The following is a 72,089-nucleotide window of genomic DNA, read 5'->3' as shown; positions in this document are numbered from 1 at the left end:
AAAACCGGTTTTAGAAACCTTTATAAAGCATTGTTTTGTTCAGCCAGAACCAGCAGCTTTGTTACTAAAGGCTTGCATTATCTTGGTCTTAGAGAACACAGAGCATTTGAAAGGGCTTTTACAGAAAACTATTTGAAAACAGAGGCTATGTCATTTTTTAGAGAAAACATTTAATTTTTGACGACTCTTAACTTTTTAAAGTGAAAAATATCTTGTGTTCCTTTTGTTTTCACTTATAAATAAGTGGATGGATCAGTCAGGTAGGCACTCCCAGCATCCTGCACAAACAGTTCCAATTTTCAGTCCAATTATAATCCCAAAGAAAGCAAAAAAGATAGGACCAGGACAAAATGGAGTAGAAAAGACATGCTTTAAATGAATGAGACAAGATTTTTCACTGTTTTTCTTTTCATCCAATCTTTTCCTTATAAAAATAACTTACATTTCTCCAGTTGGCTTCAGGATCACAGTTTTTGAGCTTGGAAATTAGGAGCAGTTCTGAATAAAATTATGCCTACTAAAAACCAGCATTGAATATATTGAAAATTTACATTTTCCCAGCATCAGCCAACTGCTGAAACAATGGGCATTTTAGTAATTCTGAAGTGATTCAGTGAGACATTCAGCTGACAAGGCCAGGAATGCAGTGTAAAACCCTAATTAAATGATACTGTAAGGAACATTTTGTATACGGTAGTTTTTCACAGGCCATTCCACTTCACAAAAACTTTTATGCTTATATCTATACTTCATAATAATATATAATTACTTATTAATTGATCTCATGCACATACCACACACAAGAACTCCAGTACCTGAACCAAACTGAAGTGACTTGTTTATGTCACCCAAGAAAATAACCCAGCTCTGAACATCCCACCACATTTCACTTTTGCTTTTCTCTTTTTCTATTCAGAGGTCAACTATCTGCACTTTCAAAAGCCACCCAGTAAAAACATGGTGGCAGACACAGTTGCAGTCTTTGCAGAGCACTCATTGGTATAAAAGTTGCCCTGTACATTTCAATTCACACTTCAAAAACTGTCAAGTGTCCAATTTTTTTAATAAACTAAGATGGTTTAGAAAATGACTACAGCTATGTGGATCAGACAAAAATGAATAGCTGTTTGAAGTATGCTTTTTAGATGGAACTCTCTGATCAGCATCACTCTAACTCACTTTGATATAGTTATTGGCTGCTTGGCTATATTTGAGTTTCATGCTGTTTTCCTAGTTGGATTGCAGAGTTTCTTCTCCCTCCCTCTGAGGGAGACTCAAACCATGGCATTTGGTTACAGACTTCAAGGCCTGCAATTCAAAGATATTCAGAACCTGCATCTCTCTCTAGCCTGGTGCAGCTCTTTCAGCAGTAAGATAAGACCACAGTTCAGCTTTGGCCCTGAATTCAGATTTCAAACATAGGGAAGACAATTTGTCCAATTGCTTTACATGCAATTAGTCAGGTGGTCAAAATCACCTTCCTGCTGGGGTCTGTGGCAAATCCAGCCTCCTATTACACTGATGCAAACTAACACTTCACTGCAAGTAAACATCCTTTCTGTTCATTTGCATCAGCATCACTGAAAAGTGTATTTGGTCCATGTCCACAACAATTTCACAGTATCATAAAGAAGAAAAAAGCCCATTTTTTCATGCCCAGATGATTTTCTCACTTCCTGAATATTATATTATTGTGCATTCAAGCATAATTAATGTTCCTGTCACTTCACCCACCGCCAGCAGAAGCAGAAGTATTTTTATTCCATAATTGCCTGTTTTTCAGTGTCCATGAAAATGATTGTATTGACATTACTGGCTCTCACAGAGAGACAGAAGAGCATGAAAGGGAAAGTGTTCCGGTATATGAATCTGCAAGCACCTGCAATGTCATATATAATGTGACCAAAATTTTAACGAATGCTGGAGTTTTAAAAGACTGTGTCTGAAGATCTCTCTTCCTCTTGGAGTATCCTGATCAGCTGCATGATCCCCAATTATCCCCTACAGTAGTGGAGATAGCTCTTGGAACTGTGGCTTTGACAGCTGCAACAGCTGCTGATGCATGAAAGCCAAAGAGCTTTTGAATCCAGTGTGCAACAAGACAGTTCTTCCTCCCCATTTCTGCCTTTAAAAGCTGCAGTAGAGCAGGGTTTGAGGATTGAAACTTTAAATGGCATCTGCCAGCGCAACATCAGGAGGGTTTACAGGGCTGACTGCACTTACACTCCAAGGAGTTGATAAAACTGGTGTCATGAGGGCCTAGGTCGTCATGGGTTTTGAGGAGTCTCTCCCATTTAGATTGATAGGTCATGGGTTCTGGCCTAATCGGCATTTTAGCACCCTGGGAAGGTTAGATCAGCAGAAAGCAGAAGCATTTCAAGGTTGTAAAAGTACTTGTAATTGTGCTGTTTGAGTAAACAACATCTGAAAGCACCTAGCAGGACAGTAATTACTTTATCAATTTAGGTGCCAAAACAAAACACTTAAAAGCAGTTTCTGGAAAGACCTGTCCAATTTAAAAAAATTAAAAAGAAAAAGCCAGCAAAAAGGTTTTCAAAGTAAAAAGGAATGCTAAAAGTCAAACAACAAAAAATTATTTCTGCCATAAAACTGTACCATATCCTGATACCATAGAGTATTCCAGTCATGTATTCAAAGAGATGAACAAAGGATAACTGGAACAAAAAAAAAAAAATTAAGCCACAGCTGGTACATTTTGAGTGACTAATCATTCTGTGTCTAGTGAGTACAGGGGAAAATACATGGATATAACCAAGGTCAGAAGCACAAGGCTTCAATAGTAATAATCAAAATGTTTTTCCAAACAAAAAAAATATTTAGATTCACACACAGTTATGAGGTATTTCTTCTTAACAAATAAAATCTTGTGGCAAAAAACCCCACAGGACAGAGGAGTTTAGAAGGAACCACTTAAAACCTAGATTCTAACATTTTTCTTCTACCACTGGTAGAGTGCCAGCGAAGGCTGAATCTAAATTGTTGCCAGAGAGGAAATGGGAGGCATTAGGGACTGAGTGCCTAATTTCTGCATTCTGGAACACTGCCATGCTGTGATATTGAAAGGTGGGAACTGGCTAATCATCCTCAACTAGGCAGTTAAAATAAAAGGTTATCCAATTTTTGCAGTGGCAACCCAAGCAATATCAGAGATTAGAAGCAGCAACAATTTACCTGCCATATTTATCCCTGAAAATTTTGCATTAACTTTATGGAAATAGAAGCATCATGGAAGTGATTCAAATCATGTTCCTTTTCCTCACCTGGGAAATGGTTCAGATCATTGATCACTGCCCTTGACACTCTATGTGAGCTGTAGAAAGATACAGGAAGACACAAAACCTGAGCTAAGCTGTGCAGAGATTCCTTCAGGACATAACATTTCTTCCTCAGCCTTACAGTCACCAGCATATTCTATGCATTTAGGAGAAACACATAAAGGAAATTCAGGCTCAAACGGTTTCAAACAATGAAATATGGAGGTCAGAAATTCTCAGAGGAAATCCAATATGCTTCTTCATTCCTATTTTTTCCCTACAAATCTGTTTTAGGATATTGTTGCAGAGACAAGCATTTAATTCTGGGAAGTTACAAAACTTCCATTTTGCAGCTCACCTTATTTCTTCCTTTCTTGCTTTTTAAAGTCTGAGCTTAGTTTACAGAGGTAACTTGTGTGATAGATTATACAGTCCCTCCTCTATCTGACCTGCCAGTAACTGGAGAAACTATGAAGACAGCAAAGGGACTGAATGGAGGAGGAGGATTCCGAAAGCTGTCGTAGCAATATCATGCATACAAGGAGCACCATACCCAGCCTTCAGTAAGGAGGCACAGACCAAGATGCAGAGGGAAGAGAGCTTGGGAAAGAGAATAAAAACTAAATTAGAGAAGGGATATAGAAAGACAGAGAGAATTAGAGGAAATCTTGAGATGGATGAGAGGAAGCAAAATTAAAAAGGAGAAATTAACACTACCTAATAAGGAAATGGTAGTGAAAGAGAAATCAAATATAAAAGTGATTTCAAAAAATGAGATCATGATGAGAAAATGAAAAACCACCATTACCTACAGAAGGGCGTAATGAAAACTTCCTCTTCAAGCCCTCCTCCTCTCTGAGGTCAGAACAGATACCTGATGTCAGCCATTGGGCGAAGGGGTGGTGGCTGCAGCCCCTTTGCCCCTGGCACCCACAGCCAGGGTTACACTACTCTGCCTCCCTGCCAGCCTGGCACAGCCACACTCTCAGCCAGGCTCAGGGGTGAGCCACAGAGCACCTCAGTCCTGCCCAAATACACCAGTGTGAACCCTTCAAATGACTTCCAGGGACACCAGCTCTCCACTTCTCATGCATTGTCTACCACTTTTTCACATTTTTAACTTAAGAGTGTACTGTGACTGAGATATAGGAAGATACCTCCTTGTGGATTGAATGCTAAGATCATATCAACCTATGTTTCAGCATTATCAATGGAAATGAGAAAAACTTACCTATAGGAATAAACCTGTCAAAGATTAAGGGGATTAATTTGAGACAAATCACGCCCTTCTATCTGTTACTGACATTGGATTTTTTACTTTCAGATACTCTTCTGTTTAATCTCCTCGAGGTATATTAAGCTAAAAAAATATTAAAACACCTAGAGCACGATTTTAGAGAGTGTTTCATCACACTGGAAAAATAGAAACTGCTCTTTATAGGTGGCAAATAATTCACCTCAACCAGCTACATATTGGTGTAAGGGGTGGGTTTGTTTGATTGTTTGCTTGAACTTAAATGGCATTAATTTGTTTCTGACTGTCAAAAGACAGTCAATTAAAAAGAAAAGCAAGGAAAAAAGAGAGAGTAGGTGCTTCAGAAAAAGGTGTTTCAACAAAGAAGAGCATTGCTTTGAGAATGAGAAATATATCCTGATTTCACAGTGCTGCATTGCAGTGGAAGAATAGACTTACTGAGCTATGAGGGTGAGTTTGTATGTCACAATATACTTGTGTCCCTCAGATTCATTTCTACAGATATAAGGCTACAAAGGAGTGTGTGCAAAGGTTAACGAGCTCATTTTAGAATCTCTTTTTTCCCAGCAGTTTCACAGGAGCCCAACCTTAAAAAATCATTCTCAGCTGTTGATGCATCTTAGACACAGCCAGGCTGCAGGAGCTGTGATGACCAGGGAGGGAGCAAAAGTCCTCTGCTCTGCACATCCCTTCCAGAGGGAGCACAGCACACTGTCTTCTGCCAGAGGTGCTGTAGAGGGTCTGCCAGGGAGTGCTGGTCCTTCACATCCTGGGAGGATCTGTGCAGCAGGTCTTGCACAAATCTCGTCTTGCACAAATCTTGTCTTGCACAAATCTTGTCTTGCACAAATCAAGCTCTACACCAAAAGCCAAGACACCACAATGGGCTGCTAACTTAGGGCAAGCAACCACAAAAGCACAGTCCCTGCTCTGGCAGGGCCCCCACACTCTGTGTGGGCATGTTCTACTATTCTGTGAAATACCAAGAGACCTTACAGCTGTACAAATCCTCACACATGGGCCCTGTAAACTGGCTACAGTAAGGTTAGAAGCATAGAATCACAGGGAAGGCTGCCCAACTGGTCAACTTCAGCTCAAGGCAGAGAAAAAAAAAAGAAGAGGACACCTAATTTCTGAGGTCAGTTCTTCAAAGCAGGGGCTGTCAGTCCCTGTACATTTTATAGCCTCTTACAGAGAGTGGCCTTCAGGCCAGCAGCCATAGCTTCAAGCTTATGCAACACAAATGCTTATTAATAACTGTATCAGTTTTACATCGCACTCTCTAAAACAGGTTGCACCTCCTCCCACCCCCAGCCCAATCAATCAAAAGCCCTTAAAATAAATCTTCTCATTCATGCTTATAATCAAGTCTCAGAAAAATAAGAGTAGGTATTTGCTATCACACAGAATTAGGTTATCATCTCCAAATTATTCTTAGCAGAATGTAAAAAAAAAAAAAAAGAAAAATGTTTTTTCTTTGTCTATGCTCCTTTCAGTCTTGGTACTAGTTCTTTCTCTGACCTTGCTTCTAACTCCTTCACTGGTGAATGCAATTTTGAGTTCAATACAGCATATCCTGGGAGTGCCTCTCCTATCACTGTGAGGGATGATTCCCAATGCCACTCACAGACCATGTGTGAGCACAAGGGACAGAGGCTGTCCCAGGCACTCTCTGTAAAGTCAAACCCAGCCACAGGCTGTGGATAACACAGTGGCACATTACTGTACCTACACTGCTGTTTGCATAAGAGATATTTATTGTCTTACAGTTGAAAAGCATCATCTAGAACTTTCATTTCATCCAGGAAGCACAAAAGTGTCTCCAACATAGAGGACAAATTTCAGATAATATTTTGTAACTGAGCAAGTCATTAGTTGGGAAATTGAAAATCACTGACATGCTCTGAGTCACCACTAAATTCCAAACACAGCTTCTATTGCACTGGTGACAGTGACGGCACAGATATAATATCAGTTTGTAAAGTGTGCATTCAAAAAATGCCATAATGTCTTTTCATAGGTAATTGCATCACAGGAAGGAAACACTGCAAGTGAAAAATTAGAAACATTGCAATGAAACTGTAGGTGGATTTGCACATTCCTCGGCAGATGTAACACAAAATCTATAGATGTGGCATGATTATTTTAACATTTCTAAGACCTGTAAATACCAGACATAAGCATAGTCACTGTAATTGAAAGAAGGTTCTGTTAGAAAGTCAGATATTTAAGAGTTCTGTTGTAACCGCTGGACTCTGCCTAGCAGGCTGCTGCTCCCTGAGAGCTCAGTGATGGTTTCCTAGGGCCATGAGATTGATCGCATCCCGGAGCCCATTTCGGACAGCCCCGCGATCTGGCTCCGGCAGCCAGCAGCGTTACAGCGCAGTGGGGGTAAAGAAGGCAGAGAAGGGTCTCTCATGAGGGTTTGAGATGGCTTTAATCACATCTCGTCCCCACAATGTTCAGAGGTAGAGGGACAGCGTGGTCTGGGTGCGGGGTGGTTTTGTCAGGGGCCCAGGGGCGCTCCCTGGGCGGGGCTGGGGCACAGGAACAAATAGGGAGAAACTGAGGGAGGGGCCAAGGCCAGGGAGGGAGCAGGTGAACACATAGAATCACGAGGTTAACAGGCTACCACATCTCACCCTTTTCAATTTAAAATGAAAAGGGAAGAGCTTCATTTTTATGCAATTGAAAAATGGTAAAATAATGCAAAATAATTAAACCAAAATGGATGATGCAGCTGGTTGTTGTCTTTGGAGATCGGTACTGGCTGAGTTCTCACAGCAGTGGCTTTCGTGGCTTCTTCTGCTGGGATGGCATCTTTTTGGTTACTGCTTTCTTCACTTCTCGTCAAGGTGGTGTGGCGAACGGGGAAGGGGGATTGTGTGCAGTTGTGTGCAGCTGCCAATCTTCGGGGCCAGCCGGTTCGCGCCGTCTCCGGACCAGGTCCGCTCCGCAGGTCCAATCCAGGGCTGGGGCTCCCCCCAGGCACAGGCAGAGTTCCTTTGTAAATCACCACAGTTTTCCAGTGGTAACCCACCACACATTTGAATGTAGGCATTATAATTCACAACCACTTGTCTGGAGGTTCACCTGGGGAATAGCCACGGCTAGGAGGAGTTCACACGTCTAAAAGAAAGATCATGTATATTCCAACAGGAAGAATGAAGAGATATAGATTACCTCTGCAAGACATCTTTGATGACTACATGTGACTGAAAGGGTCATGGCATGACTCCCTGGATGCTGAACTGATCAAGTAATGTGACCCACTTTTGTAGATAAACAGAGACATTTGGGGGAAGGGGGAAACAAGAAGCAGAATTTTTTTCAAGAATTATTTTTCTAAGCTTGCAAATTTCATTTTAAAATATAATAATAAATATCTGTCTTTAAAAGGACAGAAGGCACAAGAGATAGGGGAAAAAAAGAAAATTGAAAAATGTTTTTTTCACCTAATCATTCACTGGAATATTTTAAGGTTCCTCACCAGCTGATTGGTTAAAATAAGTTTAATACAGGCACAACTTAGAGTCACAATTTTTTTACATATAATACATTCCCCAAGAGTCACTCCATTCATTCCCAGAAGGAGATTTACCTAAAAGAAAACAAAGAATTCTTAGAATTCATGTCAGAGGAATATATAGATATTCCTCCAAATGATCTTCTCTCGCTTTTTTTGCCGTAAGAAATGTTGCATTTTTGATCTTTAAGACTTAGAAGTTGCCAGCAATTACAACTCTCCTTGTGTTGTCTGAAAGAGGTGAAACAAAGGGCAGGGATTAACACCTTATAGACTTAATTAAAATGTTTCCAGAACCATACTCAGAGAGATAAGTTCCTCTCAGAAAAAAATAAAATTAATCTTTAATGCTATGACATTTCCATCTTTTTTGAATACACTGTTCAAACCATTAATATTTCCACTGAAACCTTTCCATGAAATAACCATAGTTCACTGCAGTTACACTTGTATCTTCTGTGAATACAATACCAATAATAAGGCTCATATAGTTTTATCTTCATAGTTCCATGAAAGATAATAATGATGTCTAATGGTTTCACCACCTTTTCACCAACTAATTATTTCATTTGTACAGCTGGAAAGCACACATAGGAACCAGGCTCACTCACAAAGGAAATGAAAAAGGAAAAGTGGACAGAAAGAAGTAGAAGGAAAATAATTGTTGAAATTCTACGTATTGCTAACACAAACTGTGAGAGTTGTGTATCCCTGTGGAGCAGAAAAACAGACAATTCAGAGAAGCTCCTCAGAAAGGTGGGATGTGGTGTCACAGGTACGGCATAGGCCAAGCTGCTTGCCCCATTAAGGACATAAAATTAGAGAGGATGTGGTGATTTGGCATGAAAAATAGGTGGAGCTGCAAACATGAACCTTCCAGGTATAGGTGACATGTGCCAGCAGCCTGTACTTGTGCTTGGGATTGCCCCAACCCAGATGCAGCACCTTGCACTTGGCCTTGTTGAACTTCATAATGTTTGTACAGGGCCACCTCTGAGGCTGTCCAGGTCCCTCTGGATGGCATCCCTTCCCTCCAGTGTGTGACTGCACCCCACAGCTTGGTGTCATTGGCAGACTTGCTCAGTGTGCCCTCGATCCCACTGTCTGTGTTACTTACAAGGATGTCAGACAGTGCCGGCCCCAACCCCGAGCCCTGCGGAGCAGCACCACATCAGACACTTGCCTGCCGGAGCACCCATCCCTACTGAGACATTCCTCGCCCACAGACAGCCTTCTCCACAAGTTCTTGGTAGGGCTGCTCCCTTCTCTGACTCGAGTAAGGCTGTTTCCAGTCTCCATTTATAACTTGACAAAATTTATTTCGCTGCCTTCTGCAAGTGCATGTGTGAAGGGAAAAGGTGTATGTACAACCCAGAGTCTCGTTTTCAGGCTCGTCTCTTGATGACTGTTTTCATTTCCCACAGCTGGGAGCTATGGTGAAACTGGAAATACTGAGGGAAAAACCGTGGTTTTGTACTCTGGATCTGCATACCCCAGCCTGGTGCTCTGTGCCTGCCAGGCCTGTACCATTCTCCTGCATTGTGATGAGGTCCTGAGGCAGAGCAACCACACCTCTCCTTCAAATTGGGATTTAACTCCTTTAGCAATGGTCAGGTTTCACTCATGCCCTTTACAGTGCCGCACTGTCTCAGTCTCACTGCATATAAAATGGAAAAAACCCATTTTTCAGCTCACATAGTTGGATTCCTTACTGTTGATGAGGTCTCAAGTAATGTATGCACTCTGTAAATAGTCTGTAAAGCTGCCTAGAAAGATACTCAGATAGGATAGAGGATTGGCATAATCAAGAGAGACACCTGGACTCTCAGTCTGAAAGATATCTGTCCAAAAGAAAAAGTGCACATTAAAGCATTAATTGTGCACCTTAGAAATATTATCTTTGCATTACACTAGACCTATTTGCACTGCTGCAAGATGCTGTTTCTTTCAGATAAAAGCAGTATAATAAATGTCAGGATCAGTGGTGCTGGGCTGATTGGGGGAGATGCTGTTCTGTAATCTATAGAGCTCCACATTTTCTCTCCATCCAGATTTCTAAAACTATCTTACTTCAGAGAATCTCTATTATATTTTAGAATGAGAGTCCCAGAGGTCACCATTCAGTCAATACAAAATTCCATCAAATCACTTGGGGTAAAACCTTTTGTTGACTTTCCTGACATGTCATTTTATTTAGCAATCTACTTTTTGGATAGAAACAGATTAATAAAGCTTTGCTTAAGCATGTTTTCTAGAAGTGCTGGGGTTTTTTGAAGGGATGGTATCTCTTCTTTTTTTAAAAATCAGCTTTTATACTGTACAGCTCTTTGCAGCTGCAGTAGAGCCTGAAACCAGTAAATAAACCAGACCTCCATAACCTGTTGTGGTTCCAATGAGCACAGAGAGAAGTAATATTTCACACAAATGAAAAATTTGGTCAATAGGTTTAAGATGTGCATATTTTACACAATTGCATTGTGCATTTGAATTGTGTGATTGAAGCAATAAGAAGCCATGGGAACTTGTGAGGAGAATGTCATCTGCCTCCCTGCCACCTAACCATGGTTCCTGGGTTTACCACAAGCTTTAGTATAAGGGAGATAAGGCTTCCTTGGGCACTTCTGCTGATACTTGGCAAAACCCTGGGCGGCCCTGCATCACCCTGGACCCCCAGCTCCCCTTCCCTTAGGAGCAGCCCGCCTTTACTGCTCCAAGACAGCCAGAGTCAGGCAAGAGAAAACTTTCACCTCCAGGAATCAGTTTATCACACCTATTTGCTGGATGCTACTCCACCATTTTTTTCAGTTTCCCCTAGACCTTCATTTGAAATCCATTAATCCAGAGGTCTCAAAGGCATTAACTCCTTGCAGTCTTTCTCCTTTAGAGCTCCAGAGATTTTCGTTCAAATATAGTTGAGGCAAGTACAGGTGAATTCTCTCTCTGAACCTTGCAATCCCAGACATAAGACTGAGCCAATTGAAATATAAATTTAAAAAGAGAGAAAATAGATCAAACTAAACCAAAATGATGGTCTGCCACACCCTGAGAGGTGTCGGTCCTAGGTGCTTTTGCCTCAGGTTCACCTGCAGCTCTGTAGCAAACACCTTTTAGTTTCTATAGCTTTCTGCAAAACAGAGCCATGTCTGCTTGTTTATTCCCCAGGAGTCCTCTGGGGGTTTTAAAGGACTTTGTCACCACTAATAAAGCAAGTGATGATAAGCAGCCATAACCCACTTGAAGTGTACTGGATTTTAACATCCAGGCTCTAAAGTATCAAATTAGCAAGTAAATTTTTAAAACAAAAATAATATTTTCAAATAGAATAGCCTTACTCGAGAATTTTTGTCCTCAAGGTCCACAAATTCTTTTGGGCTTTTGTATCTTTTAAAACACCTCCGATCCTATATTCTTGTGCAGACATGTCTTGATTTATTCCTTTTCCTGTGCATGCATACCTAGAAATATTTTAAAGTAAGTGATAGAATGGGAGAAACTGACCTCAGCATTGTTGTGACCATGTACAAATCTGTAAAATGACAGAGTCAAAAGAAAGTTTATGTTTTATGTATTTTTCACTTGTATTAGACAGAAGTTACTGACATCATTTGTGGGTAAAATAACTTCCAAAGAAACGATCAATTTTCTATATACACTGGTAATTACCTTAGATAATTTTATCAATTTCAGTTCACTCGTTGGTCCACCTCCAATGTTGCTCCTTGCAGAACTATGGTGTTTGCAGGAAAACCTGTGATGGGACAATGCAGGGTTTTGTTCTAGTATTTGCTAAGGAAATACACAAAAAGGGTGTTTTTAACGGCCACGTTATGGAATAATAAGCTAACACAAGAGGGAATGGAAAGACTTCTGATGCACTTAATTGTTTTTTGGATTATATTAGACAATGGCACTGTATGAGGGACACCAGAAAATTATTAACTGCAGTCACAAAGGCAAGGGAATCAGAGAAAACTGCAGAGTTTTGCACTCCAGTCTGAACAGTCTCTAGGTACTCTGAACTCACCTCAATATGTAAATGCCACTGAATACTTCCAATTTCTCTGCTAAGCACCAGAGACTGGCTCGAGCAGTGAGGGGCCAGTTCCTCAGCTCAGCAGGATGCCCACCCTCCATCTGCTGCCTCAGAGCTTGGGGAAATGAGAGCGGGGACACAGGTTCTACCTGAGCAGCACTGCTGAGCATACATCAGCCTGTCAAAGCCCCCTCACCTTGGCCCTAAAGGGAATGACATTTTGGGAAGAAAGTACAAGTTATGTGGGAGATCGGCCACCCCAAACAGCACCTGCATCTTGCATTTCTTCAGGGAAAGCTTAGTGCCATGACTGAAGGGTTATTTGCCTTTTTTTTCGGTGCCTGCTTAGTCTCAGAATGACATTTTAAGCCCCAACTGCTGTTTCAGACACTCTCCAGGCAGATTCACCTGACTCAGATCAGAAATATTTACTGATCATGTTATCTCCATACTTAACACAATTAGTGTGAAAGAAGCTCACATCAATTCCTTGTTATTGGCAATGCTGATATGAGATCCCAAATGATGTAGCATCATCTGCCTCAGGTGACCAAGTAGATGTGGAGGGACACACTCTGTCTGGGTTTCCACAAACTCACTCCCCTGGTTACTCAGGAGGTGTTCTCACCACAGGCAGGTGCCCTCAGCCTGTTTAACTGAGGGAGTAAAGACATAATGGTTGAAGACAGATTATCTTCTTATGGGTAGACATGAGCATCCGAGTATGCTTGAGGAGATAAAAATCTAAGGCCATGTAGTTACATACATGTGAATTATATTTCATCATCACCTAGCTAAATGCAAAAAGTGTATCTTTAGGATAAAATATGTATTTATGTAGCTAACTAAAAAGAAGGCGCTAGCAGTGAAACCTTGAAAGAATAAAATTTACCCTTAAAATTTATGTCTTAAGAGAATAAAATTTACCCATTATACAATTTGAATATAACACTCTCATCAAGTTTCTTTCTTCAAAGATTCACTGTGCTATTTCTGAGACAGGGTCTCATATTTCAGTAGAGATGATGTTCAATGTCATTCCTAAATAAAAGCATTACCATACGCTGTGGGAAACCCTTCTTATGAAAGCTTTGCGACACTGTCCCCATTCAAGGAACTGATCACATTGAAATCTTGGTCTTCAGCTTATATGTTTCCAGTCTTTGGGCTGGACCACTGCCCTTTTCATTTTGGAACAGCTTTTCCTTGCTGTCTGATGAAGTGTGACAGCTTCCAAAGTTGTATCTTATATGTGCTTTAAAACTACTAAATTAGGGTTAGCCAAAACTGGTAGAAGTTTCTGACTTCAGAAGTTGGAGACATTTGGAGACTATTTGCAAGCTGGACATGGTGGCAGCTAGTGTAGTTAAAATCTTAATGCAGAATGTTTAAAAAAAGAATATTTTCAACTTCGTGAGGTAGTGAGTAAAAAATTATTTTAATAATATAATAAATTGTATAATCTTTGCATGAAACTTGTGTGAATGTTAAACCATATAAGACAAAATTTATAATGGCTCATTATGTAATATTTATTGGCGTGAGTCAGCTAATTAATCCCAAGTTGTTTTATCTTTGTTGAACTAACTTCAGTCTTTCTTTGAAAAAATCCATTACAGTGGTATCTCACTTCTTAAGTAAATCTTATTGATCTCCTTATGCTGAGCATAAGGAGATCAGTAATGTTTGCCAGGCTCTAGGATTTATTGAACTTTAAAGAAAGTTAATTTGTCTTCGTTTTGTCTGCCTGGAGAAAAACTGCATTCTTAATGCAGCTCAGCAATGGTCATGAAGAGGAATATACAGGACAATGGACATTTGTTTTGATTCTAGTAATGCACTGGTAAATGATAAGTTAATTCAACCCTTGATATGCTTACTTTTCAAAAAATTAAAAATGTAGTTAATACAAGAGAAGCAATTTTGTGCTTTATTTGTCCATTATGTTATAACTTCATAAAGGGAAAGCTTGTGTGTTTAGCCCCTGTAGTCACTCTTTTGTCTATGAAGTGAAAATAACCAAAATATCATGGGACAGGCAAAATGTTGAGTTGGTAGTTCAGTTCTTCTCTTATATTTCTGACATTAGCCACATTTGAGAGTATAACAATTACTGAAAGACTGCTGCCTTCTGAAACTGGAGTCAAATGTATTCACATTAAATATTAATTTCAGTATTTCCTTACACACTCATTTGAGAATGAACACATACTGAAGATACAAAACCCCTACTGTTTGGGAAGGTAATGCCATTTCCCTTCTGGGCAAAGTGGATGCCATATTTATAAATAAACATTGAGAAACCAAGATGCCTGTCCATCTGGGGAAAAGAAAAGCCAATAAATATTTAAAGGAAATTTCTGTTTTTAGATTCTACACGTGTTTTATCCAGGGAGTGTGCTTGAAAGAAAAGATAGTCCTGCATGCAGGGAGAATGTGAATGAGTGGTAGAAGAAGCACCTAAGAAGTTCCCAGCCCCAAAGCCCTCCAGACCAACTCCATCACATATTCATAAGGTCAGGGATGTCAGAGCATGGGAAAGGTTTTCTGGTGATGCAGAGCTGCTCAGAATGGTACAAACAAGGAGAGATAAGTGTCACTAGGAAGGACCTTAGGAAAATGATTGCTAAGGCCATAAGATACCAGATGAAGTGTGATAGAGATGAATGTAAAAAGATACACAAGATGGCAAATGATTCACACATAAAATGCTGCTTCTGAACAGACCAGAACCCCTCAGGACTAAGGCCTTGGAAAATAGCACCTGTTTCTTTATCAGCTCAGTGTTTGGTAGAAGCCAAAAAAACAAAGGAAATGAATGTATGAGGTAAACATCTATCTCAAGGGGAAAACAGGGAATTCCATAAGAGAGATCCCTGTTACTGAACAGACAAACCAGGGCAGGCAGAGGAAATCTGTTGGTCTGAAATTGGTGGATATAGGCTAAGTCAGCAGGAAGAAATACCACACAGATTTCTCCCGCTTTTACAATTCCATGGGTATGTACTTATGGACACTTTCAGGCTAGGTGGACATTTGCTCCAAACCAGTAGGACTTGTTCATGATTTTATGGGAACAGGAGGGCTGCCTTAAATTCCAGCTCATTCACAGAGACGAAGTTCTTTGCCTGCTCACTTAACCTTGAATAAATTTTCCAAGACATCTGAGTGAATGTAAATTTTGTGACCTTTCATAAGGAGACTTATGCACCTATGAAAATTATTCCCACTGGTTTTCAGTGAACTTTGCAGAAGGCAGGAACATTGTGAGCTTTTAAAAACAGGAGTCCTTGTCCTTTTATTCAGCTTGAGAGGCAGCCAACACACCTGTGGATGCCAGAAAGCAATTACAACAGTAATTATTTGCATTTTAGCACCAAAATTATTAGCCTTAGTGTGGAAATTCAATCTAGTTGAAAGTTGGCTTCTGTTCACGCCAAGGCTGAATTGTTCTGTCTTTCCTTGAGCCCTAGCCCTACCCAACCACCAGTGTGGTTTGGAAAGGTTACTCAGCAGGGTACAGAGCAGTTTTATTCAAATGCATGTAATGAGAGGGTGTGAGAGAAACGGTTGAGTCAGACACAGCTTGCCATTTGTCACTGCCTATGTAGGATTAAGCAAGTGACCTTATGATGAAAGCTCAATATTAGAGGAATATTTATGAAAGCTGTTTGGTACTACAAGAACAAAATGAGCATTTAACTGTTGTGGTATAAAGATCTACCTGTCCCTCTTTGCTCAACTGTGCACTCACACATGATTAGTCCCATTTCAGATGTCAACCCCTGCCTAAATTGTACTGTGGGTGTACCTACATGGATGGACTTCAGAGCCATGTTGCAGCTTCTTCCCAGCCCTGCTTCTGGCCTAGTGTCCTTCTGCTTCTGGCTGGAGTGCTTGGATGGATCCTGGTCCTGGTCCCTTGCTTGCCAAGTCAAGGGCTATCAGACCCCCATTATCTGCTCCTGTGGGACTGGGACTATAGGTGAGGGCAGAGTTGGCACTGACTCATGCCCAGCTCCTGGCTTGGCTGTCTCCCTGGGGCAGCTGGCCCTTGTTGTCCCCAAGGCGAGACCACTCTGTGAGTACAGTAAGTGGTAATGGGTAATGCAGGCATTCTCACAAGTCTACTTGAGTGTTGTTTGGGTGGATGTTGCAGTTGAATGAGTCTTTGATAGGATAATTATTATTGTCATGGCCTTCTGTGATAGCTCCCATGCTAGAATGGTCCTAAATGAAAAAAGAACTGTATCCAGTAATTCCCTTTTACATTCAAAGTGGTTGCTACATAACACATCAGCAAGAGAGATGTTCTTCTACCTCAAAAACTGAAGAGTGTGATGAATTTCATGTTCTTTTCTAGTAGCTTACAATAGCCACCTTCAGTGCTAAAAGTGCTCATTATTCTCATAGTTTTACCTTTTACTTCCAACTTTAAGGCAGTAGATTTCTGCATAATCTGCAAAAAGGTAGGTAGGGTTACTGCAACTTAAAGCTTCTTATATTTACATATGATTGATCTGACTGTGCATAATTTGATGTAATTTCTCATTCTTTCTCACAATTGACACAGCTTCCATTTATTAAAATCTGTAAATACAGAATGGGAAACACAGATTATCTCAATTTTATTTCTCCTCTGGTGTCACTTTGCTGTTTCCAGTCCTCTCAGGTTCTCAGTTTCCCACTTGCTGGAGAGGATGAAAGTTTAGTAAGAAAGTTTCACAGATATGTAGGCTTGGCAGAAAGATCTCTGAATGTAGAAACTGAGGATGAGATAGTGTAGTGGTTTGGTCCAAAATACTCATTACTGTTTACCTTCTGTGAGATAAGAATTAGGAGAAACGCAAAGCAGGCTCCAAACTTGAAAGAATATAAAGAAGTTTATTAACAGACCTAAAAGAAGAAAAAAAAAAATCATACCACACCTTCAGAACACTTCTCCTCCCCCTCCCCTGCCCTTCTCCCAGTGACAATGTAAAAAGACAACCCTTGAGATGTTCAGTCTGTTTACCACTTCCGTAATAACCTTGTTCAGTCCATGTAGGAAGAGGAGTCTCTCTTGTCCATGCTATGAACACATTATCACAATGAGCCAGCTGCCCAGGTTGGTTCTCTGCTCGCATGTGAGTCCCTTCCCCAACTTGCAGCTTTTCCCACGACTGCTTTCGAGGGTCCACTCTTGAAGTTTTTTGGGGTACAATTTTAAGGTTGAGCCGTTCAGAAATAAAAGTTCTCTTTACCCATCTCTGAGAACATTTAATCTCTAAAAACAGAGGCCCTTCTCCTTCCCTGGGAGCAAAGGGTCCTCCTCATCTTCATCTTTAGGACTATCTCTGGGAGCATGTCTAGGAACTGAGGTTTTCTCCTTTCCCATTTGGAGCAAAAGTCCTCATCGTTTCCATCTCTCCCTGTTCAAACTTCTCATGAAATTACAGCTGCGTCAGCATCTGCCTATCTCAGCGCAGGTGCTTTTGCTCACAAGTACAAGTTGAACACTCCACCCCCCATGCCTTCATGAAATTACAACAGATACTCTGATATATCATAGCTTTACAACAGAATTTCAGCTTTAAGCATCTCCTCTTTCCTCTCTCTCAGGTTTTCAGCTCTTCACAGCAATAAAAGGGTTAATCTCACCTAGGCCTTGCAGCTGGAATTTTGCTTATCGCTGTTGGTCACATGACCTCTTCGGGACAGCGGTGCAGCTTCAGCTGAATCTTGGCCGCACTGGAGAGGGGGAGCCGGCCGTCTGCTCACAGCAGGGCTGGGGGGGGAGGGGGTTCCGTGGGTGGAACAGGGCCCATCGGCTCCAGGATGCCCATGGTCTGGCCCGGCCTGGCCTGAGCAGGGCCTGGGCCGGGCCCGCTGGTCCCCGCACGGGACCCGCAGCCACCTGTCCCAGCGCCGGAAACGAGGCAGAGACTCTGCCCCGGAGTTTCCGATTCTTAAGTGTGCATCACAGAGGCGGTCAAAACTTTAAGTGGCTTAAAGAATTGACCATATTCAAACTGGCCAGCTGATAGGTTCTGTCAGGTCACAGAGGACGCTGTAAGCACCCCTTTGCAAGAACATCACTTCTGGGACTATGCTTTGCTAACCCATGACAGATAGAAATGAAAGCAAGTTTTGATGTAGAGTAAAAGATGTTTTGCTGAAACACTGAGCACTGAATAACTGAGAAGGCAAAGGCTGGAGATGAGTTGGAAGGAGATTTTTATGAATAGGACAAAGGTATGTGACTACAAACAAAGACATGTTTTTCACCAAGTAAATAAGTCTCAAGAAGAGCATAAGTGAATAGAAAACGTTTTTACCAAATAGAGAGCTATTGCAGGCAAACAAGAAATGTCAATGTACCAAGAAGAAAAGAAGTCTGAGCATTTTCCATTGTAAGCTTAAATTGTAACTTACTTACTCTTGTGATTGGATAACAATGACTATAATATGGTAATGGTAGTAGCTATGATAGGCTATAGGCAAATGTAAAGGTATTGTGTATGGTGCTTATTGGTTGTTATGTGTTAAGATACTCTGCAAAGAAAAGTATAAAATGCTTTGTAACTTGAACAGAAAGTGGCTTCAGGTATGCCTACAGCTGGAGCTGGCAGCTGTAGGGCTGGCTCTGGATACCCACTCCCTGAAATGCTGTAACTTCGCCTATGCAATAAACAGCTTTCAAGAGAGCTGCCTGAAGTCCAGACATCCTTTGTGAAACTTTCTCCTATACCCACCATCTTATTAAATTTACTGTGCTTCAGTATTCATCTTTCTATGTAAGAATCTGTTCTGGTTTGGCCAAATTTAGAAATATATCCTCTGAGAGAAAGCAGGTTACAACCATCCCTCCCCCACCAGGTTCAGGAAAAAATAAATTTTCCTCGAAGAAAAGTGAAAGAGATAAAAACTATTTATTTAACAAACACATGGGAAAAGAATAATAATGCTAAATAATAAAACCTCCTGCTCTGCTGAGAGAAACCTGGGGGAAAATTTAGAGTCCTTCTGCAGATCTCCCTCTCCCTCCTTGGAGCTGGGACGGGGTGGTGGGCCCACCTCCAGGGCCAAGGCCTCGGTGGAAAGTCCTCCCAATGTATTCTGATGTTGAAACAGTCCAGCAGAGAGAAAAGGAAAAGAAATGAACTCCCAGGAAAACAAAAGTTCAACTCTCCGTAGGAAAAGGAGCTGAGGGAAAAAAAAAACTGCCAAAAGCTGGCTGGAAAGAAAAGCAAGCTGGATACTTCCCTCCCCTCTCGCTCTCCTGCCGCAGTTGGAAAAAAGTCTCTATCTCTGTGTGACCTTGAACAAGCTGCAAACAGCTTTGAAAAAGTTTTGCTCAGTTTTTCCTCCCCCCTCTCAGGCTCAGTTTAAAAGCATAGAAAGGCATATATACTAATTTCTGGGCATAGTGCAGCGATAGGGAATACAACATCAAGTCACCCCAAGACATGGGGACTACATAGAGTTAAAGGATTTAAAAGGTCAAAGATGTCTGAGAAATCCTGCAGGGAATCTACAGTTTCCAGTATCTTCCATGAAGGATTTCAAAGCAATTTTCCATTGGAAATGGTGCTTCTATTTCCTTCAGTCTATATTCTTCCATTCACCAAATATTAAAGCTGGTTTAAAAGTTCTTTTCTTCTGAGTTCTTCAAGTGAAGATGACAAAGGAACTCAACCAGAGAGTTTGATGCCTTTATTCTGCTGTGTTGCTTGGTCTAATAAGATGTTAAAAGTAGACATTACCTGTACCTACAGGCATCACTACCCTGCAACCTTTGGCCATTACAATGATAATCCTATTGTCACTCAGCATTAACTGAGATGTTCTGTTTGAACTTTCAAGCTGCCACATCTGACAGCCAAAAACACACAGGGCATTTGTGAAAAGTTACATGTAAGTTGTAAAGGGAATCTATAAGAAACCGCAAATTATTCTATTCCGAACAGCTAGGGCACAATATTTTAGAGCACCACTACCACCACCACTATCTACCATGAAAAAATAAACTCTCAGAAAGTACTAAATGAGTAAGAAATCTGGTCTGATTTTGCATCTGGTCTTGCTTCCAGCAGGGGCCTGGACTAGAGACATCCTAGGGTCCTTTCCAACCTGAATGATCCTATGATGAAAGTGAATCTCTCCTAAATCTGAAAGAAAGCCTTGTGCAAGGCAGATCCTTAATGGAGCTTTACTTTTGGAGGCAACAATTTCATCTGAAAATCCAAATCTTGTGTGAAACATTTTTTCACTGTTGTACTCAGGTCATTCATTTACTTATTTTCACATTCTTGAAGCAATCCAGATGGCAATTGTACAGAACGCAAAGGAAAAGCAGAAAGAAAAGAGAAAGAAAGGAATATTAAAAGAAGCTAAATAATATTTTTATCACTCAATAACACCTAAAGGCTCCTTACTGCCCAAATGACCCAGTATTTTTGACATCTGGGGAATTCTTTAGTATCTTTATGCTTTTAACTAAGAGACAAAGATGCTATGAGTCAGGCAAATGCACTTGTATTGCTTCAGAGGTGAACCTCATGTGTTCTTAGAAAGAAAAGGCCAATGGGCTTTTTGAACTGTGGATCACTGACTGCTTTCACCTTTCTGTGACTGAGCCTTGTCTGAATCCTTCAAGTCAGTCTCTACTGGAATCTTCCCTAGAAAGTGGTTATCCTAGGCTACCTATTTCAAGGTTTCTTGTCTCTTCCTTTGGATATAAAGGGAAGAACTGGAGAGGGAGAGAGTAACTTAGAAAGTGGCCTAAGTGTCAAATTTCAAATTGCTGCTATATCACATGCTATCTCTGAGAAGAGGATGTAATAAGCTAGAAAATATGAGTTTGGCAAGATCCATGTATAATGAATGTTTTATACAGTGAACACTGCTTTCAGTGCATAATTTAGATAGTTTGAAAGAAGTCTTGCATCTGTTGTGATATCTCCACCTCCAGAAAAACCCAGAATACTTCATTCATAGCACCCAATGGGCTCCTGCCTGGGCTCATTAAGGCTTTAAAAAAGAAGATGAGAAAACTCCAGTGCAAAGAACAAAGGAGAAATGAAGAAATCTGATTCAGAGGCTTGCAGGCACAGACAAGTGTAGAAGATGACAAGTTGAAAGCAACTCTCCTGTCTCACTTCATAACACTGATTTCCACTGGAGGAACTCCAGAAGAGAGCTTAGCAAGGCAGGTAGTTCCAGCTAAACAAAAGCACAGCCAGGTAACTTTAAAACTCACCAGGGAATCAAGCCCAAAAAGAGTGAAGCCTTTTTGTTGTTCCCAACCATGGGAAATACTAAAAACAAAACAAAACAAACAAAAAAACCAACCAAAACCAAAAACCCACCCCAAACTATATTTTGTTATTTTTCTTTAGTGATTTTGTTTAGTAATTGGGAATGTAAACCTTTCTGCTAACACAATACGATTTCTTTTATCTGTTTAAGACAGTTGATTCTTCTTAGGGGAATTTGATAATTTGACAGACCAGCCTGTTATGTGTTTGGCAGAAACATCCTCTGATTATCTGTGGTTCTCCTCAAAATTCAGGAGAAGAGTGTAGTTTTCATCAATGAGCAAGGATTGCTTAGAGGCTGGTAACATTGCTAGCCTACCAGCACAGAGAGAAATACATTGGTGGGTTAATATATCTAAAACGTGGCAATGATTCAACTGACAGGGTAATCCCATATTGTGCAAGATGAACCTGCTGCGCAGGATGAAAACAGGAATTCCTTTTCTTTAGAGAAGAGAAAGGAACCATACATACAGATGGCACAAGGATGAACAGTTGCAGCAGCCCTGGGAAAGTGATGTTACATCTTGAAAAAATGTATAGAATACCAGTTTGCAGATTTTCAAGTTTTATTACATTTTTAAGCAGGAGAATAAATATTGAAACACTTTTTTTTTTTTTTAAGCCACAGAAAGCTACTATTTTCCTTCCTCCTCTCCCCTAACTCTATAAAAACCCTATTCATGAAGTCTCCTAATATCTCTGTGAGGTCTCAAGTCCAGAATGATGAAAAATACTTCAAAGATGCAATGGGGCCACTGCTGCCTCCCAAGTAGTAGCAAAGAAGTGCTGCAAATTCCTGGCAATTCTGTCAGTTAATCAAAGACAGAGGTCATTTTGGAGTGGGGTGTAAAACCTTGAGAAGAATTTGGCTGAAATGTGCCCAACTCAGACAACCATTTGTTGTGTTCTCAGATCATCAATGTATGGATTCTTGAGTACTTTGCTTCCCTTTCCTTGCCATTCAAATCTCATCCTCATCAGTTCCCAGACAAGGTATGGCATTAACAATGTTAACCACAAAATACTTAGGTCTGATCCTGGAACTCAAGAAAAATGGAGGAAGTAACAGCAGTGTCTTCAAGCAATAGTGACATGGAGACAATAATTTTAAAAGCCTTAATCTCAGATGAGGCAATCAGGCAATACCAGCTCTCCTGCAGATCTTTTCTCTATTCTTAAGGGAAAAAAAATTCAGCAGCCATTTACTCTGGATGTTGTGATACTGTACTGGCCAAGCTCAGTTCCGGCAGCCCACATTTCAGAAACCTGAGAGTAGAAACACTGACTCATGAATCCTGTAGCTAAACTGGTGTTATATGAATATGACTGCATGGGGATGCAAGCTGAGCTCTGTGTTTTTACCAAGGCATAAGAATGTTTTGTACACTTGTTTGATATTTTCATATATTTAGTATGTTTCTTTGGACTGATTCCATGGCATTTTTTTTCTAAAATATCTGTCTATAACAGTAGAAGAAAGGATTCATAGTTTATACAACCCTGACTGGAGCACCATCTTTAAACTTCAAAAGTAAATGTATCTGACTGTAAGCTGGAAGAATTAAACAATGTTAGTTTTATCCTTCTGAAATAAAACTCATCTTTAAGTGTGTCTTATCCTTACTTTGACTTCTTTCCCAAGCATGAACCTTGGACAGTAGAAACTTGAGTGCTCCCTCATAGTGCTTCCACAAATTCTGGAGAAATTGAAAATTTTTTCTTTTTTTGAGACAAAAGAATTAGGCTTTAACTTCCATTGTTTATGATGTTTCCTAGAATCCCCTCTGGAGAGTTTAGCCCACTTCCATTTGGCAAAACATGAGTCAAATCTATCGCTGGAGATGTAACAGTGAAGGATGCTGGAGGCAGGGCTCATCTGCACAACACCCTATAAAGAGCTCCAGGCTGACCCCTCCCCTGTGCTGGGACAAAGGGCTGCCTGTGGGTCAGTCATCCCCTGCCAGGTCTGAGTGTCACCACAACAGTGACCTGCACCCCCAGGGATGCAAGGGAGGGGAGGAGTCCCAGTGTAATACAAGTACATACATACCCAGCTTCATTGGGACACTGAGATGCCCCTTTACAGCACCTCATAGCTCCCCTTTACAGAAAACTGAGCTTGAGCTCCAAAAGCTTCCAAAACTGCAAAACACATTTTAAAATTTGGAGGGGAAAAAAAAAAAAAAGAAGAAGAAAAATGCTTAAGTCAAAATAACAAATGAATCATTAAAAAGTACTGTGTCTGAATGCTTGTGAGCTTGTGCACATTTTGTGAAAGGTGTTACTTTATAGTGCTTGTCCCTCACACTTCTGATGCTCAGACAGTAATATTCCACTGCACCAATGAAAGCATGGTGCCCCAAAAGGCAGCACAGTCATAGCTGCTTCCATACCACAGGTAGAAGCCAAGGCCAGGATATTCCCATCTAGCTTTGCACACTTGTGTCTGGCCCCAAAATTAGAGTTGTCACTAAAGGTGACTGGAGGGACTGAGTCCTGCTTGCTGGCAATATTTATTTTAGATTTTTTGTTACCAGTCTGCATAGTGTCTGCTGCTGGAACATGTGACTGGGAGAGGAGCAAGAGGTGAGTGCCTGGTGCTGAGGTTGGTCATGGCCATGGAGCCCCCCAGCTGTCATACTCCACCACAGAGAGACAATGCAGCACTGTAAATATTTCACTGAGCTTGTTCACATCCCAGAATGTTTGAAGATATTTCCAAGATGGTTAAATATGTGTGGTTTACTGTCATTTATTTCTTCTGTGGAGTTAATTATTAGTCCAGAACCAGCAGCAGCAATTCGAACACCACCAAAAGGGTTTTCCCATCCACAGTATGACCTCTTGTATTGACATCTTTCCTTGTAATCTTTCCTATAACCAAAGAGATGGTATTGCACATGAGCTTAATAATGCTCAGAAAAATGATAAACACTGTTTCTTAGAGCATTTTCTCTGTTCATTCCCATTCCTAATAAAAATACATGTACAGAAAGCTACAGGTTTGACTACAATACTAGTAGGTGCTTCCTCTACAGAATGAGAGTTTTAAAAACAGAATCTAAGAGATTAAAATGAGCTTTTGAAAAAGATTTTGGAAATACTGAACATTAAAGAGGGAAGTTTTCAGCTAAAATGCTGGTTCACTGTAAGATCTTTCTCAGATTTACTCTTTTTTTTCTTCAGACATCCCAGGATGAGCTGGAGCTGACTTCTCTTAAAAAAAAAAAAAAAAAATTCTGTGAAGCTATGTGTTTTGTGCCAGCGAGATTATTGCAGAGGAGAAATATTTTTAAGTGAACACTTTAAAGTTGAATTTCACAACAGTGACATACCTGTAGGCATTTCTGCTGCATGAGTAATAGAGAAAAAGACTAACAGGTTGTTATAGCAACCAGCATTAAGCAATGACTTCATGAGAGGAGTTCAGTGACATCAAAAAATCACGTTGAGAACAGCTGCTTTGCTGTGAGGCTCTGCTGTGGTTTAACCCCAGCCTGGAACTGAGTACCATACAGACACACAGTCCCCCAACCCTGGTGGGGAGGAGAATAAAAAAAAAAAGTAAACCTCATGGATTGACATAAGAATCTCGATAATTGAAAAAAAATAAAATTTACTACTAGTAGTAGTACTAATAATAATCGTAATGAAAGGGAGAGGCAAAGGAATAAAAACCCCAAGAGACAAGCAGTACATGCTGCAATTGCTCACTACCCACTGAGTGATGTCCAGCCCATCCCTGAACAGCGATTCCCCCCAACCCCGACCACCTTCCCCCGTTTATCCCCTGAACAGGATGATCTGTGGTATGGAATATCCCTTTGGCAAGTTTGTATAGCAGTGTCCCAGCCACATTTCCTCATGGCTTCCTGTGCACCTCCTCACTGGCAGCACTCAACGACTAAAACATCAGTGTGCTATCAACATTAGCCTCATGCTTCCACAGTACCAGGAAGAAAATTAACTCTGTCCCAGTCAAAACCAGCATTGACTCATTTTACAGGACAGAATTTCTTTTCTCCCAATCCCCTGAAGCTTGAAGGAGCTGTGAGTGCAGGGGAACCTGAGCTCGTGTCTCATGCTCAGTGCAGGGATGAGCACAAGCAGCGGAAGGAGCAAGACATGAGCCCCATGGGTCTGGGGGATGCTCTCTCATCTATCTAATATCTCACTGAGCTCTTGTAAGAAGGATTTTTTTCCCCAAAACTTTGCTTCTTGTCACTCCTCCAAATTTTCCCTTCAGACCAGCTCCTTGACCCAAAGTTTCTGCGTCCTTCAAGCTTCTGTGCAGAGGGTTTCTGCCTTCTTGGCATATAGTCACATGAAACCTTGAAACACCCATATTACTGTAGCAAATATTACTGTATTCCACAGCCGTAGGAAGGAGAGAAGATCCAGCAGGCAGGAATTGTGCAGCAAGATTGATTTATTTAATTATTTTACAAACTCTTTTATAGACTTTTTTCTTCATAGTCTAATTGGACAAAGGATCAGCCACCCCCTGGGTGGATTGGCTAAAATCCTAACATCCATTGTCAAAATATTTTTCTACTGTACCATAAACATAGTTCTACAAGGTTGCAGGTGTTCATAGTTTATAGAACTTCTGCTAATCTCTTTGTGAGAGAGAAAAGTATCCCATGGGCTTAGAAAGCAGCAAGAAAATTCTTGCTAGCAGAAATATTGTATCCACACACCCAAGGAAAAAGGAGGCCTAAAAAAGGCAGAAAATATGGCTGGGCTTGAGCTGGAGCTGGGACAGCTGGGGTGATGATGGAAGGAGTAGCTGATACTCTGAGTGGTACCTGAGGAGTGACTGATCATTTTCATCCCCATGATGGTTTCTTCAGAAGCAGATTCTATTCCCTTTCAGGTCCCTTCTCTTATTCCTGTTAGCTGAGAGGCTCAAGAGTTATTGGGATGGAGGTTTTTTTAGGTATTTACAGGTTTTTTTCATCCACTTTTCTCTGGTTTGTTTCACCCTACAGACTTAAATAGACACAGGGTGGTGGCTTCTTGTCCCTGTTATTTCTTGCTAGCAGTGGGTTGGATGAGACCACCTACCTTACATCTTTCCCCCAAAAAGATAGGGAACTAAGTATTCAAGGATTTGATAGGTGGATATAGTAGGAGATTATCTCCAGTTTTCTTCTTCCCTGGTCTCTTCAGCTCCCTTATCTAACCCACAGTTTTCTATCATCTCAATGGTTTCGATTTCTTTGTGGTTTTAGTAAATCTTTTTGCTCACCTGCCTGCTTCCAGGCAAAGAGAAAGTAAACAAGAGCTTGGTGCTTCAGATGGTAGGGAAACACAGGTGTAAGGAATGTAGACCCTAGTTAAAAAAAAAAAAAAAAAAAAGCTATTTTAGACACTAAAATACTACTTAAGAAAGCCAAAGAAAATTTCTACAATAGCAATTTCCTTCACTGAAGAACCTGATTTATAGAATTGAGGCGACGAGTATAACTTCAGGATGCTTTTCCAGATAGGCTCCTTCCAGGTATTGCTACCTCATTGCATTTCTGGCCCTGAGATGTCACCTGCTGGATCCAGGTGATCAGGCACAGATGCTGATCGAGTACGTGAGGCAAATTGGACTAAAGAGTGAGACGTTGTGAGATGTCACAGAGTACAGGGAGACAGAAAAATGGCAGAAGGGGTCAGTGAGGACGGCCAGGTAACCTAGTCTAATGTGTGATGCATTAAACTTGGTGGATCTGTGAATTCATTGCTGAGGACAAGAACTAATTGCACTCCAGAAGCAGACAGCACCAGCCAGTGATTGCTTGGGTTCTGCAACAACTTCTAGGGGCATGCCTCAGGCCTTTCTGCTGGTTTTGTGCTTGGCTGGAAAGATTGAACTCATTGCAGGGTGTCTGCTCCTGATGCAATGAAAGGACACCACCAGAGGCTTTTTGGATCATCTGCTTTTAAAAACTGAGAGATTCCAGTCCTCCAGGCTCTTTTCCAGAAAAATATGACCTTTCAGTCAAGATGCTAAACATGAAGAAAGCAAGCACTCCCAACTGACAGTATTTAGAACAGTAACCAAAATGGCCACAAACACTCCACGTATCAAAGATACTGCAGAGATACTGAGTCACTAATAAGTGTTATAAAGGACTCTTTAGCTGTGACAGGATCAGAAAATTACATCCCACCACATTGTGTACACAGCCATTTCTTAATGACTCAGCCTGCTCTGACTTTAGAAAACCATGGTGTTGAATCCCAATTTTTGGCTAATGAACCTCAGCAGAGAAGACAGAGGCAACTAATTATTTGCCCATCTGGACATATGAGAAAAAGAGGAAGAATAGGTAGATCTTAAAAAGAGAGAGGGGAAAAAAGACTCATTCGCATATCCAGGCATTTAGTTTAATTGTCTGTGTAACAGAACTCTCTATAAAGAAAATAAATACCTAGTCTGGCTTCCCTTCTCCTTATATCTTTGAATGAACTAGCCAGAGGAGGAAGAAAGATGCCGTGTCCTTGGACACCCCCTTTTTCCATAGATACAATATAAATGCCAAGAGAAATATGAACAGTAGATGTCCCACATATTTTTTGACTTGTAAAAAGTGAAAATCCCAAATCCAGTACCAGTCATGAGAGTCTGAAAGCAATCCAGAAAAATGTAGCATTAGCCTATAGTGCTTCGAGTCTTGCCTAAAAAGCTGAGGATAGAAGACAAAACTGATCATTGATTTCAAAGTTCACTTCAAGGCTTGCACTTATGTCCTTGATAGGACAAAGCAGTTCAAAAGCATAACAGGAGCTTTCCAGTGGAATTCCTGTGTAAATCTGCATTCAGATTGTTCAATTCAACTGTTAGTTTCCTCATCATGAGGGGCTTTTCCCTCTCATCTGCCTCAAATAAAGCTCTGCTACCAGTCAATGTGGTCACATCTTTGAATCTGTGCAGCTTCCTTGCTCTTCTTTCCTTTCTCCCTCCTCTGAGGCAGGGATGATTTCTGGTTCTGCATAAAGATGTATGAAATGAGGGCTTTTCATCTCACCAAGACAAGAAAGGATTTCAGCCTCATACATAGCCTGTTGCATAGAAAAAACAAGCAAAATGCTTCAGGAGTTATAAGACTTCAAAATTCAAGCATACATTCAAAGAGACAATGTATATATATATATATGGTGTCTGCATGTGTATATACACACACTTATAGCAAGATAGATACATAGATAGATAGATAAAGCAAATCTTTAAAACAAGAATGGACTCATACAAATTACCATAATTCTGTAGAAGATCTAATGTAATTTTCCACAATTTTGAATGTAACAGCAGTTTCCATTAAAAGGTTAGATTATCTGTTTCTGATGCCAGAGTAAGGAATAAAACCACACCTTTTCCTAATACCCTTACTACCATAAATTGAAATAAACTCTCTAATTAAGAAATAAATGTGTATGTCTATTATACACTGATCTTTATCTAACAAAATTGCAACCATATAGTTGGACATCTAATCTGCATTAGGCAGCCAATTTGAGGTTCGTCTTTCTCATCTCTTTGCATGTTACTCAGCACATGTAGGTTGTCCCCAAAGTCCAGCCTGGGAGCACCCCACATGCCCTAGCTATCCATAACATAAGCATTACCAGAAGGTGCCTCTAAATACAGTGATTTCAGATCAAGCCTGGGCCAAGTATATTTTAATTGCCCCAGCAGAGAGATGTGAACTTTACTTTACATTTCATGGTGAGGTTTGTACCAAAACTTCCCAAAACAAGCTCTGCAACAGAAGACTGAAAAAAATGGTTGACATTCAGAAGAAGAAATTAGTGATGTCGTTTCTCCACCTGCTCTGCAAAGGGAAAGCAAGGATCCCTGTCTATGCTGTATGTGACCTGGCCAGCCATGGGAGAGGTGTGAGGCCTGGCAGTGACCTGTACATCCAAATTGAGCCAAAACCAGATTGTTGTGAATCCCAGCTGTTGCAGAACAAAACACTGATCAGGCTGTGGGCACCCAACGTGGCAATCCACCCAACATCCCACAGGGTGTGACTGCAGGGAGAGTCTGGACCCATACAGATCTTAGGCACTGCATGCCACTGGCCTGATACAGGGCAGGTAAATGCAGACAGCCTCAGAAATGCCTTTCAAATGCATTAGAGACAGACAGAGATGGTTGGATGCTGCAGCCAGCAGAACTTCAGCTTGGGGAAGATTAAGTCACTTGATTGCAGATCTGAGTCACGTTTACCTGCAAATCTGCCTTCAGTGTGTCATATGTACACGTTTTCCTCCGTGGAAAGGAAATCTCATCTGCTTCTGATTGCATCCATGAGACTTTCTGGTCTTCTCTGTTCCTGCTAAGGGTCCCTTCAGTTTCCCATTATATTTTTCCCTGGCCTTACCTCATGCAGTATTTCCCAGCTGCTCACTGTCCTGACGTGCTCTTGCCCTTCCAAACTTTTCCTTATCTCATATTTTCCAGGCCTGTCATTGTCCTTTTCTGGTTTTCTGTATCTTCCTCCCACACCTTACATTCCCATCTGCACAAGATTTTACATTTTTTTAGCAACAACTGCTGGCAACCAGTGGTGGTTGCCATTGCTCATGATAACCAATTGCCCATTTATATGGGCAAATATGACCAAAATCCTTGCTGTGAGAAGTAATAATACCAGTCCTATCCAATTTGTTTGGATCATATGGTCTAACAACTGCTCTAGACCAGGGGAACTGTACCCTTACACAGCCAAAGGTTTTCCCTGCAATGGCTCTTCCACAGCCCAAGATAAATTGCACTCTCACAGAGACTTGACCATGAGAATGTCCATCAATTGACATCCAAAATGCTAAAGAGTTAAATTCATACGTGAAGCTCCAAACAGATGCTATTGTGGTTCACATTACATTTTTATCGTCACTGAATTCCATAAAGATTTCCTCCAGATTAGCTTTCTGTCTAAACACACCAAATCTGTGACCATTAATTTCCACATAGTTATAATCTTGTTGTACTCGTCAAGCAAAATTGAATTTGCGGAAATTTCCTTGCCATTGGGTATGTAGAGTTCAGTTATTAAAATGTACTTTCAAGCTGGGAAAATGTTGTCAGCAGTAGGTCTGTGGCTTTGTACATTGGCAAATATAAATCAAAAGAGTATCCTTGAAAAAATTAATTTGCTCCCAAAATGAGAAATGAAGATAAAATTCTGAAAAATCTACAATTGTAATCTGAGGAAAGAGAGATGGAGTGTTTTAAGAGAACTCTTAAAAATTATAAAATATATTTAAAAGCCCATTTTTGCTTCTTTAATTTAATATTTTCATGTAAAAGCTTCTGGCTCTAATTAAAATCTTCATATTACTCAACTAACATCCACTGCTACAAAGTGATAACAGACTTAAATCACAGGACTGGTCTTTTGAAAATTAAGAATTCTGGTCTTGGACATAATTAAATCTTAATCGATTGAGGCCTTATCTGACTAAAAACCCAAGATCTTTCTGTCACATTCTAATCACAATATATTTCTTGACTGTCCTAGCACAAGACTCCAAACACTGCTCAGTCACTTCGGCCAAAATGAGAACAGTTTTTCAGACATAGCTTTAATTGGATTAAGGGAACCGTCAAGCTTGGCTTCTCATAACTGCTTGGCTTGGCTGCTTAGTCCTACTGTTAATGCCATGAAAGGTCTGGTTTGTTACTAGAGATAAGACTCTCACCAGTGTTTGATCTTGCAGAGGGATGCAAATGAACTGTTGTCCCACAGATTTCAGCAAGCAGGTGGAAACCAAGGATGTGTCTCATTAGGGTCTCAAAGGATCCAGGCAAAAATATGTGGCATACTAAGAGGGAAAGAAATGTACTCCTGTGAAGAGATTAATGACTGGCAGGTTGACAGCATGCAGAGGGATCTGAACACCAGCTTTGATTAAGAGTGAGATGTTAAAGGAAGTAAAGTGGATGCTGGCATGTGCCTTAGTAGAGAAGGACAGCACATCCTGTGAAATAGTTCTGATCAAGTGAAAGCTAAATGCCAAACATAAGATGCCTGAATTTTATCACCAAAATGTAGCTGGATCTCCCTCTCTGTTCTGCTTAGTTAACTGGTCCTCATCAAATCAGAAAAGCAGGTCACACTTACTCACGTGGCCAAATACAGTCAGTTTCTAATATTAAATAATGAAATTTAAGATTTAGGACAGATCTAGTTTGTGGCAACAAAAAACCAGAGGCAACAGACCCTATTCTGAGTTTCCCATAATCTGATGTGGTTCACACATCTCAGTGAGTAATGGGGATAATTTAGCAGTTTGCCTCTATTATTTCTTAAATTACCTTCCTATTTCTTTCATTGGTTCTTCCACATACCAATCTAAAACATATTTTTAATGCAACACTTTTCATATTTTTAGTGTCATTTCTCTATAAAACTAGCGAGTAATTATTAATTCTTCAAAATTTTTCCTATGAGCTAGCAGGAGTACTAGAGCAGGACTCTCATTCAAAAGAATGGCCTGTTGAAAAATTACAAAAATTACATTGAGACCAGAAATTTCATTAGTAAAAAGCATCAAATAAAGCACGCAGTTCTCCAAGGTTTTCATCAGTTAAAATGTCCTTTTATTACACTCTCCTTATATGGGGGCAATACTAAAAATAATTTTTACTATTGATCAGGGAAAGCATCCACCTGACTTCCTGAGCATGCAGTCTTCTCCCTGAACCATGACCAAATGCACCACAGAGGTGAAAGGAAAGAAAATTCTGGGGGCTTCAGACAGGTCCCCATTGTGCAGCCATGTGTGGCAAGTGCGGGGAGATGGATTGGTGCAGAGAGCAGAAACTGAGTGAGTGAGACATGGCCCCTCAGAGGCCAGGGCAAACTCAGGAATTTAATCCAGGTCTCTCAAATCCTGGTTCAACATCCCCTCTCTGTTAGATCAATGTAGCTAATGGCCAAAAGATGGTCAAAAAGAATCAGTGTTGCAGAAGGTGAAAAACTCACCACTTCTGAACTGTAGCAGCAGCAGGTGAAACAGCAAAACTTCTTCATGTCCAGTGATGGGGGGTTTCCCACTCTTTCTTTATAAAGTCCTTCTTACAGTACTTTTCTCTTTATGAGTTTCAAGGTAGATGTGGAGTGCAGAACAGAGATGCGTGGATTGCAGGAGACACAAGCTGTGAGAGGGTACCTGCTGTGGTTTACATGGTAGCATTCTTTCCTCTTACATTGATGCAGGATGACATATGGATTAACCTATGGCTGGATTCCTCCGGACAGATCAAGAGGCTTGGAGAGTCTGGGCTTTATTTCCTTGACATGATTTTCCCCATCTGGGTTGGAGACTACAGCTCCAGCCCCAGGATGCCTGCACACTCCTCTGCTTCCCTTCTGGAGCATCTCATCAGCATCTGGTTATCATTCAGTGTGTTCACGGCCCTGTCCATCAATGCTGGCAAACTCACACTTCCTAATGCTAACTGCCTAACAGGTTCTTCCCTCCACTCTGCTTTCATGGACTTGTCTGCACACAGGCCTGCTAGTGATCCTGTGCTACAGGAGCAGACAGACACAGGCTGCTGCACCCACCAGCCACACAACCGCTAGAAAAACAAAGGCAGCAAATAAGCAAAACATCCTTAAAGCCTAACAGAAGCAAACAAAAATGCATTATTTTTTAATGATTCCTTTGCTGTGCAATTCCATACCTAAATCTTACAGGATTACTAAAAACTTACAGATATCTATAATTTACTTTCTGTAACATTCTATAGGACTTGTCTCATAGGGATCTTAGAGAGAAGGCCCTGTAGAATCGCAGTGATAAAAAAATTGGGGTTAAGTCCTTGTTTTTACTGCCTACCACTGACCTGAACTCCTCCAGCTATGTGCTACCATGTCCAGAGAAGGATTTAAGAAGCCATGCAGCAGTGTGCACAGTGGCACTCCACACCAAATTTCAGAAGTGGACTTGACACAGCTCCAGTGGCTTTGTGCAAGCCCTGGTGCTCACAGTCTAAGGTTTAAGCAGCCATCAGTGAGAGCCACAGCTGGGTGCTCACACCACGCTGGCCAGGCAGTGGGCAGTAAGATGTCCTGCCCTGCCAGGAGCCTGTGCCCTGGCAGCTCAGGGGCAGTTCCAGCCTCCCTCCTGAAGAGAGGTTCAAGAATACAGACAGGCCTGATCCTAACCTCTGCTAACTCTGCAGTTCACTTTATTCCATGGCAAAAAATGTATCAACATTAATTCTTAACTGCAAGTCCCTGCTGTGCCGGGCTCCATCACAACTGTGTGGTGCTGCTGGGTGGATTCCTGCCCATGGACTGGTGCTGCCTGCCCAGCTAAGCTGAGCCCTCTGAGCCTGGCACCGTCAGCACCCACACCCACAGCAGGGAGCAGCCCCCCACCACCAGCATCATAACATAAATAAAATATGGGTGAGATGAAGGGAAGAATAGTCTAATAATTTCCTGTGGTGTAATTACAGTAAAAATAGCTACTCCTGAATAAAGTTATTGCTTCATTCTTGTATCCATGGCAACAGAAATGGAGACTGGTAGACCGGCTGCAGATGAATGCAGCGTTCTCCATCCCACCAGCCAGCTCAGCCTGCCCAGTGCTTCAGCAGGCAGGTGAGGAAGGGCTGGTCTGCTGCTGGGGTGGGCTCTGTCCTTTGGTGAGAGGGACCAGCTGCAGGGAAACACACGTCCATGCTCAGGAAGCTCTGCATAAGCCCATTACACTTTCAGAGCATCCTGGTCTGCTCCCTGGGCCTTTCCCAAAGGTAGGCATAGGGACACATGGAGAAATGCACAGTGCACAGTGTTCATTGGCCCAAGTGAAGGCAGAGTGCCTGGGTTCAGGAATCAGCACAAATCAAATGACAGGTGACCAGCTGAAGTGGACTAACACTTCTCCATGTGCAGCAACAGGTTCCAGTGCTTGCCTTAGGTGCTAACTGAAGTCAGCTGGGGCAGTTTGCATTCTGACCTAAAAAAAGTCTTGGTGTATTGCTGATAATCCGTGAATTACCTATTGACATTGATATGTTTATGCTTCCTCTGTGAAACTTTATATAAGTCACTGAGTGTTAGTGAGCAGCAGGTCAGTATCCCATTTTGGTCAGCATCCCCATTTCATCCCCACTGAGTCTGTTGAAATTATGTTGATGAGCTCATCAATACTGTCTGGAAAATAGTAACTACCACACAGGTACAGCAGCATACCTTCAATTCCCAATTGGAAAATATCCCTTATTGCAAGTTCTCTTGCCCTATCTAACGTTTATTCTACAAGTTTAAGTGCAAGAGATCAGGACTTGGTTACAAAGTTCAAATGTCATGTCTAGGTGAACAGAGACCACAAGTATTGTATCCCAGTCACATCCATGTTTATTTGCATGTTCTCATCTCCTGCTTATAATTAATTGCTGGTCATGAAATTTCTCCTCATGAAATGAATATCAAATTTGATTATAATAATCAGTTTTCATTTGATATTCATGTTCCTTTAAGTGCAGTGAATTGCACTGCATTTTTAATGAAAAATCATGTCATAAAAAATCTTATGTGTTCCACTGTTGACATAGCACCAATAACATATAAAGTTCTTGCAACTTTATGTATGAAGCAGCTTTTCTAATCAAAGTACTGGGAATAATAAAAAAAACCTTTGCAACATAATATAAGCATTGTGAAAATTGTGAACACTGAGCTGCTGGGAGAAATAAAAACATTTTACTATGTTTTTCAGGTTACAGGAAGGATGGGTGAATAGTTACAGCCTCCTTTAAAAACATAACCATATACAGAATACAGTATCACTTACTCTTGGAGAAAAATAGCTGCGCAAAGTAGGACAAAACAATCTGTGTGTTATCAAATAAATACTGTTAATTTTTTTCTATTTGTAAGTTGTTGAAGTTTTTTCCTACAGGGCAGGATTTGTCTGAGATGCTACTTTCAGTGGATGGCATTTCTATGGGGTTTTTTATTCATTACAAGAAACTAAGGCGGGGAATAAAAAGGTTTTAGTGACTCTTTTTACCCAGGTGAAAGCCATACAAGAAGACCAAAGGAATCAAGTGTCCTTGTGATACTTTAGTTCAACTAGCTTTCTGTAGCATGGCTTTTGTAGGCAGCAGAGAACCGTCTATAAAGAAGAGTTAGCCTTTCACTGCTGTCCTGATACATGCAAATATGAATTAAAGCTTTTTTTCCTAAATATCCTCCATGCACATTAGTGAATAACTGATTTCACACTCAGAATATTGTCTAGTTTGGAGGGTGACTGGCATGACTTGGCTTGCACCTATACAGCTGACTGCTGCCCCCAGCACCCACACTGCCTAGAGGGACAGATCCTGCTCAGCCACCCTCTGGTACCCAGTCCTGCCCCACAGCTGTATCAAGGATGGGCCAGCAATCCCACAGGATGGACAGACACATGCTAGCACTGCCCCATGTCCTCATCTCATTTAGTTTACTGGTAGGGAAATAACTTGTATGGCTGAGCAGCAGCTTAGTTTCTCTCAGCAGCTGCTCATCTGAAGGTTAACAAAGAGCTTTCGCTGTCACACTGATGCTCAGAGTTAATCCATCAGGCACTATTTGCAGTTGATCTAAATCGTTGGTGTGACTGGAAGAGGCAGTGATGGAAGCGAACGGGAAAGACTCCTGGCTTAAAAAATTTTGCCTCTGGATCCCAAGGACATTTACATGAAAAATCTCCTGTTTTCCTCAATATCTGTTATATTTATCAATGGCAGCCTGTACTCCTCTAAAGCCCTTTGCAAACCCTGTTGCTGTGTTCCTTTCACCTAGAGTTTCTGCAGTGTCTACCTCTCCTTCACTGCCACCCTCTCACGCATTTTTAGCCACAGTGGTTGTGTCCTTTGCCAGTGATTCTTCTTTACTTTTCTTCTGCCAAAACCAGCCACATCCACGTTAGTAAACTGAACAATGTTAGGAAGGTCACCTCGGTAGGAGGGTCACAGCTGCATTTCTGTCTATCATCCCAAGAAATTCCTCTGAAGTGTTCATGGGTTGACACAGAAGGATCTTCTGGAGTTGCTTTCAGCAGGTGATTTCAGTGCAGCTTCTATTTCAGTGGAGTGCCTATTTTGAAGCAGAAGAGAGCATGACATGACTGACATGGCCAGGCCATACTGTCCTATTGCACTCCCCTGCTCTAAGACTGGCTCTCCAGACACAGGGCTAGTCGGTGCCAGGGTGGCACAGAGAAGCTGGTCCTGGCTCTGTTTAGTGTCTCAGACACAAGCTGATAAGCAGATGTAGCAAATGGGATCTCGATGTAATGGCAGTTATGGTATTTAATTCTTGCTGCAAAATATTAAGGCCTCAGTTATTGCCAATCTATTCTCTTAATGTGCTTGTTCACTGTTTGGATTCAGTGATGAAAGCCCTCTATTTTATTACAATGGAAGGGAAATGTTTTCTTATGAACACTGGAAACTCTGTGGGTACAAGGGAGGAGCAAGCTGAATGTGTGACCACCAGGTGAAACTGATGATGCTGAGGGTGATGAGCTGTTGGGGAAGAAGAAGCTTCACCATCTGGGCAGCGGCAGCACTGTGCCATAGTGGGTCCCACTCTGTGTCCTGCAAGGCCACAGCCGTGCTGATGGAAACGCCTGGCACTGCGCCACCAGGAGCTCTGCACAGAACATGGGCAGCTGTCCTCTCACTCTGGTCCAGCACAGAACATATTGTAGACAACACCTGAGGGAAATTACTGGAGTTTGCCTACAGAAAGAATAGTGGAAGAAATAAATATTTTCTCAGTATTGTCAAATATTTCCTTTGACATTTTTCCGTTTTTCTTTGAACAAGGCCCAGAAAAAAATTGATCAGAAGTAGTTTCTGAAATTTTCTCCTATGCGTTCTCTTTAACAAGTGTTGTTTTTATCCTGATTTTCCCTGAACAAAACAAAACACATTGCTGCAGAAAAAAAGTGTTATTAGTGTTGCTCCACCTGCTGCAGTAGCAAAGGACTGTGGTTTAGTGAGCCAGTGTGGGATGCAGGAGAGCTGTGTGTGCACAGCCCTGTGAGAGGATTGCACAAAGCTTACACTTGGTTTCTGAATCTGAATCCTTTCCTATGCAGCCCAGATGGGCCATCATGCGAGAGCAAGGGCAATTCTCCTGTAAGACACTGCAGGGTTGACAGGATTAATGGTCCCAGGCAGCTCGTGAAGCATCCACTGTTTGTACACAGTGGGGCTCTGCCAAGCCACATTTGCAGGGTTGGTACATTTTCAAGGCTTTTTGTTTAAAACAATTCAATTTCTTTTCCTCTTTGAAGCCTGACTTAGGCTTGCTCATGCTAAAACCCTTTCCACCCAGCACAACACTGGCAATAACTGGGCACAATAGGAAGCAAAACTGTTGATGGTGTCAGAGACCTAGAGTCACAATTTTAAGTAAAATTAATAAAAAAATTCAGATTCAGCAACGACATGGCAATACAGAATCTGGCAATTCACACTTTTATCTAAAGCTGTAGCGTCGACCTGATATCACAGATTGTCCTGGGTTGCAGTGTATTCTATTACCACCCCCATCAGCTGTTGAAATCAGGTGGGGCAGTGTTTCCTTGCCTCCTCCCCCCAGCCTATCTTTCTGTTAATTGCCCATCATTGTCCTGCCGCCTGACTCAGAGATAACTCCCTCCGGACTATCTTCTGTTAATGAGCCTAATCAACACTTTGCCTCATGACTCATTACCCCATTGTGAGATGCTCCACCCAGAGGGAGGAACCAAGCATCCCAGCGTGGATATAATCTGAGGCTGAACACCAGAGACACTGGCTTCCCACTGGATTTCCAGAGGACAGGAGCTACACAGCCACCATTGGACTTCCTGAGGAAGAGCAGACTGTTTTACTACAGGATCACTGCTTCAGAGGACTGCAGCCACCACTCTACCAGACTGCTACCACCACCCTGCCTAACAGGGTGTCAGGTTGTACCTTGACTCTGTCAGTTTGACAGTGTTTTCTTTTACCTTTTTTTTCCTTTTCTTTAATTTCCATTAAATTGTTATTCTGACTTGGTGTCTCCCACTGGTTTGTTTTCAAACTAGTACACAGATTCAGAAAGACTTATGACTTTTACACAAGATATTTTTACATTATTAATGGACAGCCTCCAGGGTTCCCTGTTTGGGGCTGGGAAGGGGGACTGTAATGTTGTGGTTGCTTTTAAAGAGATCCCACGTACCTTCCGAGGGCAATAAAATTGCATTATTAGCTCCTAAAAGAAATGTGTTACTGAATAGATTTTTAAAAGTTTTCCAGGTTTCCATAAAATGGTTTGTAATGTCAAATCTGAATAAACATTAATTTCCTGGGGATGTTTTTGTTAGGGTACAACTTTTTTTTCTTTTGTACAGGTTATAAGAGTAACTATCCCTGCCCCCAAAACCATTATTACTGGCTGAACAAATGACTGCAATGCATAATTTATGTTGTGCATTTATTTATTTCCATTTGTGAATCATCTAGCTATATTTTTTGCAGTTTGCTCTTTGCAATTGTTTCACCATTTTAAAATTTGTGTATTTTATATTTTAAAATTACTGTATTTCCCCTTGTTGCTCAGGGTTAGAAGTGGATGTGTGAATTCTGTGAGTAAGAACCTAAGTCGCCCAACATCTCTTCTACTTCCAGACTAGGAAATCTCACTTTCAGTAGGACCCAAACCTAAATAAATCATGGGCTTGGTACCCTCAAGGTGATCCAGTTTGAGATGAAAAAGTGTGACAAGTTAAGGATGCCTTTAAATAGTTCCTTTTCCCATTTACTTGATGTATTTTTGAGCACAGCAGAGTCAGAAAAGCATTCAGTTTAAAATAAAGGAGATGCAGGAGACTCCAACACACAGATTTCAGTTTCAGAAAGCAGCAGTAGCCCCTCTCTCTCCAGATCCCCTTGGCATTACTGTGCCATCACCATTACCCTGAAGATGGATGGGACCAGGCTACATTGGGTGCTGTATAGACACAAGGCTGGCGAGCCTAAGGCTGTGAATCCTAAGGAGCTTATGGTTAACCCAGAAAAAAAAAGGCCGAAATAAATATACAAAGAGAGACAGAAGCACAGCAAGATGAGAGATTCAGCCACAGACATGTGGTGAGCTGGAAGCAGAGGTTCATAGAGGGTCTGGGTCTCATGTGTGCTGTCCTTGGGGATCATGCCATATGATCTTTCTGGACTGAAAGCACTCAGTTGTGCCACATCAAGTTATTTTTCCAGTAGAAAGTCTGGAAATAACCCCTATGGAATCAGTGATATGGGTAGGACAGTAATATACCTCACTACCACCACCTACAGAAAGAGGAACATCTCAAGAGCCTTCTCAGGATCATCACATCCCTGCAATTTCTGTGTATGCCTTCAGATGTGTTTTACCAGTTCCTTTCCTGGGCCATTTTTTCTGACTTGAATGGGACCTTAGATCACATCTGCTACTTGAAATAAACATAACCAAAAATATATTTGGGATGGCTGTCAAGACAGTTTCTCAACAGTTGCTCTCTGCAACCTGTTCCCTATGAAACCATTTCCTCCAACAGAAAAAAAAAAAAAAGGAATAGTAATTGTAAATCTGCACCTAGCTACAGGCAGATTTAATGCTGTAGTGCTGCAGCCATTCAGACAGCTCAGAGCAATGGGATAAGGTATAGGAAGAGCTTTGTGCTGTCTGAGGGTGCAGGACTGAGTGATGTGTAGCTCTGGGGAACGTGGCTCTGTTTCTATGATGGCTCTTACTGCAACAGGCTGGGGGTGGGTGCGTGTGTCTCCTCTTGCAATCCTCAGCCAGTGCTTGTTCCATGTCCTCTGTCTTTCCCGGGTGTCAGGGACCACATGCTGAACAATTTGTCAAGGTCTCCACCAGGTCTCTCTCTTTGTAATCTCCTCTTTGCTCTTTCAAAGCCTGGGAATCATTCCAGACCCAAGGGACCATCAACAAATGCTGAGGAGTCTCCCTCTAATCACAGCTTCAGAAAATAAGCCTTTGCTAATACTCTTCTGTACAGAAATGATAAACCCCTGTAAATCCTTTTCCAGTCCTGCACACCCATCAGCAGTGCCTGTACTGGTTTTCCCTAACTCTTGGCTGAGCATTTTACTTCTGTGCTCTCTGCTGCCTCGGGTAGGCCTCCTTCCCCACTGGCATTAGCTGTACTTGGAGAAGGACCCTTCTCCCATCCCAGACCCACACCTTGCCCTGGGACCCAGGGAAGAAGCTGTGCACAGGCTGCTCCAGGCTGTAGTCAGAGACTGCCTCAGGAAACATCCAAAGAGAAATGGGAGATGCTTCCCCAGCCCTCGTGGGCAGCTAAGAAATGGAAAGTTTGCTACAGTCTCCAGCTACCAGCTTCTGCTGGGAGCTTATTGGGAATTTGGAACTTAGCAGCCTTAGTACAGCTATAGATGCTTCCACAGAAAAGTGTAAATTTACATGGAATCCCTGCCCTAATATCCATAACTTCATCCAGAGACACAACCGTCTTGTTCTGCCATGACTGCGAACTATAGAACATCCAGTGAAGAAGGGAAGGCCTTATAGACCCTCTGAAGGAGGGCATAATACCTCCAAAATCATAACTTCAAAGCTGCTAAAGAAGGAGGCAGCCGCTGGAGCTGTTCCTTGCAGACAGACCATGCCAGGAGGGCAGTTACAGGCCATACTGTGCACGTAGGAAGGTCTCCAGGATCTAAGATTGTAGGTTTGAAATAACAGCAGCAGATTTTAACAGCCTACAGATGTTTCGAAACACGGTAAGTCATATTCCAGTAAATTATGAGGGACATTGCAAAGCAAGCCTGATTCCACAGGACCCCCGTGGGGCTACACCAGGGAAATCCCAAAATACCTATCAAAGAGTTTGGCTAAAGTGTGACTTTCTGCAGTTTTTGGCTAATGTGTCTCTTCAGGCTTTCAGAAAAACAGTGACATTTCATCCAAAGGTTCAAGGCAGAATTTAAAATATCACCAGCTATCCAATATATAAGAATAAGCATTTAACAGATGCCAATAAATAGTAATGTACATATCAATTATTGTTTTTAATAGCACCCATTCATCCTCAGCAGTCCCAGTAGAAAAGCAGGAATGTACTCTCTAATGCTGATCATAATTGTACCAGTCACAGAAAATGACAGGACTGCTGTGAGCCCATACTGGTGGAGGACACCATTAATTATCACAGTGGAAGGAGGAATGATTTGCCTTTGTCACAAAAACAAACCTCAGCAAGTTAAGTCAACAGGAGAAAAAGTACCAAGATGCGTTAATTTGTTATATTGGAATTAATCTGGAAGATCAGAAGAGTGTTTTCATATCTAGGAAACAAAAAATATTAGATTATTTGTGAGATTAGATTGGTCTAACACTAAGAATGTTGATATAAATATAAGCCTCTGTAGGGCTTAAGAAAGATGTTAGAAACTACCCTGAATGACTCAGATGCTTACAGGATCATTTATTGTTATTTGCATGGCAAGGGCACACTGAATCTTTTTTTTAAATGTTTCCACATTAATTTAATATTTCACATTTAGATTTGGCCTTCTGTGGGCCACAAAATACAAAAAAAAACAAGAGTCGGGAATATTCTGTTCATGTTTCTGAGTGGCCAAACCTCTTTCAGTGTGTTTCTGGTAGGCTGTGAACGGATAACATCCCGATTCCCTTTCCTGGGCAGTGCAATATAAAGGATAATGGGAGAAAAATAACAGGACAAACACAATCAGACTGATCCCCCTCTCAGCTTCCTGTCTGGATTACAGAAAGTAAGGACTTCCCCAGAGAAGAGGCTGCAGGCAATAAAGGTCTTGTTATTCCAGCAGGCTAAACTTTGGGAATGAAGATGACTGCTCATCCAGCTGTGGGGTGACAGGATTTGTTCCCATTGTTTTCTTTTTTTTCTTTTTTTCCCTGCTACTTCCACGGTTGGTAACAAACGGGAGATTTGAAGGCTGAATTTTGATATAGCACTCCTTGGAAACTCAGACAACTAAGGCGGTTTGGCAAGTTCTCAGATTGTACAAGGTTGAATCAAAACAAACTAGAGCAGTAACATCTGGGCCTTCCTCCCAACTGCTGCTGTTGTTCCTGGGAGCATTTCATAGAATCATGGAATGGTTTGGGTTGGAAAGGACCTTAAAGATCATCCAGTTCTAAGCCTGCCTGCCACAGGCAGGGACACCTTTCAGGTGTGGAAGGCAGCAACATTCAGGGACACCAGGGACAACTAGACCAAGTTGCTCAGAGCCCCACCCAACCTGACTTTGAACACTCCCAGGGATGGCACATCCACAGCTTCTCTGGGCAATGTGTTCCAGTGCTGTCAATTTGGGAACTGTTTGGTTAGGAGACAAGTATTTTTAGTTAAACTTTCCTCTATTTCTGCAGGTTCTGAGAGTTTCCCACATAGCAGAATTCAAAACGGGAAAACTGTTTCAGGAGATTCCTGTGTAAGATGGTGGCCAGTGGCATGAGGTTGGGCATGTCCAATCATTACAAAGTTAGTCCATCTAATGCTTTGGAAAGACTCCACTACTGGAATAAGTAGTAAAGCAGGTGTGTTTATTCCATGGGACGCACGGGGGATTGCTCCTCCAAAGTCATGCGTGCCGACAGCTGCATTCAGCTTGGTATGTATCGGGTTACAAGTTCCATATTCATTGAGTTTCCCAATACGCCTATACATATTCATTACTTAGCCCTGCCTAGCCTTGATTCATATTACAATGAGCCCAAAAGTCATTTACATCCGCGTTGCGCTTGTGCAGTGCTGTCTGGTGGTCGCAGGGGGACTCCGAGATGAAATAAGAGTCTTCCTCAGATGAAGTAAAGGGTCTTTCTCATCCTGAACTTTTCACCTTTCTTCCCTGCGCATGCTCTTTATGCCCCTGGGCTAAGTCCAAGACTGGTTTGAGTTAGCTTTAGGTTAAAAACAGGATCTTTGGTCAAGATTCCTTCCCTTTATCAATAGTCTCATATCTTCTTATCCTGCTTTGGTAGGCACAATAAGTATTGGGCAAGCGGTATGCATTGCTTCTAACAAACCAATTCTTAGTAAATCATTTAACCTCTGCTTCCCCATCCCCCTGATTCAGATCTACACTCTTCCTAAGGTGTAGAACACATTAGTAAAGATATATTCTGGTTTGATATATAGGGACTTAGCTAAAAACTAGCTTAATCCACCTACTGGTCAGTCAATTACTTCCAAGTCCATTTAGAGAGACTATCACAGTTAGAAACTTATGTGGGGTATAAAGCAAGGGCTGAAGAGGAGTGGAGCTCAGATAAAGGTCTGGTGGACTCACAAGACACACTATGTCCACAGTGAAAAATTAGACTTGATGTGATGCAAAAAAAACCTTCTGAACGTTACCAAATTAATTATGCAGCCGAAGAGTTCATATTAATTGTATCTCTGGATCATCTGTTAGCTCCAAAATGCAACCATGTCCTGGGACCTCTGGATTTCCAATCAAGCAAAACTACATTTGCATGTCTCTGTTGGAGAGATGACTGCTTAAGAGATATGCAAGAGGAATTGTAACTCAGGCAAAACGGGACTAGTCCCATTGCACACAGGACATGCTCGGTGCTCTGTGGTTGGATAACAAGGATACATCAAGCTGGATCAAAATTGTGTTGGTTTGCTAACTTTAACCTGCACCTACATTGCCTAATAAAATTTTAGTTCTTCCTTTATTTGGAGAACATTCTGAGCTCTTTATCTCATTAATTTGCACTTACTTTAAATTGCACATCTTATTTCCATAATGGAAAGAGTCTTATAAAGTGGAAGTCTGTAAACACTTGAGCTCCCAGCCCCAAGTCAAGACACAGAATAATATACAGCTGTCTTTTAACCTGATATTGATATTTTGGGGAATGTAACACATTCCCATATTGCTGGCCCAGAATGATGGGATTGGGAGAAATTCAAATATTCCTGCAGTAAATAGTCATTCCAGATGTCAGAATAATATTGGAGATTACTGTTAGATGGCTGGCATCAGGGACATGTCCAAACTGACAGGTGTATTCCTAAGAGAGTTTATTAAAGCTACAATACAAAAAAAGCCACACATGAAGACGTGTGGAGCATGACAAGAAAGTCTTCTGGATGAGTAAAAGTCTGGCTCTGCAGAGAAGTTTTACAGTGGTACTGATGCAGAACTGGATTAGCTAGGAAGGAGCAGCAGAGAGACATCTCAGTACACCTCTGTAAACTGATTGAATGTATCACACAGAAAGGTCAAGGTCAAGGCAAGAGGTACCAGTATTCTTCTCAGCAAAGGCCAAACTCCATTTCTGCTTGCCTGTAAGAATACACCTGTGAAATTTAAAAGATGGAGTTAGAAACCTTAGGGAATGCTGACAGAAGATTTTTTAAAAAAATTTTTGGTTTTGTGGCTGTAAATCTAGCACTGAACAAAATTCTCAGGTCACTCATGTTATTGTAATTTGGATGATAAATTATAGTTGAGATTATAGCTGTGCAATGACATCCTCTGCCCTTCAGCTGGAGCCTGGCTCTCAGGCAAAGACCCTCTCAATAAGAGTTCATACAAACAGTATCTTTCTACTTTTGAAATGGTTTTGTTTTACAATAAACCCCGGTTATTGTCTTTTCATGTTTTACAGTGACTCAGTCATTGCTCAGCCACTTGCCTGCCTGAGATAATGAAGTATCTTGGAGAAATCTCCCTGAGTAGTGAAGAGCAGCCCAAAGAGGGCTGTATTTCTAAAAATTCATTCCAGAGGCTTGTTCACAGTTAGGGATGGAATATCAGGCAGAAAGTCCTTAAGAATTTGAGGGTTTTGTTTGATTGTTTGGTTATTGGTTTTGTTTGATTGGTTGATTTTTGTTGGGTTTTGGTACGTTGTTTTTCTTTTTGTTGGGGGTCTTTCTTTTCCTGCCCCAATATTTCCAGTGCTTCCTGGATTTGAGCCAAAAATGCCCAGGGTAGATGAACCCATCCTTCCAAATTTTAATAATCCTCAAAATTTTAATTGATGCTAACTTCATCTCCTTTTCATTTTGCAGATAACAGAGGAAAAGGAGGTGGAAGGGAATATATATTTCTAATATGAAAAATTGTGTTCATGTTGCATCCAGGTTTAAGCAGTCATGGCAGCTAACATTCAAGTGTAAGCTTTTTCTTCCACCAAGATTTTTTTTTTCTGATCAAGTGGAGGGAGTTTGAGAAAATCATAGCACTTTGGCTCATAACAGCCTCTTAATTCCATTTTCTCTAAACAACCAGATGATTATTCTTTTTGTGCTTCATTAATTGTGGCCCACCAAAGGCACTTGAAAGACTCTAGTCAACTCACAGAGAAAGGCTTTTTATCTTGCCTCTGGAGCGAATTACATTTTGTCTTTAAAAATCATCCATAGCAGATGGAGAAAGGAATTAAAATTTTCAGAAAGAATGATGAGTATGACCACTGGTACTATTTCTACATATGCATATGTGTTGGGGTCCCTCCCCCGCCGTGTAGCCCTGGGAGAGGGGCCCTGAGGGCACAGACACGGGTTTCCCTGCCCCTGCTCAGCCTCGTTCCCATTGGTTGGTTTGTGTTCCCTGCGCGGGCAGAAGGACGCCTTGGTCCCGTGACTGGAACAGTTCCTCGGCAGAGCTCCGGCCATGCGGCTGGAGAAATAAACATCTCTGAAACAGCTATCAAGAATCTGTCTGTCCGTATATATTTCCACGGGACTCCTGGTTTGATATATGCATGTTGCAGTATCCCCACTGCAACACATATGCATGTGTTTACCTGTTTCATTCTTGGGCATGCTTAACCAAAGCTCACTTTGAGGAGAAAAAGGGAATTTAACAAATTAATAAATGTCAGAAAGCGAAAGATCAGTGTCCTTCTTCTCCATACAGTATATACACTTTGCCTTTCCACTGCATAATTTACAGCAATAAAGCCTCTCCAACAGGCACAATGAACCCCCCCGATGAGGTCAAAACATACAGCAGTCCAGGCAATCAGGAGCAGGTTAGTCAGTGCTTTGGTTCCTGGCCTTGATCTGAGCGGTTGTGGTGCTGGGCACTGTGCCACAGGCTGCCAAGACAAACTCCAGCAGCCCTGAGAGGGGACTGCCTTGGTCCTTCAGCAAAGCTGTCTGGACAGAGAAGTGCTGCCAAACCTCCCATGGGGACTGGTGAGGGAAAAGGGAAGGGTTGGGTAGTCACCGCTCCTGCCCCCACCCCAGCTGAGAGGACAATCACTGCTCCACCTTGCTCTCCATGTTGATGACCCTGCTATCTTAGGGTGAAGCACACCCTATTCCTTCTGAAACACTTCCCTCCTTCCTCCTGTGAAGCAGTTTTTCCACCTTCGAGGCACAGCTGGTTTCTCCAAAACCCATCTGCCCCACTGACTATGGCAGGGCATCATGTTTTTAAAGCAATAATTGTGGTGTTTAACAGGAATATCCTATCAAATCTCAGAAAGCAAACGTTAGTGTGAAAATAAGAGAAGAGAAATACAAAACACAAAGGGAACACACCTCTCCTGAAGGTGGTGGGTAATTTAGGGAAGCTGACTGCTTGCTCTCGGAAAGCAAGTGCTACATTCCAGGAATCATATTTATTGGGGTCTGAGCAGAGGCTGTGATGCAAAGCTCCTCCATGCTATAAGATATGTGTATAGCACTTCACCTCTCGCTGGCATTACATCTGTGATGAAGCTTGTACAGAACGACCAGGAGCTGAGCTTCAAGGAGGCAACTCAGAAGTTAGTTAGCAACAGGGAATTTAGACATTGCAAGCATGGATGCAACCTCATTAAAGTCAGAGGAAAAGGTACACTCTCTTTGCTCGTGTTTGTCTTTCTTTTTCCCTTGCATAGGTGCTGAGATCTTGTGCATCCACATACCTGAGGTCTCTGGAAACAGGGAGTTTTATTATTTGCAACATAGCAGATCTTCTCAAAACCATTGTGGTAACACTACATGTAAGAGACAGAAAAGCTTTAATCAGATGAGGCAGAGAGGGAGAAGGGAAGATGATGCCAAAGATCAGATAATCTCATGAGGCCCTGTCCATGAATAACCTGAATAATCCTGTGAACCCACAAAGCCATCACCTTATAGAAGCCAAACTGAAGAACAGTGAGAGCTGAGAACACTCACTGCCTGCAGGCATTGGGGCATCACCAGGAACTCATCCAGAATGGTACTCACCTTTCTCCTGTTTCACAGACATTATCCATCCTACTCCCTCTTGATTTTTCATCTGCCTCCTTCCAGCCTTCCACTTTTAACCTTGTTAATCCACATTCTCTACCCTCGCCAGAGTCCCACTGCAAAATCTCTTCTCACCAATATTTAAGTGTCATTCCCTTCTCCCACAACATCTCTCTCACCTTAATAAGTGCTTTTAGTGCATTGCAAAAAGTGCACCCTTCCTTTCTCCTTTGATACTGCACAGTAACCACTGACCCTGCACCCTCTTCACCTTTAATCAGTACTCTTCTCTCCATCTATCCCACCCACACTGCTGGAGCTTTTCCTGATGCTGGCTTCCTTTCCTCTGCTCCTGCTGGGAAAAGGAGCAGCACATACGAGCAGAGCAGGGTCACCCTTCAAATCTAGTGAGTGATTTGTGGCTCTGTGCAGGCTTAATCTGCCAGCAAAACAAACCAGAACCTCCCTCAAACAACTCAGTAGAAGGCAAGAGTCATCGCATAAGCAAGGCACAGAAACACATTGTTAAATGATATTTTCCAGCCTGTTTACTTCTGTCCCTTTATAGCTTGTGAAGAAAAAAAGATACTTGGAATATTCTAGTAAAACAAAATTACTAGGGATGTGATTATCAAATATGCAGTTCTGTCTCAAGATCTTGTCTGTAATGTTGGTTCATTAACCTGCTGATATATTAAAGACTCATTTGGAGGCTCTGAGACAGTATCATGTCATCTAGTACAAAACGTTCAGGGGAAAAAATGTACTGCTCACTGTTTTGGGAATTGATATATATTTATCTCATCAACATACCACTTTTAAATATCCTAACTCACTATAAAGCCCACTTCCAGCATCTCTACAACACAGAAGGAAACTAAAACCAGAGCAGCTGGAAATGCAAAGGAGGACACTCATTCATTCGTTCATTCATTCAATCATTCTTTCATTCATTCATCCCCTGGCAGCCTGTGCTCTCCTGCACTAGGCGGAGATGGATGCGCGGCTGTCGGCTCCCCTCTGCTGGCTGGTCCCCGGGCACGGAGGGAGCCGCGGCCAGACCTCCCCCGCGGCCCTCACCCGCCAGCTGAAAAGCAACGAGGCCCCAAACTGCCCAAATAATCACAAAGGGATGTTTTTCCCGGCAGGCGATCAGCCCTTGCATGACTTTGTGCAAGGGGAAGCTGACAGCAATGGTGACAGCAATTTTTACAAATTCTTTATGCTGAGACTGGTAACTTATTGTAGGGAGACTGGAGATGCTGCCTGGGGTGAGGATGTCTTGACCTTCCCGTTGTAAACACCAGGTTTTCTGTGATTATAAATTTCTGTGACTATAAATTCTGTGATTATAAACCTTAATCATCATGCCTGAACATTTCCCTGTCTGACCTCAGCCTGATTCTTTTCAACTTTCTACCAAAACATCTCAGCAACTCCTGTAAATGAATATAGGGAATGTACTTTTTTTTTTTTTCCTCCGTGTCATTTGCTAATTTCTTTTTTTTCCCTGCAATATTTCTAGAAAAATTTTTTGTTACAATTTCAATGTAACTTCAAATTTGGCACTGTATGTTCAGGAATTGCTTTATACCAGCAGCTAGAATGTATGTACCCAAGCCATAAAATTCAGAATCAAAAAATGCCTCTCTGCCCATGAGTAGCAAGGGATCTGGGAGTTTGGCAGCAAACCGCTTAGTACTCCTGTGAGACTGTACATCTAGCATCTTTTCAAAACACTGTCTTAAAGGAGGTAATAACACCTTTCCTACTGACAACAGCAACTCAACAGACCTGCTGGGAGAACATGTGACAGCAGCCCTCCCACCCAGCCAAGCTCCGAGTGCTTTTGGCAGGGAACTGCCTAGATGAGGAGCCCAGAGTTGCTCTCCAACCACATCCTGAGAAAAGGGCAGCATCTTCAAAGCTTGACTGTATCATTAAATAACACTTATAACTGAAGCATCCTTTTCTTTTACAGTACCTGGTTAGGGATTTGGGGGTTTTCTTCTGACCATGGGGATTTTGCTACTGACTTCATGAGAGATGGGCAGGACTTTTTAGTAAGGCAAGTGCTTAAAGTTCACTATATATTTGAAGGGCATTTTTTTTCTAAGTACAGGAGGTCTGCTTTGAATCAGTCCTCATATCACAAAAATAAAAAAGTCTCACTTACCTGGCTCAATTTCAAGAAAGAAATCTGCTTACCATTACTCATATTATTGTTACTATTTGCATTAAATTATGTATGCCCTGAATAATAGACTCTTAAAATTTTTAAACAACCAGGATGAAGGTGTCTTCCGAAGATGCAGAGATGCAGTCCTGAGCTACAAGTTTGTTTGTTCATCACAACACATCACCTTGGAGAACAAGAACAGCCAAAGAGCTATCCTACATACTAGGAACAGTGTCTCTCAGAGCAACTTTCTATCTGGAGGACCAGATGCCTCCCCTTTGGCAGAGCTTTGCAGCCCAGGAACACACCTGGGCTGATTTTCTTCTGCATGGTTTTCTTCTTCTTGCACCTAAACTAGCTGCTGTGGTCTGCAGGCAAGGTACCCCCAGTGTTCAGTGAGCAACTTCTCAATGGGAGCCCAGATCTACAACAGAAACAGGCACAGGCACAAAACTTTATACACTCAAAGGGAAACGAGAATAAAGGCTGCCTTGGTTCTGGAATCTCATTGTATTTTGGTCAAAACTTGGCTTGTTTCAACACTGTGTGTAATATGGGAGCATTCATGCACAATGCATGTGTCATGATGTACTCATAGCATAGAACAGGTATGTGTTCCATTATATATAAATGAGTAAATGAAATTTTCTTAAAATCATTGATGTAGAGATATTTACTATACTGAAATTGCAGAGAACTTTAATTTCACCGCTTATCTAAACACCAAATAGAACCACTATCTACAAGGAAACAAAGAAAGAAAAGAAAAATAGTACAAAATGCTGTGTTGGTTGTTTGAAACAAATTTTCATGAAAATTATCAGGTTTATGCAAATTCATAGCTAAGCTACCAATCAAACACCAACATAAAAGCCCACAGGAATGCAAAGATAAAAGGCTGGCCACATTGATTGCTGCCACAAGTCACACAATTATGATCCTTTTACCATTTATAGGCAAACTGCAAAGCATGGCCGTAATGGATGGGGCTGTCGATTGGGAAGATGCCATGGTTCAACAGAGAGACACTTTTCATAGCAGATAGACTGAAATGGGAAAATAGTGTATGCAAAGGATAGTCTCTAAGCTGAAATAACTGCTTCTAATGATAGATCCTGCAATAATTTCAGATCCAATTTCAGCAGCCACTGACCATAGTCCTGTGGCTGATGATTTGTTTGATGTGTTATGGGACACAGAAGCCCGTTTGCAGTAAATGTGTAATTCCATCCTGCCTTGCCCACTCAGTGGTGGGTATGGATGCCTGGGAAGAGACTTAAACCAGCACGGGACGAGGGCAGGCTGAAATAATTTGAAAACAACTTCCACTCCTTAAGTGGCTCTCAGGATTAGAAGCCCCTGTGGTAATGCAAAAACCACTTGATTATCTTTAGGGACTTTCCTTCAGTGTTGAAAGATTTCTCAAGATATTTTTGAAGCTCTGATGGAAATGATTTACAGAGGGAAGGTTGGCCAGTGGGGTCACCTTGTTTCATCTACTAACTATATGATACAGTAAGAAAAATGTTTTCTGTTCTCTCAAGCACCTACATAAAATGGTTCCTTTTCAGTGTCATCAAATCTCCATTCCAACAAAGGACCCTAAAGGGCTCTCAGACACAGTAGTTACTGGGATGACTATTCACAGGCTTTGAGAGGGCAGCTCTCTTTCACACTTTCCTGGGGCTGTCAGACATAATTTCCAAACACCGGAGCTACTTGACACTCCAACTATTGCTCTGCACAGAGAGATTAAAAACAGGGCTGTAATAATTTTACTGAAGTTATATCTTGTACTCACCGTCAGTAGGAAGGAGAATAATTGAAATGTTATTAAGAAAGGCTCATTAAAAGTTAGCTGTAGGCTGCCAATTAGGCAGGGAGTTGTCGTTTCTTCTCCATATACTATTAAACCTACTTGAGAAAACTATTTCAAAAATGAGGGGAAAACCTGGGATTTCCTAGTTTTAGGAAAAGGTAGACAACCACATGGACACAACTTTAACATTTCTGCTTGTCTGTCCACTTCTCAGCTTTCACCAAGAGCTTCCAAGTGCTCGGGCTTGCTTTGCACTCACCACCCTGAATAAATCTGAACAACTGCTTTATCTTCCCAACCAAAGTTGCAGACCAGCCATGGGTACATTACACTTGTCATTGCCATGCACTCTCCTGATCTGAGAGAACTGCCTTCCCAGGCCCAGCATCCCCCAACATCCGTAAGTCACTGCTCATCATCTGAGGGCAACAGGGGACACAGAGACTTTGCAAGTGAACACAAAAATCTGAGGAAGGGAACACCCTTGTATTTCATGCTTCAAATGACCAAAAACCTCTCTAGTCTCACAACTAAAGCCCAAATATTTTAGCTCAGCTTCCTCTACAGAATAAACTTCTTTCTGTCCTGCTTGGGCTTTTATTTATATAGTAATGATAAATCTCTTTTGTCTGCATCTACTACTCAGCAGAACTTCTCAGCTGTGTGGTCACAGGCAGCTGCTACAAGAGACTGAAGAAACAGCATGGGATGTGTTTGCAGACACTCCAATTTATAGGTTCATTTTAGCCATCACTCTCTCTTTATCTGTACACTCAGTTTTTTGGATAAAATATATGATTGCATCAATCATGAAGATACTTCAGGACCACAGCACCACTTTTCAAAGGAGAGAAAAGGAAAAGGGGAAAAATCATATGAAAATTTTAACTCTGGGCATCTGCCAGCTGGTCAGCTTTCCCTCATTCCCCTGGTGTGGCCTCACTCCTCCACAGAGCCCCAAAGATCCCACTCCCTGTGGGACTCTGCCAGGGAGGAAGAGGAGGAGGACGAGAATGAGGAGGAAGCCTTCAGCCACCTGCTTAGCTACCAGTTCCACAGGGACTGGGGCTGAAAAGCCATTCTGGCTTCCTTCTTCCCTATTGCTACTACTGCCCTAGCACTGTTTGTTCTCCAGCAGGTCCTTGCCACTCTCCTCCCCGTCCTGTGTCTCCCAAAGTCCACCTAAGATACACCACTGTTATTTCCTAAGGCTGCCAAGCAAACTTACCTTGGTCTATGGCTGGAAAGAAATGTTTCCAAAGAGCTCCTGCTCTTCCTTGAACATGGCGTGCATGCTGCCAGCCATCAAGGAGACCTTCATTGTCATCTCACCCACCTTAAAATTGACAAGGATTAGTCTTCTGGTGCTTGGCAGCCTTTTTTTCTCATTTCTGACAACATCGATAAAGCTTTTAAAGAAACAGCAAAGGAAAACATTTATGTGCTCATTCAATTTCCTTCAGTGTAGCCTTTTGTACAGAGTTTTATGCTAGATTTCTGCACTGGCAAACCAGCTGATTCTGACAGTGGTATGTGTGACATCAGATACCAGCTTAGAGAAGAGAAAATAATTATAACAGTTGATGCTGCTTGTGAGAATTTGTTAAGAAGATCAATAAGAACAGGAGCACTTTGACTTTTCTTATTATGGTTTCTTTGGCAGCCTGGGGAAATAACATAGGTAAAATTATAGTCCCATCACGCTCCATGTGCTGACAGTACATAATTGTGTGCTTCCCACCAGAAAGATTACTTAGTATAATCCCAAACAATCTTTTCTCTCACACTGTTTTAGGTGTTTCATCATTTTCACAGCTTTCAAAGCCCTAAAATCAAAGAAAAAAACAAAGCCCCTTGAATTGGTTTTGCTATTGCCTGGCTTTGAGAGCTTATGACAGCACCAATTTACTTTGTCTGGCAGCAACAATCCTAGATTATTCAAAACGAAGAAGTGGGTGTGTAAATCATGCAGTCTTTCTGGAAAGACTTGGTTTTGCAGTTTGTCTAGAGTCCTTATCCCAACTCCAATACTTCCAGAGCATCTTTACTTCTGACAGCACCTGACTGGCTACTGATTTCAAGGCAGAGGCGGTGGGTCAGCACCTTTCTTTCAGCATGCACTTTCTAATAGATGGGGTATGCAGTTTGTCAACCCCATGTGTCTGCTGTCTGTGTTTTGAGTTCTACTTATCTCAAAATTCAAACTCTGGGTTTGCAGAAGGCACAAAATGGGACCTGGAGAAGCAGCAACATTTTGCTGAGACATGTCTTCCTCAGAGGGGAGGCTGCTGTGCATATACTATAGCCTGTGCTAGTGTTTGAAAGGAGAGGAACTGGATAAATCATGTAAAAGCTTACAAAATTAGCTTCTAACTTGCAGAAGTAGAGGTCAGGACTCAAAGCTTTCATCCTTCCCCTCCACAGCAGCTCCCCAGTCTCCATACACAGCCCCTGACTCGCCTCTGCCCCACTCAATACTTTGCCAATGGGACACGAGTTCCTCTGAGAAGACTGTTTTGGAACCCAAACCAAGTTCAGCTTCTAAATTTTTTATTTTGTATTGTATCTTCTGTGTTGGTTTTTTGTACTTTTTTTTCAGATCTGTCTCTTAGGTAAATGTTTTTGAGATACTGCCTCAGCCATAACATCCAGGATTTGGATTTTAAAAAAGCAGATCCTTTTTTCTTCCTCTAGAGATCTTGTAACCCTGACAGAATCAAGCACATCTATGGCTTTAATACATGTCATGAATATAATCTCCTTTTTACTTTCACTAGAGTGCACTTCAGATGTCTTTGGGATGTTCTGTATTTGTTTACTCTCTTCTTCTTCTGTTTTTTTTTTTCCTAAATCCAGACTTACCAGGATAAGAAGCATTGTCCTATTGACCAAAGATCAATGCCAAATTACTTTTCTTCCCTCACAGCTGACAGCTCCATCCTCCTCTGACTTCAGGAATACCTATCAGTTAGTAATTTTTTAGACTTTTTTGTCTTAACATTATCATGAAAAGCTTAGCAGACACAATACTTTTCATATATCACCTCTTTTAATGCTGGCTCTTTATGTTTGGAGAGACACAGAGATGGCTGAAAGTGATTTTCTGGGCAAAGTTACAGCCATAATTCCAATCACCAGAGGCTTGATGTCATCCACACATTATGACAGACTTGAAACAGCAGATCAACCTTTATAGTAGGGAGCGATGGATTTCTTTTTGAACAACCAAATTAACTTCAGACATTTGGCATCTTATTTCCTATGTTAAAGACCTGCACATTGCAGAGTGACAGAAACACAACAGTTCAGAAGGCAGCTGGGTTTTGGTTGAGAATACTGAAAGCTGAGGGTGCAGTTACAGCATCCCCTGGTCGGGAGCTGCTGCCGGCGGTGCCCACACAGCCGAGCACGCTGTCACAGAGCTCGTGGTTTCTATAGCAGCAAGCACTATATAAAAAGCTTGGCTTTCCCCTCACCCAGCTAATCTTCACATGATATAAGGGAGCTGGGAGAGAAGAGGCACAAACCTGCAGCTGTGTGTGTTGCAGGTGGGCTCTGAGCATGCACCATGCTGGGGGCTCTGTGGGGATCACCTATCCCTGGATTTTAAGACTAATGTTCCACTGATGTCCTGTAGTTATTGGTTTTTATGGAATTTCTATTGGAGGGAAATACCCTGATATTAAAACCACACCTACCCTGCTCTGCCTCCTAATTGTCCTCTCCAGCCACTCTCTGTGCCAAAACCCACGAGGGCCTCACCAGATACATGATCCTCCCAAATGGTGACTCCATCCCACACTGACCCTTCCCCTGACCCTGGTTTCTGCACCACTGGCCAACTATAAAGGCAAGGGAGCTGAAGGACAAACACATAGAGGTGAAATCTCTAAGGAATAAGGAATGCTTACACTTTGGAATAAAATCTTGCCAATTTGCATATTAAGAAAAGAACAAACCCAAAGTACTGCCAGCAACAATGTCTTAGCATCAGTCAGAGGAAGGAAAAAATGTCCTTTCCTGGCATATCCTTTAAAGGTCTCAGATCTCCCTGCAGCCAGGATGTTTAGAGGGGAGCAAAACATCCAGTTCAACCAATAGACATTTTGCTTCAGTAAAATCTACTTCTTAACAAAAAGGTGAGGAAATTAAAAAATGACAGGTTGGGTTTTCAAAACACACATGGAGTTGCTGCCGTTAAACAAGCGGAGTTTTAATCCTGATTTTAATTGGAGAACTCATATTCTGCTGGGTCCTTACATGAACCTCTCTCTCAAAAGAGTCATGTACTTTCTGGTATTGTAAATAAGTGAAAAATACTCTCTCCCTACCAAATGCCTGTGATGTATTATTTACAGATTCACAGAATATTCTGAGTTGGAAGGGACCCACAAGGATCATAGAGTCCAACTCTTAAGTAAGTGGCCCATATGGGGATTGACCCCACAACCTTGGTGGTATTAGCACCATGCTCTGACCAACTGAGATAATCCCAGGGTCAATGGCAGCTTTTAAAAAATAAAATTATTCACCATTTAAATATTGAATGTAGATTTGTCTTCAACTTATCTGCATTAATCCTTTCGTTATTAAACCAATTAATGTCTTAGTTAAAAAAATTCTTCAGGACATAAATTTCCACTGCACAGACGTTTATTTGAACCATAAACAGAGGATGAAGGTTGCTATGGTGTGATCTCTTTCTCAAAGTCTATTTACTTCTCCCAGCTAACAACAATCCTAAAAGTGGAGTCCATAAAACAGAACGTACAAAGTAAAGCAGCCACCACACATCAAGGCGCTGATGAATCTGAACACTCACCACAAACAAAGACATATAGAAAAGCAAGATGAATTTTTTTTGATTAAAAATTGTATTTTAATCTGTATTTGGGGATAAAAGTGTTTTTGAAAAGAAGCAGTTTGAAAAATCTGCTTTGACTGTTTCCTAGTCCTGCTGCAAAATGGTACATTTGTGCAAGCTAAGGTATGCAGCCTGGGAGAATATTCACATTACGGGATCCTGGAGGAGTGGAAACAGACAAAGGGCAAAGAGCAAATGGATAAAGCACAGAGATGCTTTATTCAAAATACCTGTATTAGCCTTTTTCAAGAGTATTTTATTTCATTTTAACCACACAGCCCATGCGGGCTAGCTCCAAAATGGATATTCTCATTCACCAGCAAAACTTTTAGCTTCCCTACAAGTATAAGAAGGTTTGGGATTTTTATTTTATGCTAATGGCATAAGTGGTTTTCATCATCAGACTTGCAAAAAAGGCAGTCCGAACACATCCTCAATCCTCCAATTGTGAGGTTTGAGTATATAACAAAACTTTTATGAAGGAAAAATGGCTGAAATTAGGAATATTAACCTTATCAAACAGAGAAAAAGACTGTAAATTTAAGCCATTTTTTCTACCAAGACCCTCACCCAACCTTTTCCTTTGCTCCTGGCTAAGTGCATTTTTAAACAGGAATTAAGTAACAGAACACATCCTGCAATATAACATAGTCACTTAGTACAAACTTCTTCACTAATGTGGGGAATGCTTATGATTCCCATCCAGAGAGTGGGCCCTGGAACTCTTTTCCTAGTGTAGGTGTAGTTACACCTTTCCTTCACAGTAAATCTCATGTTCAACAGCTGCTATAGGACTCCTTCAAGGGTATCTCTGCCACCATAAAGGTAACGGAGGTGTAGGGAACATGTGTGCAGCAGCAGGAAGCGTGGATCTTTGAAGTGAAACCGGCCATGGTTAAGAAACCACAGAGCTGTTTAATCCACCCTGCTGGCCAGGGGCTGCCTGCCCTTCCCTGGTCCGCAGTGCTGGATACCCATGAGCAGCTGGAGAGCAGGTGCACCTCACCTTCCCCAGCAGCAGCCTGATAGTCTCCACAGGTTGCATGTTCCAAGATCACATCATGGCACAATCCATAATATAGTAAGAGGAAATGAATGATAGTTTGGTTGAATAACACTCCTAACTGGATGTCAAGATGTGAAGTATTGACACACTCATGGTCATCCAGTGCAACCTGACAGCCGGACGTTGTTGCCTGTCCCTCCTGCTTTTGTAGAAAGATGCAGGTCTCTTGCAGTTTCGCTACGGATCTGGTGGCCCATCATGGACTTCTCAGCTGTCTTAGGACTTTCTAAATGGCAGTAGATGCCTCTATGTGTCTCACTACCCCAACTCATTTTGCACAGGTTAGCCAATCTTAAACAATTTAGAATACATTTAAAGGATCCTTAGGATGCTCAGCAGACAAGAACAAAGATTTGAAAAATGTTTGTTTTCATGGTTTAATCTACCAAGGATTTGGAATGCTGCAGTAGATCAAGAATTAAGAAGCCCATCTGAGTATCCCTATTTTGGTTGCTATTTTTTCCACTCTGTATGTTTTAAAAAAAAACATACAGAAGCCTTGAGTAATCTGCCCAGAAACCAAGGACCCAGGTAGCACAATATCTCAGAGCTTTGAGATTCCTGCTGTTAAGCACCAGGAATGCTGGAAGCTGTAGAAGACCTCATCTGAAATGTGGTTCTTCACACAGTCAGGCTTTGCTCTGTTTTCTGTCCTGGGCCTCCAGAACCTGGAAGCATTTTGGAATGCCCTGTTTCTCATTAAAGATTTGTTGATCTCACTGTATTTCAAGATGAAATGCTTCAGGTCAAAAAGGGCAACAATTATCCATAATCTCAGTTTGGCTGAAGTGTTTTATGATGTCTACATGGAAAAGGCTGGGAGCTGTACTTATGTCAGCACTGTGATCAGAGCTGGATTTTTAAAGAGAGATATATATGATACTCATACTGTACATGTGTAGATTATGTGGGTAGTTCATACAGAAAGTAGGATAAGGTCTTGTCCTTTTTGTCATTGAGTGACCAAATGTAAGAAAGCAGGATTTTATCCTAGTTCTGCAACTTTTAGTTGCATGGCTGTCTACTGCTTTGGGAGGTTTCTAAACTTAAGCAGTGACCTAAGCAGAAGGTTTCCTGTATTGAAAACTGGAATACAGACCATTGTAAGAGGCGGACTCCCATTCTCTCCATCACACCATAACAATATCATTAATGAAGCACCTGGTACAGTGAAAATCCAGTCTGAAATTTTTTCCAAGTCTGTTTGGCTACTCTGGCCTAAAGGTCTGGGGATGCAGCTGCTTTCCTTTCAGTTCTGGCTGTTTGAGCATCCACATGTGAATGGCTGCACAACTGAGCTAAAAATAAAAAGTTCCAAACACATCCAGGAAGATTTCACATTGTTCTGGCTGTCCATTTCTTCAGGGAGAAAAAGTTTCCGGCTGTATAGCAAAACAATCAAGCTCTGTACAACCATGGAAGGAATAAGGATGAACTGGACTATAGAAGGTGATCTAAGAAAAGAATGCCAAAATGGACTATGCACTCCAGGTACACTCTGTTATTTTCCTTTCTAGGTCTCATGGAGCATCTGCCCTGCCGGGCATGAGCAGTGTAAATGGTCAAATCAGGCAGGGACAGAGAACAGAGAGGGTCAGGTAAGGTCTGACACATCTGTGTAACACAGACAACGCAACTGGGGATTAAATCCTGCCCAGCCTGGAGCAGACAAGGCTGTGGGGAGACCGAAGAGCAGTGTCCCAGTACCTGCAATCAGGTCATAGGAAAGACACAGTCAGGCTGCTTAGAGCAGGGCTCAGTAGAGGGATGAAATAAAATGGGCACAAGTTGAAACAGGAGAGGTTCTGACTGTATGTAAGCCAAAACATCTTCATCACAGAGGCAGCACTTGGTGAGATGCATTACCCAAAATGGTTGTGCAGTCTCCATCCTTGCAGGCTTTCAAGATCAACAGCATAAAGCTCTGACCAGCTGGTCTGATATCATAGCTCATACTCTGAGGAGCAGGTTGGGCTAGAGACCTACTGGTCTCCCCTCAGACCTGAATCCTTATGATCTCAGGAAATCTGCCACCGTTCAAAGAAAAAGTTATACACAACCCCTCCTACATCTAGTTATGTGAACATCCCGCCTTCAGGGAGAACTTCTTTCCAATCCCCAACAGTCAGAGCTGGACAAACATCAGCCTGAAGTGTGATTCAACACTAGCTTCTACAGTTAAAAAGGAAACCCACACTAACAGCTGCAATGAAGACACTAAAGGCTTTGCTGAAAAAATAGACAAAGCTTGTGACTGACACATTCAGACAAGGCTTCCCAATTTTAGACTCTGACAGTTACCTTGAAAAACACTAAGAGGAAGTAGCTCAATTCTCAGCCAACAAAACTTGCAAAGGTGAAGGACATTTCAAAAGCCAGGTGCAATCTTTCATTTAGTGAGAATGAAAGTGAGACACAATTTAAAATAAATTTTAAGTATCCTGCTTTGAAAACTTTGCATAACTTACAGCAGAGAATTTTTGGTCTCTCACACCAAAACAGAAAATTAATGTCCTTTATGAATATGGTGAGCAGATGGCAAATGAAACATTCAGTGTACCAAAATGCAGATCAACAAATATACTCTTATCTGCCAGAGGAGACAGGTTAAAAACCAGAGAATAATGCAAAAAACCCCGAAACCTGAGCAGCATCTTGAGCATTGAAATGATACACAGCTGGAATGTTGTAATTCACAGGACAAAATACTTCTATAAGTACTACAGTGCTACAGGTAGCAGAGAGAGAAAACCGAGCCTCTGTAGTATTTGCAAAGCAGTTTCCCTACCCTGTAAGCTGGCACTGTGAGCAGCTGCAGACCCCAGGAGCGCAGGAATCAGGGCCACGCCACATTCAGAGGCCAAACCACTGCCGTGGGTGCTTAGGCAGCACAAAGCACAGCCTCTGCAGAAGTACTCAACCACTTTATATCCTGGAATTCTCCTGGACCTGTTAACAAACTGTGCGAGCCAACAGTGAGGATGAACAGAATAAAGCCAAGCTCCACTGTGCAGTTACCAGAGCTCCCTGCTGTGGTGAGGATGTGACTTGAACTCAACTCTGACTAAAAAAACGACTTTGTCCATACAATATTGCACTTCTTTACAGGATCTGGCCTCTAAGACTGAAATTATGTGAAATAGCAACTGAAAACATTCCTCAGCCAGTGAGGAACACTACACATACTTACATTTCTTTCTCCTAAAACCAGATACTTTCAAATCCCTACTCATCACCAGCCCTACAAAGCTCCTTCCCTGAAATCCCATCACCTTGCTCAGGTGGCAGGTTTAAGTAGAAGATTCTAATGTAACAGGCCTGCATATTCTGTGAAATAGCTGGTGTTTAATATTTTTTTCAAGTTAATAATACTTTTTCAAATACATAATTTTTGCTTCAAGTAAGGAAAACTGCACATCAGTAATTAACATATTTTGCAACCTTTATAAGGGGATAAAAAAAAATCACAACAGATTTCTTACAGTCTGTACTACAGCTTTGGTTTTACTTTGAAGTGTCAGACTCTGTGTCACTGGAAGCAGACATTCCCCCCATGGTATTTGTATGCTGCCGACGCAACAGACACTCCACTTGCCAGGCTCTATCAGCAGAATTCCACTAAGACAAGAAATAAGTATATTCTTTAAAAAACCCACAGCAAAACTTAATGCATGATGCTTTTAATCAATCAGCTACATAAATTGCTTAAAAGGACTCCGAAGTAGTAGCTGTCTGGATTTGTTTTCATTTTGCCTGCATACAGCGACCCAAGGCACTCTGCTCCTTCCCAGACCAAGGCATGGCTCACTGGCAGGACCTGCCACCTCCAGGCTTTCCAGAGCCTCGGTGCTTAATGGCCTGGGCTGATGAAAAAGCACTGTGTTAGTGTCCTGCCAAATGTAACTTCTCTGCTGGGTGCTCAGCGTCCTCTGACTGACCACCTAACACCCTGCTCTGCCAGCCATCGCCATGGCCCACCTCCCAGCCTGCAACCCTGACCGACTTGACTGATCTTTATTCCACGAGGAAGATGATGATGACAAGTCAAATGCCACTATTTGAGGCAGGCAGGAAACACTGTTTGTACTAAAAGATTTCCATGGGGATCTCTTCACTCCTCATGAAGTGACAGAGATCTTCCGAACTGTGACCTGCTCTGAGAAGCTGGTCTCCAGAGGGCTGCCCTCTCCTCCAGCTTTTGCTCCTGCCTCTTATTTGCGTACGACATATGCACTGCACCCGGGTTTCTAAATGTGTGTGCTACTTAAATCGCTGCAGTATCTCACAAACTTTCCTATATGAAAATTGCTTTGTTGTCCATCAAACCACTATCAGAACCCTCAGAAATGTGTTCCTCACAGATAATGTGATATGGCTGCTCTTCTTCTTTTACAGGTGGGCTTTTTGAGAGACGTGCAGGCATCCCATGCATGTTCTCCGAAATTCAGCAATAGATCTAGGAGTGGGTGAATCCAAAAATCCTTCTAGGTCCCTCTCCCATGGTCTGAGCTGTACAAAACATGGCACGAACATTTGGCAACACAGCCCTTAAAGTTTAGAATATACAACTTTTGTAGGAAAGTATTGCAACACACTATTGACTGATAAAAAAAAATGCAAACTGACATTGGATTTATACTATAGAAGAATTGGGTGTAAATGAGAAAATTGGGAAACACAAGTGAGCTAAAAAATATTTCCAAACTTACTCCTGCAAGTAAAACCACATGGAAAAATCAGATCAGAGTCTCACTGACCATGCCAGCTCCCATCCTGGAGCAACAGGCACTTCCAGACAAAGCAGCAACACATTCATCTCCTGTTATTATTTCCCTTCTGTGACTGATGTACTCTTGCAAGCCATTTCCATTAAGTTTTTCAGTGTTTCAGAGTACCTGTCTAAGTCTCTGTTGTCCAGTGAAGGGAACCTCTTAAGCTTTAAGAAACTTGTTACTATAAATTTTAGGGAAAACCAGCTCAGAAATTGCCCTTGGACAAAGACATCAAATACTGGCATACAAAACCTGTTTTTCTTAACTACTACTTAATATAAATGATCAGTTTTGAGAAATATGTATTTTAAAAATAAGTCAAAGCAAATAAAGGCAAACATAAGTCAAAGTCTTGCATAACTGATACTGCAATACCCTCTTGTGGTCAAATGAAAAGGTTTTGTCTCAATACCTGAACTTTTTCCTCTATAAAAAGCCTCCCTAGGCATCTTTTCCTTTAACTCAAGGGAAATAACTGCCATATTTTTCCCAGATTAATTTGTAGTGCATATCATCACTTGTCTGGCAAAAGCAAAAGACTAACCTCAGTGAAGTTCTTCCTCAAAATGACAGGCACGGACACTGCTTGTCAAATTAATTAATCACAAAACAAACTCCTAAGCAAAGGCCATCTTCAACAGTGACACACTCATAATTATTTTTTAAGTTTCATGTCCCCAACCAGAAAAAATCAAGATGCTATAATCAATTGACATAGATACATGTGGCATGAAGCCACAATAAACATCAACCTATGGGATGAAAAGATGTACACAGTAAATCAGTTGTACCAATTCAAATGAGCAAATAAAATGCTAAACTGGCAAATGGGAAAAATGAGGGGAAACAGTTCAGTATCTGCACCAGGTCAGCTGAGACCACTCCATGGCACAGACTTAAAACATCTGCTTGTAATCTTTCTGTCCAGTTGATTCGGTGGCTGCAAGTCATTTGGAGGCTGTCCTCAGTACAACAACTACTTTTAGCTTATTACTGTTTAATTTGCAGAAATTGACTTGAAGGAAGGATCAGAATTAAAATTCTGATCTGATACAGGAACCTTGTACACAAAAATTAAGAGTAACAGACTTTCCACCAGGATCCTTTCCCAACCTGATCAGGAGCTAAAATCCCATGCACTGTGATTAATGCATTGGGTCATCCAAACGTGCCTCAGATTCCTTTTAAAGCAACCAGATGCCACTAAAACACTATTCTCCAAGCATCTGCACACACTTCAACTTGGAGAGGACCCTGGAACAAATGCAACAAGATAAGCAGATTCCAAAAGAGGAACAGGGACAACTATTAGTCCAGGCTGGAAAACACCTAATTTCTTCACTTCATGATAATGCTACGTGGGTACATGACTCTTTTGCTTTTTGGCTGAAAGAGATAAAAAACACTATTCAGGTTTCAATTATCTCAGCAAAAATAGCAAAGAAACAAAAAGTCTACTAAAATTTAATTCAAAACCAAAGCAAACATTGGGGTTTGAGGTGGAATTTATCTTAAGTTATGTTATCACAATCTTCAAATTCAGAATAATTTTTCCAAAATTATTGTAGAATTATAGAAGTATTTCTTGCTCAAACTTGTCTAAACTGTTTGGATTTTTCTACAGTTGTAACTATTTTTAAAGAAATTATTTGCCAAATTCAGTATGTGTTTCCCAATACTGCAAGCAAATAATTTTGCCAAAAGCCCCCTGAAAAAGTAGATTCAAAGTTCATTAGCATTTACCAAAAACAGGAAACAAGAGGCTAGAATTCATCTGGAACTAATCCACACTACTCAAAAACAAGTCAGTGAAGAATTTCAGAGGAAATTTATACTTGAAATACTCTGTTTTCCTGCAAGGTCACTAATACTTGAGGAAGTGAGTTCATACCACAGAAGCCCAACAGGCTGACTGTAAAGACAAACACTGACATTTTGGACACTGTTTTGAAAAGTCTCACTTTGTATACTAATGACCCCTTAAAGTTACTTTAAAACTTCTCATAGTTGCCTAATACCTTCTACAGAACTAAGTGCTTAGAAAAGACTTCTGATGATCTGACTGCTCATTTTTAAATTTGAAAATAAGAAGCTTTCAGAACAGATTCCTTGAAACAATTTTTACCAAACATTTCTGCCCCGAACAGAGTTCAAGGTCCCAGCAGCTGTCACACTGGATCTCTGCTCCTTTTCTGGAATATATTCACAGGTCAGACATTTCCAATAGAGACAGTAAACATGCCAGGGAAACCAGCAGCTTTCAGGAGCTTTTCCTTCTGCTACATAACCACAACAAAAGTCCTCCTGACTACTCAGCAGCAATCTCCGCAGCACCCTTTGCTATTAAACCAGACTTTATTGTTCTGAGGATTTTGAATAGAGGCTGATCTCAGCTGCAGTCGCTGTAATCACCTTGTAATCTAAGAGTTTGATGGTTACATCTGGAGATCCCATTGTTTCCAATTACAGTCACTTCTCATGAAATTCCTGTTACCTTGAAAACCCCCTCAGTGCTCGAGAAAAGATGCAACATAAAGCAGTAGAAAAGGAGCATTAAGAGGGAAGTAAACCAGTGCTGAGCACTGCCTGTCAGTGCAGCTGTGCATGTTCTTTTCTGAAAGCACTCCTAACAGCAGCTGAAAGAAAATGTTAGGAGAGGAGGAGCTTTGAAAGTGCAAACAAGAATTGGCTTCACTTTCTGAGAAGTCACAATATACCTAAAAAGGCTGGATATATGGTGAGTCTCAAAACGGACAAGTTGGAAAGGGGTTTTGGATTCAGGAGAAATACCTTGGTTAGGTCTCAGCAAAGAGCAACCACACCTCCAGGGCAACCAGCCCCAGCTCCTTCTGTGTCCCAACAGCACCCAACCAAGCAGAGCTGACAACCACTGCACAACTGGCTACTTGAGCCTGGGCAGACGAGCAGGCAGACCAGGTCCAACAGGATAAGATCTGGAGAGTCTGTGGAGGCTGAACAGAGAGGAAGGAAAACCTGGTAAGTCACTTGTCCCAGTTCATGCCTCTTCTGCTTGTCTTGACAATGGTCCTGATACTCCCTGACAGCATTAGGGCTTGATCCAAAGCCAACACTATCAAACAAAATTTGCTGCTGCAGGGGCTTTGGATCAAATCCTAATACCTTCCTTTCTAGGGTTACATTATGTCTGTTCTCCTTCACTGGACAAAATCTGTGCTAATATCTCCCAGCATGCTGGGCTTAAGCTGAAAAGAGATGCAAAGAACTGCACACTAAGTATCTTTTAGCTTTTAGAGATTTCCACAATGAAGACATAAAAGTGCCAAGCTTTATAATTTATTGCAGACACACTGATATTATCACCTCTTCTCATACTCTTGGAAATGGCTGAAATGGAAGCTGAACAGAGTGTTCTGCCAAAATATGAGTTTGTATTCCCAGTCTGTAAATCTCCTGAACTTGCACCATTGTTATGGTGTTTCAGCAGACTGAGCTGCACACATACGACCTAAGCTTTGGCTGTGCATACACCATGACTCAAAAGAACCCGAAATTAAGATCCTGTCTCTGCCACATATCTTGAGTAAGTGTTTATGTTCATACTTAAGTATACAACATCAGTATGCCTATTAGAAGGATATCCTTGGTAAAATAAAAATCAGCTCTATTTCCAATGCACTGCCCAAGCTAAAGGAAAAGGAAGAAAAAGAGCATCACTCTCAGGATTTTTTAAAATGGGAAAAGAAACCATCTGAAAAGCTTCGCCTTCTTCAGCCTTCTGGAGGAGATACAGATCACAGTCCTGATTTCCCCAGAGATGCATTTGCACTCTTGTCTGGCTCCATTTACTGGATGGACAAGCTGATGCCAGGACTCTGACGCACACAAAGCCAGGGCAATGTCACTCTCTCCAGTGCTGGGAGACTCAGGCTCTTGCTCAACAGGCTCAGCCTGTTCCATACTCATTCCCTAGCTAAGGCAGCAGGAAGGACTCTGCACCTGTCCTTGGGGTTCAGTCATGGATATTGGTGCAAACTCACTTTCATGAGTAATGTAACACATCATACAGCTGATGCATGTTCTGCTTTCCAGTTTTAGCTAGGAAAACAGAAACTCTTGCAAAAGGGTATGATAGACTTGTGAAGAACAAGATGCCTAAAACCAGATTCATCAAACTATATACCCTACAGCCTGCAGGGGGCTGCTCTTCAGTTCCACATTCCCGTCCCAAAAACAATGATGGAGAATGGTATGCATTAAATGGTCTGACTTGAAGTAGGTGCAGGGCAATGCCTGAGACAGTGACATTTCTCACTAATTAGCACCATCCAGTAACACCCAAGTCTGATAATGTTCAAATAATGGCTGCATATCAAGATAAAAAATTCTAGGACCTCAATGCTGTGCTGGTATAGCAAGACATATAGTGATAAACAGAATAGTCACAAATTCGATTTTATTTGCACTTGGGGCATATCTGGACTGGACAGGGGAGTGCAGCACAGAAATCCAGCATTCCTGGCTGCACATGGTACATGTCTGTGCTGTACAGACAAGCTCAGCTCGGAAGGATGTACAGCTTCAGCACTAGTTCCATGAGCTTAGATGCAGCACAGGTAAGCAGCTCAGTCAGCCCAGGTGTCCCTTGAGCCCTGCTGCAGATACTGCTGTACGGAACTGTTTCCTCTCTTGGCTCACAGTACTCTTACAATAGTGGGTGATGTTTTCTCCATTTCAGGCCAAGAAAAGCAAAGGACTTGCCCTACAGTCCCACACCAGGTATAGAAGAGAATTGAAGAGAAAAACTCAGGTCTTCTGACTCCATGCGCTCCTAGTACAGCTGCCTACCTGCACAGAATATTTCTGCCAGCAAAGCACTGGTCATTTAAAAAATAAGCTGCTGTGTCTTGCTCAAGGTATTGGACAAATGTTTTCTAGACTGACTTAAGACATGAGTAATTTATTTGCATTTGCACAAGGAATACATTGTGGACATGGTATCCTTAACTTCCCTTCGCAAAAATAACACCCGCTCCTCATATAGTACCCTGGGCTCCATCACAGAAAAGACAGGTTTTAGTACAAGGAATCTGCAGGCATAAGAGCTGGGTTGTAAGTGTCAAATTGAGCAGTTGAACAGGCATTCAATTATGATCAACATTAACTAATTTATTTAAAGACACAACATTTGACACTGCATTTTTTTACTTCTATTCCAAGGTAACCAAACTGGAGTTTCCTAAAGGACCATGACCAAATAGTGAGTTTTGAACATTCAACTGTACCCATGCTCTTTTTAGTTTTTGTCAATTTGAGCTAGGCTAATATTTCAAATTGAAGCATATTTAGGCATTATTGGCAAATGCTTTATAACTAAAATCTTTAGGAAAACTGAAAGAGCTGAAGTGTCTTCATCTGCTACCTATGTGTGTTCAATCTGTTTCAATGTTAACAACTCGACAGAAACACAAGTGTTGGAAGAACCTACTTCCTACGAGAAAATTTGTAAGATAATGTCATCCTGCTGAAACCTAAGGCACTTACTAAAAATGAAAGAAAAAACCTCCCACATCACAACCATTCTAGAGCAGGGTAACTTCCGTCCCAGATAACATTTTATGCAACACATTTTAAAATTATTCATTTCCCTCTGTTATCCTAAGACAACAGGAAAAAAGTCCCAATTGTTTTGCTTTATTTCTACAACACTTTCATGTATGCTCAATATGATATTTTTAAGTACATTTAAATTCTAATTTTGAAAGCAGAAGTGCTGAGGTTATAAGTTAAAGTGCTGATATTATAAATAATTTCAGTAACTTGTATTTTTGTAGGAAGCAATGGATGTAATTTTGAAAACTTATTAATGGTCTTCGTTTTATTCAGGGTAAGAGAAAGGAGCAGAAGCTACTGCCAAGCTGTATGTCTGTGCTCTCAAGCAAAGTTCCCAACTCGACCAACCAAATTACTGGCAATCAAATGAATACTGAGCTTGGCAGGGCTCTGGTAAATATTAATTACTTCTTCAGCAGTGGAGCACAGAAGAGGAAACTTGAGAGTGAGCTCCAGCTTTCTTAGTGCTTCAGTAACAATATAACAGCAACAAAGCAAGTTCTTTCAAGGGTAAAAATGGATGTTGTCCAACAATGCCATAATAGATGATCCTCTTCGTATTTCAGGTGACTAGGCCATATACAGACAGCACTACAGATCATATCAATCTTCCCAGGCAAATCTACAGTAAGGATGCCACTAACATCTGAAAGAACAAGATTACAGACAAAAGACCATTTTTGCCTGAATTTTATCTCCTGAAAACAATTAATATAAATCTGCTCAGATGAGTCATAACATAAACAACGCACTTTCAGCTCTGAAAGCCAGCACAACAAAAATCCAGCAGCTTGTTGCATTTCATGTAGTTAGACAAGGATTCATCAGGTTCTCTCATCTGCATGTTTAAACTTGCTCTAAAGAATAATACTTAAGGCATGTGAGCCATTCTCTGTGCTTTTCACCACTCCCTGCTGAGGGAGGGAGACCAAATATTTTTCACACTAGTTTTCATTTTTGTTTCTGTAGATTTGCTGCTCTCAAATTCCCTTCTCTTATGCTTTTTTTCTTCTGGTTTAGCTGATGGAAACTCATTGACAAGGAAGCAGGCTTTCACATTTTGTTCTGAAGGCGTGCTGGCTCAGCAACCTGTCTTACACCCTCAGAATTGTCAACCTTGAATTTAAAGGGTTCATAGTCCTAAAATCGTGGTTGCCAGGGAAACCATCCTCAAGCTAAATCAACATAATACCAAAAGCCTGTTCAGCTAGTGCATCTTCATTACAGAGGTTGAAATTTTATGGCCTGTTGTTCTGTAGGGAAAAATCAGCAAGCAGCAGAGCATGGAGAGTGTGTACACAGTACCTGTCCTTTGAACTGTATGTACCTTCCACAGGATCATGCTCAGTCCTAAGTGGAGCTCAACACAGAAGCCATTAGTCCTGCCTTGGCACAACAGGCTGCAGTCTCTCACCAGACTGAGATGGAGATGGGTGCACTCACACTTTGCAATTAAAGCTATTTGTTTATATGATTAGACTTCAGTGGCGGAAGGCAGCTCAGAAGCACACCAGGTGACCACTGTGACCAGTGTGATCATTGATCCAAGTGGTCTCCGGCAAAAAAAAGGCACTGTAGAAAGAAGAGCTAAGTACCACACCCTGAAGTCACGACTCCAAGTGGTTCTCCTGGCTTCCTCACCACAGCAAGAACTGGAGGATCAGGGCTTTCAAGATGACCACTAAGTGACCTAAAGGAGGAAGACCACATCATGCAACCAGCCGAGGTGAGGAGGGCTGATTCCTCTGTGCAGACATGAATTATGATGGAGAACTGAGTTCAGACACACCAAAACGGAACATTCTTTTTAAAACACACTTCTTCTTGTTCAGCTAAAATGCTTTCTGCTCTGTCCTGTGAGAACTCATTTATCCAGGAACTCATTTTCTTCACACACCTGAAAGCAGGAGAGGAGAGAGCAGATCAAGACTTTCCTTGTCCCTGTGCTGTCCAGAGCTTTTTCCAAAAACTTCACAGGCTACTCAGAGGTTACACATTTATTGGTGATTGCATAACACCAAGAGACAGTGCACTTGCATGCCTTACTCTGGGGTCACAAATTTTACACTGGGTGGTGTATGCCCAGTATCTGTCAGGCTCAAGCTCCTATTCATGTAAGAACATTTCATTTGTAAAGCACAATTTTGTTTTTCAGCACAAAAGCATACAGAGCTCCATGTTTCCTAACCTCCAGATGGCACTCACTCCACATCAAGTAATCCACCAGAAAGGACACTAAGGCAGTGCTATATAAGTCCTTTTTAATTACATTAAATAATTCCAGATTCCTGACTCTGTTTACTGTGTGTGAACCCAGAGAATCCTTCTCCCAGAGAGTTCCCACAAACTGGAGGGTAAGAGCAGTCTTACAGTCTGGTCTAAGCAGTGCATGATTTAATCCTCCCACTTCACTTAGAACTGGCATTGTTTCAACTGAAGCACTTCTAGTTTTGGACAAGACCTTCCACATCTTACCCTAAAGATGTGGGCTACTAATCAGAGTCTAGAAAAGCAGCGATGGCAACTGGAGTATGGGAAGACATGTCATATAAGGAAAGGTTAAAAAGACTGTTAAAAGTTTAACATGAAGGAAAAAAAGCAGTCTTGTAAGAGGATAGCAGTCTTTAGATACATGTATAGCTCTGGAATGAGAAAAGGAATAATTTGCACTTTGAGGGAGTGTCAGGCAACAGCAAAAATAACAAGCTTAAGTTACAGCAAGGAAGAATCATGTTAATTTTTGGGAAAGCTAGTAGTGAGGATAATACAGCACTGGAATCGATTCCCTGAGGAATCTCCATCTTTGGATGTTAAACATACTTCCATCAAGAGGGATGTATTTAATAGGCTTTGTCTTTTACTGTATAAATTGAATGACTGTCCGAAGAGTTTTTCACCCACTCTCTGACTACACCAGAGCTGTTGGGTTCAGAACAAATTTTGCAAACATGATTTTTCAAACATATTGACAAAGAATTTTTTTTAAATTCTTATTTTAATTATAACAGGTTTAAAAAGATTTCAGCTCTAAAATACAGATTAATCACTTTTTAAAAATGGAAATATATTTCTAATTCTTCTAACTAATCATATACATTTAAGTATAAGGATACTTTTCACGAAGTCCAGATGTGTCTTTTAATCACACGTCTGAGAGGCTTGTTTAGTGCCCTCTTGACAGCCATGTAAGGACACTTCTCAAAGAGCATATTATGTCATGTGAATGGCAAAAACCAATTTTCTTCCAAAAATTTGAGGAAGTCTTTAGTAAAAATGTGTAGTTCTGTGTCCTTAATCAGATAAAGCAGCCACTGAGGTGCCAGTTCCTGAAGTGGGGACGTGCAGTGGTGACGTTTTTACAGCACAGGAAAAGCCCTGCACTCCCCTCTGCTGTACTCCCTTGCACGGGTCACTTCAGGCCAACAGATGACAACTGGAAAGTCTGTAGGAATATCTGAAAAGGAGCCAAAGTATGCAGCAATTTTTGCCTCAATTGTCAGAGTTCAACCTTAGAAAATGTAGCTCTGTGCTGTGTTGCAAGATCACAGCAACCCACAACTGTGCTGCCTCTTTTGATGTGCAGTTAAGCTATCTTGACTTTCTGAGTCTGAGTTCAAGATAATTGAAATTACGCTAAAATATGAGTGGGTAACAACTGGATAGGACCAGCTCTGTTCACCACAGAACTCCAATTCATTCTTATCTCCTGCTGAAATCAATGCTAGCTCTTAGGCACTTTGACATCCTGATGATTAAGGGGGAATGTCTTGAGAACCAAAGTTTCCTGTGCGGAACAGATGAGATAATCTGTGTGATATGGGAACATTGTCTAGAACTGGACATCTGATTTTGTTAAATTATTACACTTTCCCTGGAAATGCAAATTATTTTATCCTGCTGCATTAGCTCTCCAGCATTAAATTTCCAAAGTTAGTTTGGGTCTCTCTGCCATGTACAGCAACCTCCAGAAAAGACCTTCCGGGAATATCCAGGGCCCTAATCAAAACTGCCTCAGCACCTGCAAGTAGAAGGCAGCAAAGAGACAATCTCTACACTCCAATTTCATCCCAAGTTTAGCAGTCATTTTTCTTTTACAATAATTAACTTTGCCAACTAATCCTTATTTATATAAGCAGAGTGTCTTAGAAAGATTGCATGAGATTATAAC

At 41.5% G+C, this 72,089-nt stretch overlaps 1 protein-coding gene and 1 long non-coding RNA gene across 3 annotated transcripts; one reads left to right on the top strand and one right to left on the bottom strand.

Annotated features, from left to right (window-relative positions):
• Positions 1–26,094: 26,094 nt before the first annotated feature.
• On the bottom strand, positions 26,095–65,555 carry LOC116442033. Of its 2 annotated transcripts, XR_004239356.1 has the most exons (4): positions 65,120–65,555; positions 32,380–37,139; positions 31,094–31,216; positions 26,095–26,726 (listed from the first exon to the last, which is right to left on the bottom strand). It is a non-coding gene; the product is annotated as an uncharacterized LOC116442033 (long non-coding RNA). The 2 variants fall into 2 exon arrangements; XR_004239355.1 differs by having other exon boundaries at positions 31,094–37,139.
• Positions 65,041–69,238, top strand: C3H2orf50 (chromosome 3 C2orf50 homolog). The gene is given in 5 exon segments (XM_032104567.1): positions 65,041–65,184; positions 65,187–65,286; positions 65,288–65,326; positions 67,529–67,568; positions 68,195–69,238. Coding segments are annotated over 5 exon segments (492 nt in total). The 5' UTR covers positions 65,041–65,063; the 3' UTR covers positions 68,387–69,238.
• Positions 69,239–72,089: the final 2,851 nt, after the last annotated feature.

Source organism: Corvus moneduloides, chromosome 3 (assembly GCF_009650955.1).
Source record: "Corvus moneduloides isolate bCorMon1 chromosome 3, bCorMon1.pri, whole genome shotgun sequence".
NCBI lineage: Eukaryota > Metazoa > Chordata > Aves > Passeriformes > Corvidae > Corvus > Corvus moneduloides.
Note: the sequence above shows the minus strand (reverse complement) of the source record. Positions and strands in the feature narration are given on the sequence as shown.